This window comes from Monodelphis domestica, chromosome 4 (genome assembly GCF_027887165.1).
Source record: "Monodelphis domestica isolate mMonDom1 chromosome 4, mMonDom1.pri, whole genome shotgun sequence".
Lineage (NCBI taxonomy): Eukaryota > Metazoa > Chordata > Mammalia > Didelphimorphia > Didelphidae > Monodelphis > Monodelphis domestica.
In genome coordinates, this window is record NC_077230.1 from 429,734,739 (window position 1) to 429,805,456 (window position 70,718).

The window sequence follows — 70,718 nt, forward strand, 5'->3', positions numbered from 1 at the left end:
AGGGTCAAATGCCCTTTGCATGGTGCCGGCCTCGTGGTCGGTGCTCTATTTGTTCAGCTATTCAGAGTCTTCCTGGCCCCCTTTGGGCTCTCCTGGCAGACATTCTGGACTGCTTTGCCATTTCTCCAGCTCATTTTACAGATGGAGAACTGAGGGAAACTGAGGTAAGGGACTTGCCCAGGGGGTCACCAGTGTCTGAGCAGGAAAGCAGGAAATTGGGGGGAAGGTTGATAGGCAGCCTCTGGGAAGTAGGAAAGTGTGTCTAGTTGGTGAGAATTAGGGCCTCCCCCTGATTGATGAAGGGACCAAAGACACTATTGCTGAGTCTGCTTCCCGAAATGAAAAAGCATCGAGGGCGGAGGGGACGGATGCCCAAAGACTGGGGAATGACCGAAGAAATCGAGGAGTCTCATGGAGATGGAATGTTCCTGGGCCCTTAGAAACAAAGAGCAGAGGCAGCTGGGTGGCTCAGTGGATGGAGAGGCAGGCCTAGAGATGGGAGGTCCTGGTTCAAATCTGACCTCAGACCCTAATAGCTGGGTGACCCTGGACGAGTCACCTGATCCCCACTGCCTCTCCCTTAACGCTCTTCTGCCCTGTAACCAATACACAGGACTGATCTGAGATGGAAGGTGAGGGGTTAAAAAAGAAACGCTGAGCACATGGATGAAAAAAACCCTTGGAAAGAGTCAGATAATGAAGGGTGAAATGAGTTGGGGCAGGAGAACGTGACACACAGCCGTGGAACGAATGCCGGAAGAGCAGCTGTTGGCTGGGGGAAGTGAAGCACTACAGGCTTCATTCACCCGAAGGAACGTGACGGACTCCCAGAGTCCGTCTTGGGGAAGCTGAGGCAGGGCTGGGCCCCTTGTGGATGGCATCTATTACGTGGATGTGAAGTTCAGTGAGCTAAACATGTTGGAGCTTTGAGACTGCATTTGTGCACCCTCTGCTCCTTCTTTGGACATGGACATGCTGGTCTGTAACATTTGGATGAGTGTGTGAGGGCAGCGAATTCAGGGAGATGCCTCTTCTTGACTCCCAGGCCAGGGCTGCCTCCACTGTGCCACCTAGTGCCCAGCCAGTGTCAGCTGCCATCCTCCTCCTCACTGGGGTGACCCTCTATGAGCCCCAATACCCATGGCGAGGTCTCTGTTTCCAGGCTCTGCTGGCACCTGCCACCTCCAAGTGCAGGGCGTCACTGGGAGATGATGCTCTCCCTTCCAGTGAGTAAATACAGCCGTAGCTGCCAGCATCCTCAGCCTTCACAGAGGAGAGAGTGAAGTTGGCCACATACCACTGTGGTCTTTGTTGCTCTTCAGGTCCTGACACTCCAGGCCTCAGCAGAGAGACCGTGAATTGTTGATTATGGTGGGTGACGCCTGGCACAGGAGGGTCACCGTCTCTCCTCCCGTGACCACAGTGCTTGGTGCTCCCCGTAAGGAGGGTTGGGCGAAATGCCCTGGGAAGGAAAAGGAGCAGAATCAGAAGACAGATGGTCCTGCTGTCACTCTCAGCAAGGGATGAGATGCCAGCCAAAAGGCTCTTTGGAATTCTAATCAGGAAGCGCGTTATGGAAAAAGATCTTCCCGTGTGTAGAGATGAGCTTCCCGGCAGTGCCTGTGTGGACATTACGGGCCCGCCGCCATTGGTGAGGGTAACATTAATTCCATGTGGATCATGTGAGCCGCCGGTGGGCTCCGCCGGACCCTTCTCTTCCCTCTCCCGCCTGGCCCCAGACTGCAAGGGAGGCCAGAGGAGCGGGCGGGCGCGCACCCGGCGGGGGGAGGGCAGGAGGAGGGGTCCTGGAGCTGAGGAGCAGGGCCCCCAGTTTGTGCCTGCACACGGAGGTGCTGCGGGACATGGAGCCCGGGACGAGGTCACCTGCTTCTACGGGCAGCGCAGAGCTGTGCGACTGCTGCACCAGTGAGAGGTGAGCCTGGCGGGGAGTGGGGGGACCTCGGGGCGCCCCCTGCCCGGCCCGGCATCCCCGCCGCCTTCTCTCCTTCAGGAAGGGAGAAGGCGCCTTCCGTCTGCGGCCCCGGGAGCCCTCGGCGCCGACTCCCAGGACCTGTGAAAAGTACCAGCTGAAGGAGACCTAGAGGAGGCCTCAGCGCTACTGGGAGACCCGGGGGGCCCGGCAGGGGCTCGGGCCGCCGAGGGCCCAGCACTGCTCCCACTTCCACACCTTGCAGCGCCTGGACCTGCTGTGCACCCGCCCCGGGTCTCCTCCAGTGCAGCCGCGCTCTGACCGCCCTCTCTGTTCCTTACAGCTCTCTGCCAGCCCCTGCGCCTGCAGCCCCTCTCCGCCCTGTGGGTGCAGTAGCTGCCGCCGCCCGCCCCCCCCCCCCCCCCGCCGTCCCTGCACCGGTGGGGCGGCTGCGGGCCCCGGTGCCGCCTCCAAGGCGAGGTCACGGTGGCCTTGTCCCCGCCCGCGCCCGCCTGCGTCCCGGCCCGCCCTGCCCCGCTGCAGGACTGGCACTGGGCTCGGCGCTACGGGCTGCCCTGCGTGGTTCGAGTGGACCTGAGCGGCGCCACCCCGGTCCCCAGCGCCCCCCCAGCCTTGGGCCCGCGGGTCCCGAGCCCCCCAAGCGGACCCTGGCCTTTGGCCCCTTCTCGCCATCCAAGCGTCTGCGCCTTGTGGTCAGCCACGGCTCCATCGCCCTTGACGTCAATGGGGGGCACTGAGGGTAAGTGGGGGGCGCTCGGCGTGCCCCCGGCCCTCCTCCTCCTGCAGGCTGGCCCTCCACAGCTACCTAGGAGGGAGGCAGCCCATGCCCGGGACCTGGGCACGCAAGCTGGCCTTCCGCTCAGGGCCGTCTCTCTCTCTCAACTCCCCCCTCCCTCCCCCAGTCTGTCAGGCTTGTGCAGGACACCCTGTCCCGGGTTCGAGGGTGCCCACGGCCCAGCTCTTGGGGCCAGACTTTCAGGGCTTCTCTTCCTTTCTCTCCCAGCTAGTTCCCTGAAGGCTTGAGCCAGGCGTCCCAGGAAAGTGGGGAGGGGAGGCTAGATTTCAGGGTGCTGCTCCTCCCCCTGTGCTCGGGATCCCCAATCCTTTCACAGGGAGCCCGATCCTCCTTCCCCTTGCCCGGGGCCCTCTTGGGGGGGGGGGTATGGGGGCGGCGGCCGCCCGCCCGTCTGATGCGGCAGGGATAACCTTAGCAAGGGGCGGCCGCCACCCGGTGGCTGGAGACCCAACCCAGCAGGGAGGGACAGCAAGGATCCCTCCCTCAGCCTCAGGATGGTTCTAGACTTTTACCTCCTGCCTCAGTGGCACCCCGCCCCCCCCAGGGGGAAAGCCATAAAGGGGGAGGGGAGGGGGCTCCCGCAGCCGCCCCCCCCGGCTCTCAGGGAGGCCGCCCCGCCTCATCTTTCTCATGGTGCTATAGCTCCGGTGCCTCCCGGGGAGTGAGGGGAGCGGGGGCCAGCACAGCCAGCCGGGGCCCTCGGCCTCCCCACCCCGGTCCCAGGGATTGCGGACACTGGGTGACGGGCAGTTTGCAACTGGTTTTTTAATAAAAGTCTTCTTGTTAAGCCTGCCGGCTGCGAGGATTTTTCGGGGGGCCCCTCAGATCTTCCCGGGGAACGTCCCCTCCCGGATCTGGTCCGTCCAGCGCTGCACCTGCGGGGAGGCAGGCAGGGACTGAGGCAGGCGGCCCTCCAGAACCTGGGCCCGCCCCTCCGCAGCCCCGCCCCTTCCCCCCCATCCTCACCCAGCTGAGCGGCCACAGGGAGTGGTAGACCTTGCGGCAGTAGTCGCAGGGGCTCGAGTCCTTGCCCCGCCTCTTCAGGATCTTGGTACAGCGGTGAAAGTCTGGGAGGAGGCGCCGGGGTCACGCCGGGGTCACGCCGCGGAGCCCCGCCCCCGCCTCCCCTGCTGCGGGTTCCGGCCCCGGATGCCCCCCCACCAACCCCGGAAGTTCTGGTAGCAGTTGCGGGTCAGGTTCTGGTAGGGAAAGCGAGGGTCGAAGGGCGGGGTCGAATGATTGCTAATCGCGCTCTCTCGATCCTGGGAGGAGGCAGAGACCGCCGGTAGCCTGGCAACCCCGCCCCTAACGGCAGCCCCGCCCACCCCTAACGGCAACCCCGCCCACCCCTAACCGCCGTCCCTCCCCTGTACCGCTCCACCCCGAACTGCAGGCCGGGACCCTTTCTGGGACCTCCCCCCGGCAGCTCCACCTCTCGGGGGGCCGCGCTTCCCTCCTCGCCCCCCATAGGCAGCCTCACCTGGTACCCGCACCCGCGCTGTCCCACCAACCCTGCTGGTGCCCGCCGGCAGTCTTCCAGTCCCTGCTTTGAGATCTCTAGGTAGGAGGGACTCCATTCCACTCCCAGCCAGAAAGGGAGAGCCCCCGGGATTCGGGGAGGCCTGGGCCCTTGAGCCCCCGCAGCGGGTGCCGCCCCTCTTCTGCGGCCGCCCGCCTCTGTAGCTAAGTGCCCGGGCGGCTCTCAGGGCGGCCAGCTCCCCTGGCCTTTCCTCCGCCGCATACCGCCCCCCCCCACACCTTTGCACCCCCCTTCGCCTGGTTTCCATGGCAACGCCCTCTCGCCTCGCCCCCCCCACCCCCCTTGATATTCTCAGGGTCTTTGGCTTCATCTTCAGCGGTTAGACCAGATGGACGTGGTCAGGCCCGAGCCTCTCAAACTCTCCGCCGTGCCCCTCCCTCTCTCCCTCCCTTCCCCGTTCCTGTGGCTCCCCCCGGGGCCCATCTTCTCTGCCCACTCGCTCCAGCCGTCCCAGGGACTTCTCTGGCTTCCAGGTCTCTGGGTTCAAGAGAGAACCTGCCCCCTCCCGGGCCTCGGCTGTGGGCGTCCTCCAAGGGCCCCCTGTGGCAGCCCTCCTGGCTCTCCTCGCCCTTCCCCCATTCCTGGCAGCCTGAGCTGCGCCTGCGAACCCACAGGCCGCTTTCTCCTCTTGGGCCCGAGTCCCGGGCCTCCTCCAACCTCTTGGGACAGGCCATTCCCAGCACCCTCAGCCCCAGCGGGCTGTTCGGGTCCCCAAACTGCCTGAGCCTTTGGTTCCTCTTCTCTGCCTTTGAAGGGGTCATCCACGCTCACTTGTGAAACACCTACTGGGCGCCAGGGCTGGGCGAACAAGCAGATACTTGTCTTCAAGTGGCGGACCTTCTGGGGAGAGGACCAGCCTCTCTCCGTCTCTCCGTCTCTCCGTCTCTCCGTCTCTCCGTCTCTCCACCCCTGCCCCTGCGTCCCTGCGTCCCTCCGTCCTTCCGCCCCTCCGTCCCTCCTTCCCTCTGTCTCTCCTCTCCATCTCTCCATCTCTCGGTCCCTCCTACTCTCCCTCTCTCTGTTGCTCTGTCTGTCTGAAATGTACACTATTCTGTGTTCGCCTAATTTTCTTAAAAGTTTCCTTCTTTCTGTTCAAGTCATTCACCCATTCTGAATTTATCTTGGTGTAGGCTGTGAGGTGTTGATCCAAACCCAATCTTTCCCACACTGTCCTCCAATTTTCCCAGCAGTTTTTATGAAATAGTGGATTTTTGTCCCCAAAGCTGGGTTCTCTGGCTTGGTAGTATACTGTCCTGCTGAGGTCACTTACCCAGCCAGTACCAAATTGTTTTGATGACCGCTGCTTTATAGTATAGTTTGAGATCTGGGACTGCAAGGCCCCCTTCCTTATTTCCCTGGATATCCTTGATCTTTTGTTCTTCCAAATGAGCTTTGTTTTGATGTTTTCTAAATCAGTAAAAAAAAATTTTGGAAGTTCCACGGGTATGGCACTAAACAGATAGATGAGTTTGGGTAGGCTGTTCATTTTTATTATATTGGCTCGTCCTACCCATGAGCAGTTAATGTTCTTCCAATTGTTCAAGTCTAGTTTTAGTTGTGTGGAGAGTGTTTTGTAGTTGTGTTCATATAGTTCCTGTGTTTGTCTCGGGAGATAGATTCCTAGGTATTTTATTTTGTCTGAGGTGATTTTGAATGGGATTTCTCTTTCTAGTTTTTGATGCTGAGCTGTGTTGGAGATATATAGAAATGCTGATGACTTATGTGGGTTTATTTTGTATCCTGCAATTTTGCTAAAGTTGTTGATTATTTCGATTAGCTTTTTGGTTGAATCTCTAGGATTCTTTAGTTAGACCATCATGTCATTTGCAAAGAGTGATAACTTGGTCTCCTCCTTGCCTATTTTGATGCCTTCAATTTCTTTTTCTTCTCTAATTGCTACTGCTAGTGTTTCTAGTACAATGTCAAATAGTAGAGGTGATAATGGGCATCCTTGTTTCACTCCTGATCTTATTGGGAATGCATCTAGTTTATCCCCATTGCAGATGATATTAGGTGATGGTTTTAGATATATACTGTTTATTATTTTTAGGAATGACCCTTCTATTCCTATGCTTTATAGTGTTTTTAATAGGAATGGGTGTTGTATTTTATCAAAGGCTTTTTCTGCGTCTGTTGAGATAATCATGTGGTTCTTGTTGGTTTGCTTCTTGATGTGGTCAATTATGTGGATGCTTTTCCTAATATTGAAGCAGCCCTGCATCCCTGGTATATATCCTACTCGATCATGGTGGATGATCCTTCTGATCACTTGCTGGAGTCTTTTTGCTAGTATCCTATTTAAGATTTTTGCATCTATATTCATTAGGGAGATTGGTCTATACTTTTCTTTCTGTGGTTTTGACCTGCCTGGTTTTGGAATCAATACCATGCTTGTGTCATAAAAGGAGTTTGGTAGAACTCCCTCTTTGCTTATTATGTCAAATAGTTTATATAGTATTGGAGTTAGCTGTTCTCTGAATGTTTGATAGAATTCACTGGTGAATCCATCAGGTTCTGGGGATTTTTTCTTAGGAAGTTCTTTGATGGCCTTTTGGATTTCTTTTTCTGATACGGGATTATTTAAGAAATCTATTTCTTCTCCTGTTAGTCTAGACAATTTATATTTTTGCAAATATTCATCCATATCACCTAGGTTGGTATATTTATTGCCATATAATTGTGCAAAGTAGTTTTTAATGGTTGCTTCAATGTCCTCTTCATCAGAGGTGACGCTCCCCCTTTTCATCTTTGATGCTGTTAATTTGCTTTTCTTCTGTCCTTTTTTTAATTAGATTGACCAGTACTTTGTCTATTTTTTCAAAGTACTGGCTTCTAGTCTTGTTTATTAGTGCAATACTTCTATCACCCTTGATTTTATTGATTTCTCCCTTAATTTTTAGGATCTCTAGTTTGGTTTTCTTCAGGGGGTTTTTAATTTTTCTTTTTCAAGTTTTTTGATTTGCATTTCCAATTCATTGATCACTGCCCCCCTCCCTAATTTGTTAATATATGCAGTCATGGATATGAACTTTCCTCTAAGTACTGCTTTGGCTGCATCCCTTAGGGTTTGAAAGGATGTCTCACCATTGTCATTTTCCTGAATGAAATGATTAATTGTTTCTATGATTTCTTTGCTAAGTAACTGATTTTGGAGTATCATATTATTTAATTTCTAATTACTTTTTGATTTGGCGCTCTCCATGTACCCGTACTGATCAATATTTTTATTGCTTTATGATTTGAAAAGGTTGCATTTATTATTTCTGCTTTTCTGCATTTGAGTGCCATGTTTCTGTGACCTAGTGTATGGTCTATTTTTCTGAAGGTGCCATGTGGTGCTTAGAAAAAGGTGTATTCCTTTTTGTCCCTATTTATTTTTCTTCATATGTCTATGAACTCTAATTTTTCTAAGATTTCATTCACCTCTTTTACCTCTTTCTTATTTATTTTTTGGTTTGATTTATCTAAATTTGATAGTGGTTGGTTCAAGTCTGCCACTAATATGGTTTTACTGTCTATTACCTCCTTCAATTCTCCTAATTTCTCCATTAGAAATTTGGATGCTATTCCATTTGGTGCATACATGTTGATTAGCGATATTTCCTCATTGTCTATATTCCCTTTTAACTGAATATATTTACCTTCCCTCTCCCTTTTGATCAGGTCTATTTGTGCTTTGCCTTTGTCAGATATCATGATTGCAACCCCTGCCTTCTTTCTATCAGTTGAGGCCCAAAAGGTCTTACTCCATCCTTTAATTCTAACCTTGTAAGTGTCAACCCTCCTCATACGTGTTTCTTGAAGACAACGTATGGTAACGTTTGGGGTTCTAATCCAATCTGCTATTTGTCTACGTTTTATGGGTGAGTACATCCCATTCACGCTCAAAGTTATGATTGTCACTTGTGGATTCCCTGGCATTTTGATATCTTCCCCTAGTTCTGACATTTCTTCCCTAGCTATATCCTTTTGAAACAGTGATTTACTTTAGGTCAGTCCCCCTAGTCCCCTCCCTTGGTATGCTTCCCTTTCTAGCTCCTCCCTTTTTATGCTTCCTTCCCCTCCCCCCTCTTTTTCTCTCCCTTTTTATACTCCCTCCCCCTCCTCCTCCTTAATTTCCTTTTCTTTCTTACTCTGTTGGATAAGATAGTATTCAGGATCACACTGGATATAGATGTTCTTCCCTCTCAGAGTTGATTTCACTGAGAGTAAGGTTTAAGTAATACCACTTCACACTCTCTTCCTCTCCTTCTCATATGAGAGATCTTCCCCTCCCCTTCCCATGTGTATCTTTGTATGGGAAAGGTTATTCTATTTAGGTCCCCCTCCTATTTCTTGAAGCAAATCTTAGTATTGTCGACACTTCCCCCCTTCCCTTTTCCTTTCTTTGTCCCCCCTTTCACCAAATCGTCTTGATGCCCCAATCTTTCCCTATGCATGATTCTTCTAACTACTCTTATGGTGCATACAATTTTTGAGAGTTACACAATACATTTTCCCCACATATTAATATATATAATTTGATGTAAATGTAATCCTTATAGAACAGAGTTTGACTTAAAGAAAAAGATAAGATTTATCTCCTTTTCCCATTCTTTCATATTTCCCTTTTTATGTTTCTCTTGCTTTCTGTGATTGGATATCAAATTTTCCACTAAGTTCTGGACTTTTCATAGCAAATGCTTGGAAGTCTTCTATTTTGTTGACTGCCCATACTTTCCCCTGGAAGTATATAGTCAGTTTTTCTGGGTAGTTGATTCTTGGTTGGAGACCCCGCTCTCTTGCCTTCCTAAATATTGTGTTCCATGCTCTGCGGTCTCTTAGTGTGTTAGCCGCCAAGTCATGTGTGATCCTTATGGGAGCCCCCCTATATCTGAAGCTCCTCTTCTTGGCTTCTTGTTGGATAGTCTCCTTTTCTTAGAAGCTCTCGAATTTGGCGATTACATTCCTGGGGGGTTGTCTTTTGGGGATTTAGTATAGAGGGTGTTGTATGAACCCTTTCTATTTCTATTTTGCCCCCTTGTTCCAGAACTTGTGGGCAATTTTCTTCTGTAACCTCCTGTAGTATAGCATCAAGGTTTTTGTTTATCTCTGATTTTATGGGCAGACCAATAATTCTCACATTGTCTTTTCTTCCTCTGTTTTCTAGGTCTGTGACCTTTTCAGTGAGATATTTTGTGTTTTCTTCTAATTCATACATTTTTTGGCTTTGCTTTATTAATTCTTGCTGTTTTGCATGCTCACTGTCTTCCAGTTCCTTAATTCTGGTCATTAGGGACTGGTTTTGCTTTTCAGCTTTGTCTGCCCTTCTATTAGATGCTTCCAGCTCGTTCTCCAATTGTGAAGTCTTGTCTCTCAGACTGCTGATCTCTTTCTCCCATTTTTCTTTCCAGAAGTTTTCCATCTTTTGGGTAAGCTCCAATTTGAGTTCTTCCAGAGCTTGTGGATAATTTCCATTTTGGGAGGCATGTTTTGATTTTGTTTGGGTTTCATCCTCTTTCTCTTCTTTTGCTTGGGTACTCCTGCCATAAAAGTTTTCAATAGTCACCTTTTCCCCTTTCTTCCTGGAGGCTTGATTTTGGGCCATGTGAGCCATCCCTTTGGTGGTTTTATTCCCCTTTCCTTTTTGGTCTGGGGTCTGGGTGATATGGGCGGGTTTTCTGTGAATTTAGGTTGCCTCAGACTAGTTCTTCCCAGCCTCCAAGGTTTCTTAGAGTGCAGGCACCTTTGCTCCGCGCAGCCTCCCCTTTCCTCAGCGCAGCCTCTCAGCGGGGCTGTCCCTTCGCTCAGCACAGCCTCTCAGCGCGGCCGCCCCTTTGCTCAGCACAGCCTCCCCTTTGCTCAGTGCAGGATTTTCCCGTGAAACGCCCTGAGAGTTCTTTTCCCTGCAGTATTTAGAACCCAAGGACCCTGGTGTGCACCCCCAGACAGAGATGCTCCTCACTCACTCGCTGTCCCAGTGAGAGCTCTGATACCTTACTCTGGTTTGGTGGGGGCGGGGGGGAGAGGGGCGGCTCAGTTCATGTTTTTGTGCCAGCCTTTCCTCCTCCTTATAGTGTGGAAATGTTCAAGCCCCACGTACCTTCATTTCTGTGGGATACTGGAGAGTCCCGCTGTTCTTCCAAAGGTGATTTTTATGCTCTTTTGAGGTAGTCTATTTCATTCGGTGCTGGGGAGAGGAAGTGATTCGCGGCTAGATTGCAGCCATGTTAACCCGGAAGTCCGCTCACAGCCACATTTTAATTATCACAGTTTATGGCTCCCACTCTCTTATCTACAACTATTTAACTCTCAAAACTATTTTAAATCTAACGCCTGGGCAGGGGATTAGTTGGAGCCCTTGGTACAGGTGCAGACCACCTTTTTGCAGTGTTGCCATGCTTTGGTGAGCCAGATCGGTGGCTTCTGGATGGCTTTCCGCAGAGCCTTGACCCGGGCGGAGGGCTGTGAGGCCTGGGTGGGCTCCGGCCCTTCCCTCGGTTTGTCCTTGGGCTGCTCTGTGGCGACCCGGGTGGCTTCCGGAGGCTGGCAGCGGACCCACCCGTGCTGCCAGGCATCCCAGATCTCTATCTTTTTTAACATAACTTCGGCAGGGGTTCTGGGCTCCCCTAAGGTGTCCCGAACCTTAACCCGCAGTGGCGGCTCCTGTATTCTTTGGCATTCGCAGAGCCTTCGGGGCTGTGGCTGCTCTTGGGGGAGCTGCTGCTTTTTTGAGTGATGGTGCCGTTTTGAGTGGTGGTGCCCCTTGGAATGGCGCCTCTCTTGGGGGCCCTCTTGGGGCTGTGGCTGCTCTGTGGCGACCTGGGACCAGGCCAACGCGGCTTCCCGAGGCTGGCAGCGGACCCACCCGTGCTGCCAGGCATCCCAGATCTCTATTTTTTTTAAAAGAACTTCGGCAGGGGTTCTGGGCTCCCCTGAGGAGTCCCGAACCTTAACCCGCAGTGGCGGCTCCTGTGTTTTCTGGCATTTGCAGAGCCTTCGGGGCTGTGGCTGCTCTTGGGGGAGCTGCTGCTTTTTTGAGTGATGGTGCCGTTTTGAGTGGTGGTGCCCCTTGGAATGGCGCCTCTCTTGGGGGCCCTCTTGGGGCTGTGGCTGCTCTGTGGCGACCTGGGACCAGGCCAACGCGGCTTCCCGAGGCTGGCATTGGACCCACCCGTGCTGCCTGGCATCCCAGATCTCTATTTTTTTTAAAAGAACTTCGGCAGGGGTTCTGGGCTCCCCTGAGGAGTCCCGAACCTTAACCCGGAGTGGCGGCTGCTGTGCTTTTGGCATTCGCAGAGCCTTCGGGGCTGTGGCTGCTCTTGGGGGAGCTGCTGCTTTTTTGAGTGATGGTGCCGTTTTGAGTGGTGGTGCCCCTTGGAATGGCGCCTCTCTTGGGGGCCCTCTTGGGGCTGTGGCTGCTCTGTGGCGACCTGGGACCAGGCCAACGCGGCTTCCCGAGGCTGGCATTGGACCCACCCGTGCTGCCTGGCATCCCAGATCTCTATTTTTTTTAAAAGAACTTCGGCAGGGGTTCTGGGCTCCCCTGAGGAGTCCCGAACCTTAACCCGCAGTGGCGGCTCCTGTGTTTTCTGGCATTTGCAGAGCCTTCGGGGCTGTGGCTGCTCTTGGGGGAGCTGCTGCTTTTTTGAGTGATGGTGCCGTTTTGAGTGGTGGTGCCCCTTGGAATGGCGCCTCTCTTGGGGGCCCTCTTGGGGCTGTGGCTGCTCTGTGGCGACCTGGGACCAGGCCAACGCGGCTTCCCGAGGCTGGCATTGGACCCACCCGTGCTGCCTGGCATCCCAGATCTCTATTTTTTTTAAAAGAACTTCGGCAGGGGTTCTGGGCTCCCCTGAGGAGTCCCGAACCTTAACCCGGAGTGGCGGCTGCTGCGCTTTTGGCATTCGCAGAGCCTTCGGGGCTGTGGCTGCTCTTGGGGGAGCTGCTGCTTTTTTGAGTGATGGTGCCGTTTTGAGTGGTGGTGCCCCTTGGAATGGCGCCTCTCTTGGGGGCCCTCTTGGGGCTGTGGCTGCTCTGTGGCGACCTGGGACCAGGCCAACGCGGCTTCCCGAGGCTGGCATTGGACCCACCCGTGCTGCCAGGCATCCCAGATCTCTATTTTTTTTAAAAGAACTTCGGCAGGGGTTCTGGGCTCCCCTGAGGAGTCACGCGATTGCTCTTTAGACCCGTGCTGCTCTTGGGGCTGTGGCTGCTGCGGCTTTTTGCATTGGCACCACTTTTGAGGCCTTCTTGGGGATACCTCTGGTCTTGGGGGTACACTTGGGGGCCCTCTTGGGGCTCTAATGGGTCCCTGAGCACTCTTGGTTGAGATTCGAAATCAAAGTTCTGCAGCGGCCCTGAATAATCCTCGAGGAGGCCCAGCCAGGAGGACAAGGTCTGGACTGGAGCCCAGCACGACGGGGACCTGCAGGGCCCTGAACTGGAAGGCTCCGATAGCCTGGCAAGGGCAGGGGGGGAGGAGTCACGCCGGCCCTCTGGGCCGGGCCCAGCTGGCCTGACAGTCAGTCCCAGCCTCCCTAGTACCTTGGACGGGTTTGGAGACCTGGAAATACTGGAGAAGATGGTCCAGATGGTGACGCTGGGCTGCCCTGGGGGGATTCGGGACCGGGTTAGGCCTCAGGAAGAGCCCCGAGCCAGAGAGCAGGGGAGCAGGGGGGAGGGGGGCGTCCTTTACCTTCCACTTCCACTAGGCTCCCCGGGGTGCTCCTCCCGAAAAGTCTGGGCTCTGATCTAGGGAAGCAACCCAGGGGACTCTGGCCTGCTGGGTGTCCCGGACCAGCCCTCCCCCGTCCTCCCCCAGCCGGGCCCACCGGCCTGCCTGGGGTCACCTGCACAAAGTCACTCTCAAACATGGCCGTGAAGGGCCCGAGGGGCGGGTAGTTGCCCTCCGCCACGGCTCTCTGCAGCGGGCCAGGCTTGGGGAAGCACAGCAGGAACGACAGTTCCGCTTCCACTTCCTCCTCCGGCAGGTGGAGCTCTCCGGGCTGGACAACTGCGAGCAGGGAGGAAGCAGGCCGGAGCTGGGGGCTGGCCGGCCCCCGCGGGCTCCCCTGCAGCCCTGCAGCCCCCCAGGCCGGGGCCTCACCTGGTGAGGTTTTCTGGGGTTTCATTGGGCTCAGGGAGTCTCGGTGGGCCTGAGGATCAGGGCTCTGGGGTGGGGGTGGAGGGGGCTGCTGGAGGAGGGCCAGGATACTCTCTGCGGGGAGGGCAGACTGGCTATGGCTCTCTGGGACAGCTGAGCTAAGAAGGGGCAGCCTCCCAGGCGTAACACAGCCAGGAGGCCCCTGTTGTGACCTCATGTATGGGTAGGGAGGGTCAGGGGGGGCCAGCTGGCAGCATTCCCCGGGTCCCATGCAAGGCAGGACAAGGAAGAAGGGGGCAGCACCCCGGAGGAAGGCCCTCTCCAGCCCCTGGCCACGACTGGGCCGGGGGAGGGGGGCACTGGAAAATTTGGGCCTATCTCAGGAGACGCCCCGGGGCCTTTGCCACAGAGCTCAGAGCCAAAGCTGGAGGCCCGCTGCTCAGCTAGCTCTGGAGAGGGAAGGACAGGCAGCCCACATTCTCGGCAGGGGCTTTGGGGAAAGCTCTGAGGTATTTGAGCAGAGATATAGCTTGAGATGGTTGCAGCCTCCCCAGGTCCTGTTCGCCTTTTCAGGGGAACCTCCAGGAGGCACCCAGTCACCCTATGAAGGGACTCTGGAGGACCGGGCCGCAGGCTGTTGCTCTCCCTGAGGTGCCTTTGGCCCAGCATGATCTCCATGCTCTGGGCCTGACTCTCCCTGACTAGTCCTGGACAGTGAGAGGGTTAGAGTGGATCTGGAGCCCCGGAACCCTCGGCTTACCCTAGAGGGGTGTGAACCTTAAACATTCTCAGACTCGGGGGCAGCTGGGTAGCTCAGTGGATTGAGAGCCAGCCCTAGAGATGGGAGGTCCTAGGTTCAAATCTGGCCTCAGACACTTCCCAGCTGTGTGACCCTGGGCAAGTCACTTGACCCCCATTGCCTAGCCCTTACCACTCTTCTGCCTTGGAGCCAATACACAGCATTGGTTCTGAGACGGAAGGTAAGGGTTTAAAAAAATTCTCAGACTCTATTTCATAAGGTTAGGTTTGTAAACCTTAAAAAAAATTCCCAGATCCTACTTCATAAGGTTGGATTAAGACCATTTCCCATTGGGACCATTTCCCATTGGGACCACTCTCCATTTGGGCAGTGAAGGTACTTGATCAGGAATGTGAGAACTCTACTTCCCCAAAGTTAAGCATACCTTAGGGGAAGATAAAGTTGTAAACTCTTTGCTGAACAATGAAAAGTACTTAAACCCATACTTATCGTAAGACAAAAAGGTCTTAAGCTATGCCTATTTTTGGATCTAATGGACATGGCAGAATTCTATGGGAAGGTCTAATTGTATTTCTTAAAAGGCAAAGCTAGAAAGTTAAAAATCTTTGACTTTTGTCATTTGCTACAGAATATGCAGACAACAGTTATTTTATCTGTAATAATATTTTAAAATGAATTCTAGTATAACTGTTGGTTAAATACTAAGGCATAAATACTAAGTCCATGGAGGAAAAATAAAAGTATCCAGCTGAAAGAAAGTCTGCCCAGAAAGGACAAGGCAGATGTCTCTGGCACCGTCCACAACGTGGCACAGAGGCCAGACAACAGAAAAAGCAGCACATGGGCTGCAGAGACAATAACAATGCTTCCTACGCAGGTCTAATGCAATATCCACACAAATGTACTTCTATGTAAGACAATCTATCTAGAGGAAACTATCATTTATTTGCTTACACATATTCTGTTGTGCTAGTGTATGGGTGTTTGTTTGTTGTAAGATCTAGGTGGATCACGTACCTGAACACTTCAAATGGTATTTGTACAATGTGTAACTTGCAATTATTTTATTGGAATTGTTCCATGTTACCCAAATATGCTCTAATATCAAACGATAGAATTCGAAAGGTTCTGACAGTACATGGAATACTGTCCAACTGAAGCACAAATTGTGCCTATCGTCCAAAATGTAGGTATGATAGTTACCTTATAGGGTTCACTTTATATTTGCAAAAAGAGTAAGTCTTCATTAGAATCAATCTTATTCAATAGTCTATGTTATTGGAAAAAGCATTGAAGCTTTTAAAAAAGAAAAAAGGGGTGGGCATGGTATTACTAACCATCCATCTCTCCTACACCCCAGATGGAATATGAGCTGATATTATTAAATCACAATTCCCATGTAATGATAAACGTTGCATTGTATGACATACAGGGATTGGTCTGAATATGACCAGGACATTAAGACTGTCAGGGACCCAACAGGATGATAACTGTGGGTCGAGGTTTTGTTTGTATGTTTACAGAGAGTGAAAACACCTGGTCACCCACCAAGCACGTCATGCCATGTGGCAGGGGAGCAGGAAGAGAAGCAGAGGAGGAACATCAACAATGCCAGCTGATTGCATAACAGGCACGCTGGAAGAAACCATTACTGGTGACTATAACCACACCAAAGACTGACATGACACTGCTTTTAGTGACATTGACTATTATTCCACTGATGGACACTTGTCATGCTGACCTCTATTGGTCCTTTATACCTAAACCAACATCAAGCATGTTAACTTATATGGACTAAACCCCACTTGTACATATCTATGACATCAAGTGGATCCCACACTACAAAGACAAAATCAAAATAGCTATGATTGTTTAGACACTAACGTATACCTTTTATTTTGGCTGTCTGTGTTATATATATGTCATGAGGGAATTTATTGTGTGTGCATTGTAAAACTCCTACTTGTATTGTAAGAAATGCTACTAGTAACAAGGGTACCGACATCGGTATGACTCTCCAAAGAGAAGGAGATAGAAATGTTTCAGGCCCAGCACAGACCTATTAACCCTGACCACAAAAATGATGTTTAGTGCAGGAGATGCTGCACAGGGCTGTTTATTGGACCGATGGTCCTGATGTCACTCTTAGAAAAGGGCTGAGATGTCAGGCAAAATGCACTTTGAAATTCTAATTAGGAACCCACGTTTTTGAAAATTGATCATCTACATCCATGTATAGATTATGTTCTTGGTAATGCCTATGTAGACATTATGTGCCAACGACCATTGCTGTAGTTACATGTTAATATCATTATTGATGATTAGTCCTGGAACTCCATCTTCTTGGGGAATATCTTTATGGGGATTCTTTCTTGCTCTCTAACTCCAGTCCCAGAATTCAGGCAGGCCGCTGGATTTGGGGTCTATTAGCTTCCACTTCAAGTACTGGAAGACGTTCTGGTATATGAAAGTAAAGCCTCAGCAGTAAACTGAGGGCTCCAGGTTGGACAATCTCTGTGGACGCGCAGATGGTTGACCCTCCTGGGTGGAATAGGTTATTGTACACATACATGGAGCAAGGGCAAAGTATTCCCTCAGTTTCCCCTTTTGGAGTATGTATTGAAAATAGGAAAAAATGAGCAGGCCACTAATAAGCTTGTAGAAAAAGCACATGGAATATTATTCATTGACAACTAGGAACAATAAGTCACATCAAACTCCATATGAACAAGAAGCTGTAGAAATTGCTTCTACATAGAAAGCAAATCAAGCTTCTGTTAATCCAAACATTGGTTTGGTGGAATGAATTTTGCAAACATTGGTTATGGTATATTCTGGGTTATTCTATTGAATGGTTCATTTACCCAGAAGCAGAGATTTAAATAAGGCTCATATAAGAAACATGCAGCCAGAAGGTGCAAGGTCCCTTCAGTAGCTTCATGCGTGTTATCTCAACAACAAATCAAAATGTAATGTTTATGGCCATTTTGATACTTGAATTGATGTTTGCACTGCTGTTTGGAAAATGTAAAAGATGCGAATATATTTGGTATGCGATTCAAAAACAACAAAAAGGGGATAAGAGAGAAAGTATTTTAAGAACATTTTATACCATTTTATAACACTTTTCATTCTATTGAGCAATCTTGATTTGATGCTCTCACTTTATTTTCTCTGAATACTTTGATTCTCCTCCGTTGTTTTTCTTTTCTTACATTTTGAAATATATTTCAAGTACTTTTAACACTCTGATGCTGAGCAATGAAGGTGCAAAACTTTTTCTCTTGATATGTACCCAACAGTGTGCGATTATGAGAACATGACAGCATTTGGTAAGTTGCAGGTGACTATCCTGGGAGACCATCACTGATTGCATGAAAAGGGAATGCAGAGGACACCTCAATGGGCCAGACAGCCAAAGCCACACACAGACGTATATTCCATAAGAGATGGATGGATGTGGGCTGCTGAGGTTGGAGGTACTGGGACACGGTGTTTGACACCCTCCTTCGCAGGTGGCTCGAGTATCAAGGTCCAACCCTATTGCCATGTGGCAGGCATCTGGGCGGGTATATCCCTAAAATGCATAATCAGGACAAGGGAGAGAAAGGAATTTCCCCTTCACTCCAGATACAGTCATCTTTTCTTTGGCTATGAATGCTCTGGCACCTTCTTCTAATCCTAACTGTGTGTGGGCACTATCTGCTAATGCACCTGTCCTATGATCTATGGGACTGCTACCTCAATAATTCAGGATAATTTGAGGGAAGATCATTTTCTGATTATTTTTATCATTACTTTAAACTTTGATGAGACTTTTATCTTCGATTTTCATTACTAAGCATTGAGATCATTTTTATCTCTACAATATTATTAATAAGGTGAGAGTGAAATTGTTCTTATTGTTGACAATCACAATTACTTTTCACAGCCAGAGGTTTGGCTACATATTTTGGATGTTTACTTTGAATCACTTGAAGTATCAATTGATGATGCTACATGATTTTTCTATTTTTAATTTTACTCCCAAATTTCGTTACATTTTATATCACTCACCTTTCACTTCATTTGATTTTTAAAACAAAAAAGGGGGATATGTAGCATTCCAAGCATATTCACATCTATGAAATATAAATGATTGTATGGTTACTGTGTCTCCAGACACAAGGTGATACTCTGATATTTGTGAGTGGAATCTTGACCCGGCCACATGCCTGTTGCCTAAGACAAACTCATGAACATTTTGGCTCGGAGTCGACAGCGCAGGTGGAAATCTACACGCCCATCAAGGTGTCACCTTCACCTCGCCATCCAATCTGAATTGTCTCTGCTTTGTATCGTGATTGCTACGTGCTTGAGAGTGCTACCCACTTACAGCCTGCAATAAAAACAGAAGGCGGCCCCATGAATTTTCTCTTGGATCTTCACTCTGCTCTAGGAATCTCTCCCCCCCCCCCCCCTCTCTAGTAAAGCTTCTCCTCTCCTGAGGCTCCAGCCCCTCTCGGCTTCCATTCTCTGCCTTAATCTCTTCCTCTACCTCGTGTAGCTCTCATATTTTCCTTCCAAGGAGAATGTCATAGGGGTTTGCCTGTCCTATTTAAACACTGATTTGTCTGTGTCTGTCATTCTTCACCCTGGTTCTCAGATTCCCTGCCTCTCCTCGGGTCCCTAGCACTAAGGAGAACCCCTTCCCTTGTGGGCCCTGCAGTTCTGGGACCCCACACTGTGTATTTGTGTGTCTCTCTCTCTGTCTCTGTCTCTCCCTCGCTCTCTCTCTCTGTCTCTCTTTCTCTGTCTGTCTCTCCCTCCCTTTCTGTCTCTGTCTCCCTTTCTCCCTATCTCTCCCTCCCTCTCTGTCTCTGTCTCCCTTTCTCCCTCTCTCTCCCTCTGTCTCTGTGTCTCTGTCTCTCTCAGTCTCTGTCTCTCCTCTCTCTCTCCCTCTCTGTTCTCTCTCTGTCTCTGTCTCCCTCTCTCTCTCCCTCTCTGTTCTGTGTGTGTCTCTATGTCTCTGTCTCTTTGTCTCACTCTCTCAAAGACATTTGGCCTTACTGATTTTTTCCACTTTCCACTATAGCTGGGATTTTAGAACCCTGTTGGAGATCTTTAAGGCAAAGGTTTTTATATTCCAAATTATCTGCTCCCTTTTTTATGATAAGATACATCCCTCTTAATGCAACCCAATACCCTCAGTGCCCAGACCCTCCAGATCACTGGGCACACACATTTACGTATATACATAGATATAGGGTTCAGTTCTACATGTTTAAATTTGGATCAAGAATTTCTTTCTCAATTACACAACAGTTTTAACATTTGTTTAATAAAATTTCAAATTCCAAATTCTCTCCTCCCCGTCATCCCATTTGATATTCCTTGTACACGTCCAGTTGGTCCTGTCGTGGAAGAAGACTCATTTCTAAAATCCCCCAAAGAAAATCAAGTGGAAGATGGCCTGCTACTGTTCACAGTCTCACTCCATCAGTTCTTTCAGCGCAGGTTGGTAGCATTTATCGTCCTGCATGCTTTGGAGGGGCCTCGAATCATTGCATTTTTCCTGTCATTCACAGCGATTCATCCTATGGTTGCTTTTACTGGGTACTGCGATGCTTTCCTGCTTTTGCTGACTTCACTTCGCATCAGTTCATGGCATTCTTTGGAGGTTTTTTCTGAAATCATCCTATTGGTCTTTTCTTATGGCACAACCATAAACCACCAGGTATTTAGCCATTCTCCAATGAATAGGCATCCTGCTAATTTCCAATCCTTTTCCGTCACAAAAAGAGCAGCTGTAAATATTTTTGTACACCTTGATCCTTCCCCTTATTTTGAAAATCTCTTTGGAACACAGAACCAGTGGTGGTTTGGTCAGAACAAAGAGTGTCCATGCTTTTATAAAAGGGGCACAATTGCTAGATCAGTTCACAACTCCACCAACCATTCATTCGTGTTCTAGTTTTCCTAGGTCACCCAATATTTTTCATTTTCCTTTTCTGTCATATCGGTCAATGTGATAGGTGTGAGATGGTACCTCAGAGTTGTTTGCATTTGCATTTTTCTAATCAATAACGCTTTAGATCTTCTGCCTTGGAACTCCTACTTAGTATCAATTCTAAAATAAGAGGTAAAGGATTTTCAAAAAAAGAAGAAAAAAAGTGATTGAAGGCCTTTTTTCATGACCATAGCTTTGATTTCTTCATCTCAAAACTGCTTCCTATCCATTGACCATTTATCAGTTGGGGAATGACTCCTAATCATATACATTTGATTTAGTTCTCTATATTCGAGAATTGAGACCTTTATCAGAGACATTGTCCATCCCCCCCCACCACCCCGTTTCCTGCTTTCCATCTAATTATATGAATTTAATATAAATTTTTTCCCTGTGAAAGTCCTTTTTGGTCTTATCCCCACCCTTTGATTAGGCCCATGAATGCTCACTATGGGAGGATGCCAGAGGCCTCATGGATCATGTCTAATCTGTCCAACCAGGGAGATGGAGGAAGCAACAACTTGCCTTGGTCTTTGGATTTAGCTGACAGGGCAGCTGCGTGCCCTTTGCAAGTGAATGGAGTGATGATGTGAGCCACAAACTCAGATTAGCTAGGGGACCAGCCGTGAGATTATGTGCCTTTACCCTCTATAACCCAGTTGCAGATCTAATACTTATACATGAGTATACAATCTCCAGAGAATTCTAATCCTAACCTAATCTTGGTTGCATTGGTTTTGTTTATGCAAAACCTTTTTCATTTAATACCTTCAACATTACCCATTTCACGTCTCAAAAGGTGTGCTCTCCTCTCTGGCTCTCTCTGGCTGTCTCTGTCTCTGCTCTCACTCTCGCTCTTCTTTGGTCCCCCTCATACATAGATCTGACTAATCTATGTCCTGCTGACTCAAAACGAACATTCAGTCCCCTAAAAGCCCCAGATCTTTTTCATCTGACCATGGTCACACCCATTTTATCATTGCAAAAGGGATCCTTGGCACCCAAGGTATGACTTGATATGGATCCTTGTTGAATTTTATCTGTGTTTTCTGGACAGCAGCTATCATCCAGTCTTTTCCCTATCCCTCTCTTATTGTCATTTGCAGGTTTGATGGGTGGATATTTTGTTTTTTATTTAAAAATCACAAAGTTTAAACGGCCCAGAGGTATGCCTGGTGATCAGGGACACTTTTCATCAAGTGACATTGAACTGTTAATGATGAATCTTGGAGTCCTCGGCTTCTATCTCCGGGCATTATTGTCAGATCCGCACGCATCCCCCCATCATCGCCACAAGAATAATACAATGTCTTATTAGAAACCTTGCTGAGAGCCAGGCAATCTATACCTATGTCATTTCCCTCATCTACCACTTCAATAACCCTGTCCAGAAAGGAAATGAGTTTAGTCTGGCGTGACGTGGGCTTCATAAAGGCAGGCTGGCTCCTTGCAGCCACTGTTTCCCTTTCATGTTCTGTTCTGGAATGCTCCCAGAATTCAGTTCCCTGGCAGACTGTTCTTTTATCTTTTAAAAATTGGCACATCTTCCCCCAGCCGGTCCAGGATCCCTCCCAGTTTCCCTAGGCTTTCCTATATATATATATATACATATATATATATATATATATATATTAAGGTTCTAATTCTACTTTATTTTTTTAATTTTAAACATTATTTTATTTGGTCATTTCCAAACATTATTAACTGGAAACAAAGATCATTTTATTTTCCTCCCCTCCACCCCTCCCACCACCTTTCCCTCTCCCATAACCGACGCACAATTCCACTGGTTATCACATGTGTTCTTGACTCAAACCCATTTCCCTGTTGTTGGTATTTGCATTACAGTGTTCATTTAGAGTCTCTCCTCAGTCATATTCCCTCAATCCCTGTAGTCAAGCACTTGCTTTTCATCGGTGTTTTTACTCCCACAGTTTATCCTCTGCTTGTGGATAGTATTTTTTAGATCCCTACAGAATGTTCAGGGACATTGCATTGACACTAATGGAGAAGTCCGTCACCTTCGATTGTACCACAGTGTATCAGTCTCTGTGTATAATGTTTTCCTGGTTCTGCTCCTTTCGCTCTGCATCACTTCCTGGAGGTTCTTCCAGTCTCCATGGAATTCCTCCACTTTATTATTCCATTTAGCACAATAGTATTCCATCACCAACATATACCACAGTTTGTTCAGCCATTCCCCAATTGATGGGCATCCCCTCGTTTTCCAATTTTTGGCCACCACAAAGAGCGCAGCTATGAATATTCTTGTACAAGTCTTTTTCCTTATTATCTCTTTGGGGTACAAACCCAGCAGTGCAATGGCTGGATCAAAGGGCAGACAGTCTTTTATCGCCCTTTGGGCATAGTTCCAAATTGCCCTCCAGAATGGCTGGATCAATTCACAACTCCAACAGCAATGAATTAGTGTCCCCACTTTGCCACATCCCCTCCAGCATTCATTACTTTCCATAGCTGTCATGTTAGCCAATCTGCTAGGTGTGATGTGATACCTCAGAGTTTTTTTGATTTGCATCACTCTGATTATAAGAGATGAGGAACACTTTTTCATGTGCTTATTAATAGTTTTGATTTCTTTGGCTGAGAACTACCTCTTCATGTCCTTTGCCCATTTGTCAATTGGAGAATAGCTTGATTTTTTGTAGAATTGATTTAGTTCTTTGTAAATTTTAGTAATTAAACCTTTGTCAGAGGTTTTTCTGAAGATTGTTTCCCAATTTGTTGCTACCCTTCTGATTTTGGTTACATTGGTTTTGTTTGTACAAAAACTTTTTAATTTGATGTATTCCAGATTATTTATTTTGCATTTTGTAACTCTTTCTAATTCTTGCTTGGTTTTGAAGTATTTCCCTTCCCAAAGGTCTGACATGTATACTATTCTGTGTTCGCCTAATTTTCTTATAGTTTCCTTCTTTATGTTCAAGTCATTCACCCATATTGAATTTATCTTGGTGTAGGCTGTGAGGTATGGATCTAAACCTAATCTTTCCCACACTGTCCCCCAATTTTCCCAGAAGTTTTTATGAAATAGTGGATTTTTGTCCCAAAAACTGGGATCTTTGGATTTGTCATATACTGTCCTGCTGAGGTTGCTTGCCCCCAGTCTATTCCACTGATCCTCCTTTCTTTCTCTTACCAGTACCAAATTGTTTTGATGACCGCTGCTTTATAATATAGTCTGAGATCTGGGACTGCAAGGCCACCTTCCATTGTATTTTATTTTCATTATTTCCCTGGATATCCATGATCTTTTGTTCTTCCAAATGAACTTTGTTATAGATAGATGGGTTTGGGTAGGATGGTCATTTTTATTATATTGGCTCATCCTACCCATGAGCAGTTAATGTTCTTCCAATTGTTCAAGTCTAGTTTTAGTTGTGTGGAAAGTGTTTTGTAGTTGTGTTCATATAGATCATGTGTCTCGGGAGATAGATTCCTAAGTATTTTATTTTGTCTTAGGTAATTTTGAATGGGATTTCTCTTTCTAGTTCTTGCTGCTGAGCTGCGTTGGAATTATATAGAAATGCTGATGACTTATGAGGGTTTATTTTGTATCCTGCAACTTTGCTGAAGTTGTTGATTATTTCGATTAGTTTTTTGGTTGAATCTCTAGGATTCTTTAAGTAGACCATCATGTCATCTGCAAAGAGCGATAATTTGGTCTCCTCCTTGCCTATTTTAATGCCTTCAATTTCTTTTTCTTCTCTAATTGCTACTGCTAGTGTCTCTAGTACAATGTCAAATAATAGAGGTGATAATGGGCATCCTTGTTTCACTCCTGATCTTAATGGGAATGGATTTAGTTTATCCCCATTGTAGACGATATTAGGTGATGGTTTTAGATATATACTGTTTATTAATTTAGGAACGACCCTTGTATTCCTATGCTTTCTAGTGTTTTTAGTAGGAATGGGTGTTGTATTTTATCAAAGGCTTTTTCTGCATCTATTGAGATAATCATGTGGTTCTTGTTAGTTTGCTTGTTGATGTGGTCAATTATGTGGATGGTTTTCCTAATATTGAAGCAGCTCTGCATCCCTGGTATAAATCCTACTTGATCATGGTGGATGACCCTTCTGATCACATGCTGGAGTCTTTTTGCTAGTATCCTATTTAAGATTTTTGCATCTATATTCATTAGGGAGATTGGTCTATAGTTTTCTTTCTCTGTTTTTGACCTGTCTGGTTTTGGAATCAGTACCATGTTTGTGTCATAAAAGGAGTTTGGTAGAATTCCCTCTGTGTTTATTATGCCAAATAATTTGTATAGTATTGGAGTTAGCTGTTCTCTGAATGTTTGATAGAATTCACTGGTGAATCCATCAGGTTCTGGGGATTTTTTCTTAGGAAGTTCTTTGATGGCCTGTTGGATTTCTTTTTCTGATATGGGATTATTTAAGAAATCTATTTCTTCTTCTGTTAGTCTAGGCAATTTGTATTTTTGTAAATATTCATCCATATCACCTAGGTTGGTATATTTATTGCCATATAGTTGGGCAAAGTAATTTTTAATGATTGCCTTAATTTCCTCTTCATTGGAGGTGAGATCCACCTTTTAGTCCTTGATGCTGTTAATTTGCCTTTCTTCTTTCCTTTTTTAAAATTAAATTAACCAGTACTTTGTCTATTTTGTCTGTTTTTTCAAAGTACCAGCTTCTAGTCTTATTTATTAAGTCAATAGTTCTGTCACTTTTGATTTTATTAATTTCTCCCTTAATTTTTAGGATCTCGTTTGGTTTTCTTCTGGGGGTTTTTGTTTGTTCTCAAGTTTTTTAATTTGCATTTCCAATTCCTTGATCTCTGTCCTCCCTAATTTATTAATATATGCACTCAGGGATATGAATTTTCCTCTAAGTACTGCCTTGGCTGCATCCCATGAGGTTTAAAAGGATGTCTCGCCGTTGTCATTTTCTTCAACGAAATTATTGTTTCTATGGTTTCTTCTCTAACTATCCGATTTTGGAGTATCATATTATTTAATTTCCAATTAATTTTTGATTTGGCTCTCCATGTACTCTTACCGATCAATATTTTTATTGCCTTGTGATCTGAAAAGGCTGCATTTATTATTTCTGCTTTTCTGCATTTGAGTGCCATGTTTCTGTGACCTAGTGTATGGTCTATTTTTCTGAAGGTGCCATGTGGTGCTAAAAAGAAGGTATATTCCTTTTTGTCCCTATTTATTTTTCTCCATATGTCTATTAACTCTAATTTTTCTAAAATTTGATTCACCTCTTGTACCTCTTTCTTGTTTATTTTTTGGTTTGTTTTATCTAAATTTGATAGTGGTTGGTTCAAGTCTCCCACTAATATGGTTTTACTGTCTATATCCTCCTTCAATTCTCCTAGTTTCTCTATTAAAAATTTAGATGCTATACCATTTGGTGCATACATGTTGATTAGTGATATTTCTTCATTGTCTATACTCCCTTTTAACAGAATATATTTACCTTCCCTATCCCTTTTAATCAGGTCTATTTGTGCTTTGCCTTTGTCAGATATCATGATTGCAACCCCTGCCTTCTTTCTATCAGTTGAGGCCCAAAAGGTCTTACTCTAACCTCTAATTCTAACCTTTTGAGTGTCAACCCCCCTCATATGTGTTTCTTGAAGACAACAAATGGTAGGGTTTGGGGTTCTAACCCAATCTGCTATTTGTCTACGTTTTATGGGTCAGTTCATCCCATTCACGTTCAAAGTTATAATTGCCATTTGTGGATTCGCTGGCATTTTGATACCTTCCCCTAGTTCTGACCTTTCTTCTTTATCTATCTCTTTTTGGACCAGTGATTTGCTTTAGGTCAGTCCCCCTAGTCCCCTCCCTTGAGATACTTCCCTTTCTAGCCCCTCCCTTTTTGTGCTCCCTTCTCCTCCCCCCCTTTTTATGCTCCCTCCCCCTCCTCTTCCCTCCCTTTTTATGCTCCCCCCGTTAATTTTGCTTTCTTTCTTGCCCTAATTGATAAGATAGAATTCAGGATCTCACTGCTTCTAGATGTTCTTCCCTCTCAGATTTAATTTCACTGAGAGTAAGGTTTAAGTAATTCCACTTCACGCTCTCTTCCTCTCCTCATATGAGAGTTCTTCCCCTCCCCTTCCCATTTGTATCTTTATATGGGAAAGATTATTCTATTAAGTCCCCCTATTTCTTGAAGTACGTCTTAGTATTATTGAAGGTCCCGCCCTCCCTTTTCATTTCTTTGCCCCCACTTTCCCAAAATCTTCTTAATGCCCCAATCTTTCCCTATGCATGTTTCTTCTAACTACTGTTATGATGCTACAATTTTTGAGAGTTACACAAAACATTTTTCCCACATATAATTTGATGTAAATGTAGTCCTTATAGAAGAGAGTTTGACTTAAAGAAAAAGATAAGATTTATCTCCGTTTCCCTTTCTTTCATATTTACCTTTTCATGTTTCTCTTGCTTTCTGTGCTTGGATATCAAACTTTCCACAGAGCTCTGGTCTTTTCTTAGCAAATGCTTGGAAATCTTCTATTTTGTTGAATGCCCATACTTTCCCCTGGAAGTATATAGTCAGTTTTTCTGGGTAGTTGATTCTTGGTTGGAGACCCAGCTGTCTTGCCTTTCTAAATATCGTGTTCCATACTTTGCGGTCTCTTAGTGTGTTAGCCGCTAAGTCATGGGTGATCCTTATGGGAGCCCCCTTATATCTGAAGCTCCTCTTCTTGGCTTCTTGTAGGATTTTCTCCTTTTCTTGGAAGCTCTTGAATTTCGCAATTACATTCCTAGGGGTTGTCTTTTGGGGATTTAGTATAGAAGGTGTTCTATGAACCCTTTCTATTTCTATTTTGCCCCCTTGCTCCAGAACGTGGGGGCAATTTTCTTTTATAATCTCCTGTAGTATAATATTGAGTTCATGGTTTATCTCTGGTTTTTCTGGGAGACCAATAATTCTGAGGATGTCTCTTCTCCCTCTGTTTTCCAGATCATTGACCTTCTCAGTGAGATATTTTGTGTTTTCTTCTAATTCATTAGTTTTTTGGGTTTGCTTTATTGATTTTTGCTGTTTTATGATCTCACTTTCTTCGAGTTGCTTAATTCTTGTCGTTAGGGACTGGTTTTGCTTTTCAGCTTTGTCTGCCCTACTATTGGATGCTTCGAGCTCTTTTTCCAATTGAGCAGTCTTATCTGTCAGACTGCTGATCTCTTTTTCCCATTTTTCTTTCCAGGTTTCCATCTTTTGGGTAAGCTCCAGTTTGAGATCTTCCAGAGCTTGTTGATAGTTTCCATTTTGGGAGGCATGTTCTGAGTTTTTTGGGATTTCCTCCTCATTCTCTTCTTTTCCTTGGGTACTTTCACCATAAAAATTTTCAATAGTCACCTTTTTCCCTTTCTTTCTGGAGGCTTGATTTTGGGCCATGTGAGCCATCCCTTTGGTGGTTTTATTCCCCTTTCCTTTTTGTTCTGAGGTCTGGGTGGTATGGACGGGTTTTCTTTGAATTTAGGTTGCCTCATACTAGTTCTTCCCAGTCTCCGAGGTTTCTTAGAGCGCTGGGCCCCTGATCACAGCCACACTGCCCAGGTGTTCAGCTCTGCCCAGATGATCAGTGCGTGGTCCTCCCCTGGTGTTTAGCTCCACCCAGATGTTCCGCGCAACCGTCCCAAGTACAGCTCTGCTGACTCCCGTGCTCAGCACCAGGTTCTCCCATGAATCCACCGAGACTTTTTTCCTAGCAGTCTCCAGATCCCAAGGACCCTGGAGTGCCCACCCAGACAGAGATGTTCCCCACTCACTCGCTGACCCAGTGAGCTCTCAGGTAGCTCACTCTGGTTTGGTGGGGGAGTTGGGGGGGGGGAAGGGCAGCTCAGTTCACATTTCTGTGCAAGCTTTTCCTCCTTATTATAGTGTGGAAATGTTCAAACCCCATATACCTTTGCCTCTGTGGAGTACTGGGTTGTCCTTCTGTTCCTCCAAAGGTGATTTTTATGCTCCTTTGATGTAGTCTATTTCGTTTGGTGCTGGGGAGAGGAAGTGTGTGGCGTCTAGATTGCAGCCATGATTACCCAGAAGTCAGGCTTTCCTATATTGCTGCTAATGCCTCAGCAAACACATCTGCCAATGATTTCAATACAGAGAATGTTGTTTATTTGGATTAGGTGACTGAAATTCATCCAAAGGCAAGTAGCTCCTCTCTTACTGCTTATCGTGGGTTCCCATTTCCCGTTTGCTACTTTTTGTCCTATTTCCAGTGCTTGGCAGCAGAATCAGAAAGCAATGTAAGAAGTGGGGAGGTCTGCCTTCTGTTGTCAGTGATCAGTGTTTCACCCCCCCAGCCCAGCCAAGGTCCTGGCCTTTCTTTGATCCTCCATGTTTGGGGCTAAATATTAGCTCTCCTGGTCCTGTTTTTAGGGGATTGTAAAACATTCTTCAGTGAGTAATGAAAGGGTTTTGTTGGGGAGTCCCCATGCATAGCCTGCTTTCTGCTAAGGAATAATGCTATAAACTGGGGAGGTGGGGGGGTGTACATGGCAGGGGGAGAGCAAAGCTTCTCTGGTACTCTCAGGGACAAACAGGCCAAACTCCTGCCTGCTCCTTGCCTGGATTCCCTGTGAATGCCAGCCTTAGTTTCCAAGATAATCCAAGGGTAGTTTCCATCCTCCTTGGGCCACTCGCCTCATCTAGCCAAGGCAGCGTCATTTCTTCATATTTCTACTGTTAACTTGGAAATAACACAGGACTACCAAAGAAGGCAGAAGAACCCCTGTTTAATCAGGACAGGGAGAATTCCACTATTTGGCCCTTTACTCAAGAGTCTGGTGCCACCACTTTTACAAAGGTGTAAAACATGGACTCTGGGGACGTGATCCCTAGGAAGGCAACCCTGCTAGACTCCAAGGAACAAAAGAATTTGGGAAGCCTCTATACTCTCTGGGGGGATGTAGGGGCAGGGGAACAGGATGGACTGGACTATGGCTATAAGGAAATGGGAGGGTTCCAACTATATAATTCAATTAGGGGAAGAAATCCTAGCCAGAGGCTGGGGTGTGAGGGAATGGGCTGCTTGCAATGGAGACTAAACAGGGTGGTCCCTGCCCAGTCTTCTTGGGAAGGGTCTCTGAAGACCAGCTAAGATAAAAAGAGGATTTAGCATCTGCTTAGCCCCACCTAACTGGGATTATCATTTACTTTAGGACCCATGATTCAATCTGAGCCTGCCAGCCTGAGACTCCCTTCGGGGGTGGGGGGGATTCACAGGGTACAGGGAACAAGTCCTAGCTTTGGGGTCTCCCACTTATAAGCCAGTTCTACAACTTGAGGTTCATTGGATCTTCCTGGGCTACTAGGCTGGGATCTCTACATTTCATGTTGATTCTACCTTCCAGGGTGTGCTCTGGATTAGTTTATTTTACATATTGACTGGTCTGGCCTTCTTGTTGTGGTATTCTAGTAGTACCATAGAGAAGCACTGATTCAGGGATATTCAGCTCTCCTCATAGTCTGACTCTCCCAGCCTCCATGGCTACTGGAAAAACCATAGCTTTGACTTTCCAGATCTTTGTCAACTTTTTGGTGTGCTTCCACAATGGCCTGAGCTTTCTTTACAAGGAACAAGCTTCTTTTCATTTCATGGCCTCAGTGGGCATCTACAGTGATTTTGACCCTCCTTTGGGCCTGGTTTCAAACTGTTCTCCAAATTGGTTAGTTCCGTTGGCTCCTTCATCAGCTGTTCCTTAGTTTACCTATTTTTCCTTTACTCCCTCCATCCAGTGTTTGTCATTTCTGTTAAGTGTGAGGTGATACCTCAGAGGTGTTTTAATGTGCATTTCTCAAATCATCAGTGATTGAGGAACAGTAGTTTTCCCCATGATTCTAGATCACTTGGAGTTCTTCCAAACCTCCCTGAACTTCTTCTTTGACCATTTATCAATTGGGGAATGACTTGTCTTCTTGTACGTTTTGTGTCAAGAAAGTTCATTCCCTCCCCCTTCTGAGTCACTTGACCTGTCCATCAAACATTCCTGAGATAATACAGTTGTGCCAGTTGCAGTCCCTCTACATGCTATGGTAGGTCAAGAAAAGTCGAGGCTTTGGGGCTTGAGAGGGAGAGAAGTGAGAAGAGAAGGAGGATGGAAGAAGTTGGGAACAGGTGAAGGGAAGGTGAAAAATGCTTGCAGGGTATGGCCCACGTGGTCAGGTTACTTAGAGGAATGGCTGTCTACCCTTTCCAATAAACCTGATAAGATATATAATATCTGGGTAGAAAGATGAGGCACTAGCCCGTGAATGGCTCAAGAAGAGAGAAAGGAGAGTAGTTTGAATTCCGCGGGGGGAGAGAGGAGGCCGGGAGATGGAAGAATTGATTCAGAAAGCATGCCAGATTGATTTTGATGGAGCCCGGAGCACAACCCCAACCACTGAAAATCTCAAAGGAAAGAACCATCCAGTAGTCCACAGTTAACACCACTGAGGTCAGAGAAATGATAAAGCTTAGCTGAGAAATTAGCCTAGGTTCCTTGGGCTAGTTGCCAAGCAGGAACCCTATGGCTGAGAGAATAGGGTGTAGATAATAGGATGAATTAGAAAGAGCTAGGTATTAGCATTGGAAAAGGAAAGTGCCTGGCCAAAGGCCAGGTCCCAGGTGAGAGAGAAGTGGAGGAGAGTGAGAGACAGTGTTGGGCAAGGCCTGAGATCCAAGAGAGAGAGGGAGGTGCCTGTGGGCTGCTGCTTTTAATGTCTTTGATATGCAAAGATGCGGAATGCATAATCAGGAATACAGAGTGTATTGATTGGTAGATTGGAACAAGGTAAAGGTGGAGTTTATCCCAGGGTGGATAAGACGAAGGGATCTAAGTTTCACGCCTTAACCTTAGCAATGCTGGGATGGGAGTTCATTGCCATGCACAAGAATGGCCATGTGTCCACACGCAATCCTTACTCTTCATTAGAATCAATCTTATTCAATAGTCTGTGTTATTGGGAAAGGTATTGAAGCTTTTAAAAAGAAAAAAGGGGTGGACATGGTATTACTAACCATCCATTTCTCCTACACCCCAGAAGGTATATTAGCTGATGTTATTAAATTACAATTCCCATGTAATGATAAACGTTGCATTGTGTGACATACAGGGATTGGGCTGAATATCACCAGGACATTAAGACTGTCAGGGACCCAACAGGATGATAACTGTGAGTCGAGGTTTTGTTTGTATGTTTACAGAGAGTGAAAACACCTGGTCACCCACCAAGCACATAATGCCATGTGGCAGGGGAGCAGGAAAAGAAGCAGATGAGGAACATCAATGATGCTAGCTGATTGCATAACAGGCACGTTGGAAGAAACCATCACTGGTGACTATAACCACACCAAAGACTGACATGACACTGTTTTTAGGGACATTGACTATTACTCCACTGATGGACACTTGTCATGCTGACATCTATTAGTCCTTTATACATGTACTCTAAAAATAGACTCAAACTCTGGACTTCAATCCCCAGAAGTCCTTGCTCCACTTCCCCAGAATGTTTTGAATACTCATGTGGGCCGAGATTGAGAAGGTATTTAACCTGATTGCAAAGGCTTTTGTGGTCTCTTTTTGGACTTCCTTTTTGGAGCAGACGTGGCTCTTTTCATAATGTAGTTGAGGTCTTGTCTAGGCCTCTCTGGCCTAGGCATGGGTTCGTTCGTTCCTTCTTTCGTTCTTCCTTCTTTCCTTCCTTCCTTCCATCCTTCATCATTTTATTTGGTTATTTCCAAACATTATTCATTGTAAACAAAAATAATTTTCTTTTCCTACCCCCCACCACCTCTCCCATAGCCGGAGCATGATTCCACTGGGTTTCACATGTGTTCTTGACTCAAACCCATTTCCCTGTTGATGGTATTTGCTCTAGAGTGTTCATTTAGAGTCTCTCCTCAGTCATATCCCCTTCCCCCTGTAGTCAAGCAGTTGCTTTTCGTTTTTTTTACTTGCACAGTTTATCCTCTGCTTGTGGATAGTGTTTTTTAGATCCCTGCAGATTGTTCAGGGAAATTGCATTGACACTAATGGAGAAGTCCATTACCTTCGATTGTACCACAGTGTATCACTCTCTGTGTATAATGTTTTCCAGGTTCTGCTCCTTTCACTCTGCATCACTTCCTGGAGGTCGTTCCAGTCTCCATGGAATTCCTCCACTTTATTATTCCTTTGAGCACAATAGTATTCCATCACCAACATTTACCACAATGTGTTCAGCCATTCCCCAATTGAAGGGCATCCCCTCATTTTCCAATTTTTGACCACCACAAATAGTGCAGCTATGAGTATTCTTGTACAAGTCTTTTTCCTTATTATCTCTTTCGGGTACAAACCCAGCAGTGCAATGGCTGGATCAAAGGGCAGACAGCCTTTTATCGTCCTTTGGGCATAGTTCCAAATTGCCCTCCAGAATGGTTGGATCAATTCACAACTCCACCAGCAATGAGTTAGTGTCCCTACTTTGCCACATCCCCTCCAGCATTCATTACTTTCCATAGCTGTCATGTTAGCCAATCTGCTAGGTGTGAGGTGATACCTCAGAGTTCTTTTGATTTGCATCTCTCTGAGTATAAGAGATGTAGAACACTTTTTCATGTGCTTATTAATAGTTTTGATTTCTTTGGCTGAGAAGGCACATTTTTCTTATTCTGTATTTTCTTTAATCCTTAACCTTTAATAAACCTCTAAAAATACAATACACCTTGCAGAGAGAAACTAATTTCTACCTGCCTCAGTCTCCCTAAATTTTAATCTTTACAAAACCAACATCAAGCATGTTAACTCGTACGGAATAAACCCCACTCGTACATATTTATGACATCAGGTGGATCCCACACTACAAAGACTTTATCATGGGATCAAAATCAAAATTGCTATGATTGTTTAGACACTAATGTATACCTTTCATTTTGAATGTCTATGTTATATACATGTCATGAGGGAATTTATTGTGTGTACATTGTAAAACAGCTACTTGTATTGTAAGAAATGCTACTATTAACAAGGGTACCGACATCGGTATGACTCTCCAAAGAGAAGGAGATGGAAATGACTCTCCAAGGAGAAGGAGATAGAAATGCTGGGAACTAAAGCTGTACTTACTCAGTGAGAGAGCCAACAACAGAGCCCAGTCAACCCTTGGAACTGGAGGTGGAAGGTAAGAGGAGACACTTTGAAGCACACACAGTGGTCAAGGAGCAGAATTAGAAGGAGCAGAAGTTCAAACCTCTGAATACCCTTCCTTACCAATCACAAACTGAAAGCTCCTAGGGGACTGAAAATCAAACTCAACAACAAGACAGAGCCAAGGAATCCTCCTGCTGAACTTAATTCAAAAGGTACACCACCCGAAAAGCCAGAATCTGAGAACACTCAGGTTTAAGGGGAATACAGAAGGAAGGTCCCAGGACCCATCCCTCCTCACAACTAGAGCACTGACACTCCAGAGGCAGCGGGAAATTGTGGGTGTGCAAAGGTGCTGGTCTGGAGGGAGTCCAACACAGACAGCGGGGAAGGAGCTAGAGAGGGAGCATAGACTTGGCAGCCTGGCCAGAGCTGGGGAGATCCTACATATTTGCTCTAGGCTTCCAGGAGGTTTTGGACTCAGAGCACACCCAACCCAACTAAGTTGAACTTAATCCCATCAAAGGTCTCCAGAACTCAGGGATGCCCAGGCTCCACACCCATCCTCATTGACTGTTGGACTTTAATCCAATCAAAAGCCTCTAGAGGACAGGGAAGCTCAAACCCCCAACAGCCCTCCCTACTACAATACAACAAGACTACAAGGAGAGATCTGCTGTTAAAGCTCCAAGAGGGGAGACTGACAGAAGCCCCTAAAACAAAAATAAAAAATGAGAGGAGAAAGCACAGATAAATATAGGGAGTAAAGAAGGGGTGAATATGAACAAACAAGAGAAAAAGAAGAAAGAAACTACAATAGAGAGCTTCTATTCAGCAAATGGAACAGAGGGGCAGAGATCAGCAAACAATAAACCAGAAATCCCAGCGAATTGGATACAGGCTGTGGAAGAACTCAAAACACAATTAAGAGAGGATGAAGACAATTGGGAAAAGAACTTAAGATGACCTTCAAAGAAAATCAGACCAGAAGGAAAAGGATGACCAAAAAGCCAGGGATGAAATCCAGTCTTTAAAAACGAGAATACAACCACTGGAATTAAGTGACCTCACAAGGCAGCAGGACACTATAAAACAAAACAAAAAGAATGAAAAAATTGAGCAAAATATGAAGCATCTCATTCACGAAACAGATGAATTAGAAAATCGTTCAAGAAGAGACACTTTAAGAATCATTGGTCTACCATGACAAAAGAAAAAGCCTGGACATAATACTACAGGAAATTATTCAGGAAAACTGCCCCAATATCCTAGAACAAGAGGGAAAACTGGAGATTGAAAGAATCTACAGATCACCTCCTGTATTTAATCCCCAACTGATAACACCAGGAATGTTATAGCCAAATTCAAAAATGATCAGACCAAAGAAAACATATTACAAACTGCCAAGAAGAAGTCAGATACCATGGAACCACAGTGAGAATAACGCAGGATCTGGCTGCATCCACACTGAAGGAAAGAAAGGCATGGAATATGATATTTCAGAAAGCAAGGGAACTTGGTCCACAACCAAGAATCAACTACCCAGCAAAACTGACTATATTCTTACAGGAGAAGTGTTGTCATTCAACACAATAGAAGAACTCCAAGCATTCATAAAGAAAAAACCAGACCTGAACAGAAAATTTGATGTCCCAGCACACAATTCAAGAGAATCATCAAAAGGTAATTTTAAAAGAGGGGGAAAAGAAAAACAAAACAAAACAAGAACAAAAAAAAAAACTTTTTTGAGGGACTCAATAAGTTAAAATCATATGTATCCCTATAAGAAAAGAGGTCATTGGTAACTCTTAAAATCTGTTGCTATCACCTGGGCAGCTAGAAGAATTACACTTATAGGGAACAGTGACAAAATGTATAGGATGAAAGGACAAGACATAAATAGGTATATAGATATATGCATACAAAATACATAGACGTGTGTGTGTGTGTGTGTATACAACTAGAGCTAAAAAAGAGGTTAATACTAAAAGAAATGGGGAAAGAAACAAATGGGGGTAAATTTATATGTCACAAAGAAGATCACGGCGGAAGGGGGGAGAAACATAAATACACTGGAAGGGTAAAGAGGTTGGAGATAGGAAATACTCAACTCTTATGTGCTTTGAAACTGACCCAAAGAGGGAAGAACAATCCAATCCATTGGGGCAGAGAATAGATTTGAGCCCTATAGAGTAGAAGGGTAAAAAACAGACTGGTGGGGAGGGAAGCAGTACAAGGGAGGGAGAGGGTGGGGGAGCACTTTTAGAAAGACTACAGGGAAAATAAGAGGGGGGAATAAGATGGGAAAGGGGCACAAAGGGAAGTAAAATAAGGGTGGGAAATAGGGGGACTGATTATAAACAAACATTGGTATAGAAGGAAATAGTGAAAGAAGTAAAGTTAGGACCAGGAGTAGAACTCAAAATGCTGAGAAATATACACCTAGCAATCATAACTCTGAATGTGAATGGAATGAACTCACTCATAAAACACAAGCGAATAGCAGAGTAGATTAGAATCCAAAACCCTATCATATGCTGTTTACAAGAAACACACATGAGGAAGATAGATACACACAGGGTGAAAGTAAGAGGATGGAGTCAAATCTATTGGGCATCAACTGATAAAAAGAAGGCAGGAGGTGCAATCATGATATCTGACAAAGCCTAAGTAAAAATAAATCTAGTTAAAAGAGATAGGGAAGGCAATTACATCGTGATAAAAGGCAGTATAAACAATGAGGGAATATCTGTACTCAACATCTATGCACCAAATGGCATAGCATCCAAATTTCTAAAAGAAAAACTAGGGGAGCTCAAGGATGAAATAGATAGAAAAAGTATACTAGTGGGAGACCTGAATCTTCCTCTATCTGAACTAGATAAATCAAATAAAAAAATAAATAAGAAAGAGGTAAGAGAAGTGAATGGAAGCTTAGAAAAATTAGAGTTAGTAGACATGTGGAGAAAAATAAATAGGGACAAAAAGGAAAATATTTTCTTTTCAGCAGGACATGGTACATTCACAAAAATTGACCATGTATTAGGTCATAAAAACATTGCAAATGAGTGCAAAAGGGCAGAAATAATAAATGCAAACATTTCAGATCAAAATGCAATTAAAATAATATTTACTACGGGTATATGGAGAGGTAAACCAAAAATTAATTGGAAATTAAGCAATATGATTCTCTAAATTATTCTGATTATTCTGATAATGTTCTTAACTCTCTTTTAATGTTTCTTATGAAAGCTTCAATCTCTCCCTGACTTTCCTCTATAAGCTCAAGCCGAGGATTTAGTTCTGCATTTTGTTGAGTAGTAGAAGGAACATTCGGTTGGTTTGACTGAGAAGTGGGTTTTTTTTAAGGAAACACACTATTACGGCTTTAACAATCAAAATCCCAAGGGGGAGTACTGTGTCGATTATATTTTGCCATAAGTCCCATGGTATGAGAAATTTCAGAGAGACAAAGAATGCAAATTTTACAAGCTTGGTCATGGAGGTGAATAGCCAGTTGTTAAGTATGTTGTGAACTGGCTGTAACCACATATTTCTAAAGTAAACACGTGGGAAGCAGGACAAGGCCAAAAGCTACCCCAGGTTTTTCTAGTCCTAATTTAGGCAGTTGCTAGCCAGAACCTTAGGGCCCTGTTGCTAAGATCTACAACAGCTTAACTGAAAGAGAATCAAAAAGATTTTGTACTCACCCGTTCTTGCAGCTGTATTTTTGAAGCCAAGTTAAAAAAGAAAACAAAACTGACTGATAGGGCAAGTAATAAAGCAAAGAGAGAAAGGAAAAAGATTTCACAGAAACTTTTTGAGGGTTTTCTCACCAACCTCGTGGTCAGCCATAAACTGTAATGATTAAAATAGTGGAAGACATAAATTGTTGTAGAGAGAAGAGTGGATGAGTAAATTGTGACCGCAGAAAATACGGTTTCAAGACAGTGTCTTGTTTTAAAATCAAATATATAAGGTGGTCGCCAGGGAAATATTCCCAATTATGAAATATACCCAAGTCAACTGGGTTTTATAGAGATTTTAATTCAAACAATGAGGAATTAAGGAAAGAGAGAAAGAGAGAAAAAGGAAATAATGAGAAAAGGATGGGCCAGCTGTAAAAAAATTGACTCGAATACAGGACTACAATCCCCACGAGCCTTTGCTCCACTTGCCCAGAATGCCTTGTAATCTCACCTGGCCAGAGATCCAGGAGGTATTTAAGCTGATTCAAAGGCTTTTCAGGGCTCGCTCTTGGGACTTGGACTTCCTTTTGGGGCAGATGTGGCTTTTTTTCATAATGTAGCTGAGGTTGTGTCTAGGCCACTCTATGGCCTGGACACGTGTCTCTTAATCTGTATTTTCTTAATCTTCAATAAACCTCTAAACAATATAATACTCCTTGCAGAGAGAAATTTCTACCTGCCTCAGTCTCCCCGTCTCCCCTAAATTTTAATCTTTACACGGCCCAGGGCAGCCCTGGCCAACCCAGGCCTTAAGCCCTAAGAGAAAGATCAGTCAGTCCTTAATCACTCACCACAAGATTTGTTCAAGCAAGGAATCTAGTGACACCAGGCCAGCTTCATCTCAGCTGACTTCACCAGCTCAATCCTGAATCTGAATGTCTCTGAATGTCTCTGAGCTCCTTTTTCAAGGGAATTTTGTCCTCTGTCACCTCCCCTAAGTTCTTCCACCTACCAATCACAGTAGACGTTTTTCAAAGGACAGACCATTCTTAGTTCACACCTAAGAAGGCTTAAATTTTTTACTAAGTTCACACCCGAAAACTTCTGAGTAAGTTTCTCACCTCTTTGCTCCTTGTAAGTTCACAAGTTGCCTGACCCTTATAGGTACTTAGCACCCTTTTGTATTAGATCCAAAAATAGGCATAGCTAGAGAACTTTTTGTCTTACTCTAAGTATGGGTTTAAGTGCTTTTAATTGTTCAGCAAAGAGTTTACAACTTTATCTCCCCCTAAGGCCTGCTTAAGGATGGTGAAGTAGAGTTCTCACATTCCTGATCAAGTACCTTCACTGCCCAAATGGGGAATGGTCTTAACCCAACCTCATGAAGTAGGGTCTGGGAATGTTTAAGGTTCACACCCCTCTAGGGTAAGCCGAGGGTTCCGGGGCTCCAGATCCACTCTAACCCTCTCACAGTTCAGGACCACTCAGGGAGAGTCAGGCCCAGAGCATGGAGATCATGCTGGGCCAAAGGCACCTCAGGGAGAGCAACAGCCTGTGGCCCGGCTCTCCAGAGTCCCTTTATAGGGGGCCCTGGTGGCTCCTGGAGGTTCCTCTGAAAAGGCGAAGGGGGCCTGGGGAGGCTGCAACAGCCTCAAGCTACAGCCCTGCTCAAAGACTTCAGAGCTTTCCCCAGAGCCCCTGCCTAGAATGGGGGCTGCCTGTCCTTCCCTCTCCAGAGCTAGCTGAGCAGCGGGCCTCCAGCTTTGGCTCTGAGCTCTGTGGCAAAGGCCCCGGGGCGCCTCCTGAGACAGGCCCAAACTTTCGGGTGGCCCCCCCACACCCCCTTTGTGGCCAGGGGCTGGAGAGGGCCTTCCTCCGGGGTGCTGCCCCCTTCTTCCTTGTCCTGCCTTGCATGGGACCCGGGGAATGCTGCCAGCTGGCCCCCCCTGACCCTCCTGACCCATGCATGAGGTCACAACGGGGGCCTCCTGGCTGTGTTACGCCTGGGAGGCTGCCCCTTCTTAGCTCAGCTGTCCCAGAGAGCCATAGCCAGTCTGCCCTCCCCACAGAGAGTATCCTGGCCCTCCTCCAGCAGCCCCCTCCACCCCCACCCCAGAGCCCTGATCTTCAGGCGCACCGACACTCCCTGAGCCCAATGAAACCCCGGAAACCCTCACCAGGTGGGGCCCCAGCCTGGGGGGCTGCAGGGCTGCAGGGGAGCCCCCGGGGGCCGGCCAGCCCCCAGCTCCGGCCTGCTTCCTCCCTGCTCGCAGTTGTCCAGCCCGGAGAGCTCCACCTGCCGGAAGAGGAAGTGGAAGCGGAACTGTCGTTCCCGCTGTGCTTCCCCAAGCCTGGCCCTCTACAGAGAGCCATGGCGGAGGGCAACTACCCGCCCCTACCCGCCCCTCGGGCCCCTCACGGCCATGTTCGAGAGCGACTTTGTGCAGGTGACCCCAGGCAGGCCGGTGGTCCCGGCTGGGGGAGGCCTGGGGAGGGCTGGGAGGTGGCGGGGGGCCAGTGAGGGGGGTGGCTGGGGGTCGGGGGGGGGCCGTGGGGGACGGCTGGGGGGGAGGGGCGGCGAGGGGGAGCGGCAGGGGGGGGAGCAGCAGGCGGAGGTCAGGGTGCTCCCGGCTGCCCCGCCCCGGCCTCCCCAGGTCACCAACAAGGGGGAACCTGCCTTCCTGCACAAGAAGGAGAACCTGGTGACCATGGCGGTGGCCTCCTCCTTCCCGGGGCTCCTGCTCCCGGACCTCGTCCTGCTGGCCCGGCCCGTCCAAAGCAAGAAGCAGCCTCCGCGGCTGGAGCTCACCAGGTGACCGGGCGGCCCGTGACCCCCACTCTTCCTCTCCCCCAGGACGAGAGCGCCCCGATGTCCGCAGCGGGTGAGAAAACCCTCCTCCTGCCTCCTGCCCCGGCGCCTCCGCCTGGCTCTGGGTTTCTGAGGCCCTTCTGGTCCCTCCACAGAGGCCCCCCCCAAACGGAAGGAGGTGGCCTTCCCTCCCCAGTACCCATCCCAAGGACCAAGGGGAGCCCGGCCTGGACCGGGGACAAAGCACTGCACTACCCGGGGCCGCTCTCCCAAGTGATTGACCAGCAGAGCGCCCCGGCCCTCCCGGAAGTGAAGTCGGAAGTGATGTCGAGAGCGGAAGCCGCCCACATGCCCTTTGGTCCCAGCAGAAGCTCCCAGTCAGGAGAGAAGAGGAGCGGAAGTGGGCGTGGCCCCAAGCTGGCTGAGGGAGAGGGGGGGAGGGGAAGGGGCGGGGGCGGGCACAAGGGCCTGGAGGAGAGGGAGGGCTGGTCCTGGACACCCAGCAGGCCAGAGTGCGGTGGGTTGCTTCCCTAGATCAGAGCCCAGACTTTTCGGGAGGAGCACCCCGGGGAGCCTAGTGGAAGTGGAAGGTAAAGGACGCCCCCCTCCCCCCTGCTCCCCTGCTCTCTGGCTTGGGGCTCTTCCTGAGGCCTAACCCGGTCCCGAATCCCCCCAGGGCAGCCGAGCGTCACCATCCGGACCCTGTTCTCCACAATTTCCGGGTCTCACCTGTCTAAGGTACTAGGGAGGCTGGGACTGACTGTCAGGCCAGCTGGGCCCGGCCCAGAGGCCCGGCGTGACTCCTCCCCCCTGCCCTTGCCAGGCTGCCGCACCAGCGGAGACGTCCTCTTCAGGGCCCTCCAGGCCACCCTCCCAAGAGCACCCCCAGGAGCGGGGCACTGCCAACAAGCTGCCGCTTCCCCAAGAGCAGCCGCAGCCCCAAGAACTCCCCCAAGACCAGCCGCAGCCCCAGGAGCTCCCCCAAGAGCAGCCGCAGCCCCAAGAGCTCCCCCAAGACCAGCCGCAGCCCCAAGAGCTCCCCCAAGACCAGCCGCAGCCCCAAGAGCTCCCCCAAGACCAGCCGCAGCCCCAAGAGCTCTCCCAAGACCAGCTGCAGCCCCAGGAGCTCCCCCAAGACCAGCTGCAGCCCTAAGAGCTCCCCCAAGACCAGCCGCAGCCCCAACAGCTCCCCCAAGACCAGCTGCAGCCCCAAGAGGGCCCCCAAGAGAGGCGCCATTCCAAGGGCCACCGCCATTCAAAAAAGTGGCAGCTTCCCCAAGAGCAGCCAAAGCCCCAAAAGCTCCCCCAAAAGCAGCCACACTCCCGAAGGCGGTGCGAATGCAAAAAGGCACAGCAGCCACAGCCCCAAGAGCAGCACCCAGCTAAGGAGTGTGACTCCTCAGGGGAGCCCAGAACCCTGGCAGCATATGTATTAAAAAAGTTAGAGGCCTGGGATGCCAGGCATCACAGGTGGGTCCTCTGCCAGCCTGGGGAAGCAGCTTCGGCCTGGTCCTGGGTCGCCACAGAGCAGCCCAAGGACAAACCGAGGGACCGGCCGGAGCCCACCCAGGCCTCACAGCCCTCCGCCAGTTTCAAGGCTCTGCGGAAGGCTATCCAGAAGCCACCGAGCTGGCTCACCAGAGCATGGCAACAGTGTAAGAAGGTGGTCTGCACCTGTACCAGGGGCTCCAACTAATCCCCTGCCCAAACCACCTAGCCCACTGCATTAGATTTTTTTTTAATTTTTTTAAAATATATTTTATTTGATCATTTCCAAGCATTATTCGTTAAAGACATAGATCATTTTCTTTTCCTCCCCCCCACCCCCCATAGCCGACGCGTAAGTCCACTGGTTATTACATGTTTTCTTGATTTGAACCCATTTCCATGTTGATAATATTTGCATTGGAGTGTTCCTTTAGATTCTCTCCTCTGTCATGTCCCCTCAACCGCTGTATTCAGGCAGTTGCTTTTCCTCAGTGTTTCCACTCCCATAGTTTATCCTTTGCTTATGAATAGTGTTTTTTTCTCCTGGATCCTGCATATTGTTCAGGGACATTACACCGCCACTAATGGAGAAGTTCATTACGTTCGATTATACCACAGTGTATTAGTCTCTGTGTACAATGTTCTCCTGGTTCTGCTCCTCTCGCTCTACATCGCTTCCTGGAGGTTGTTCCAGTCTCCATGGAACTTCTCCACTTTATTATTCCTTTTAGCACAATAGAATTCCATCACCAACATATAGCACAATTTGCTCAGCCATTCCCCAATTGAAGGGCATCCCCTCGTTTTCCAGTTTTGGGCCACCACAAAGAGCGCAGCTATGAATATTTTTGTACAAGTCTTTGTGTCCATTATCTCTTTGGGGTACAGACCCAGCAGTGCTATGGCTGGATCAAAGGGCAGACAGTCTATTAGCTCCCTTTGGGCATAGTTCCAAATTGCCCTCCAGAATGGTTGGATCAGTTCACAACTCCACCAGCAATGAATTAGTGTCCCTACTTTGCCACATCCCCTCCAGCATTCATTACTTTCCTTTGCTGTTATGTTAGCCAATCTGCTAGGTGTGATGTGATACCTCAGAGTTATTTTGATTTGCATCTCTCTGATTATAAGAGATTTAGAACACTTCTTCCTGTGCTTGTTAATAATTTTGATTTCTTTATCTGAGAACTGCCTATCCATGTCCCTTGCCCATTTATCAATTGGAGAATGGCTTGATTTTTTGTACAATTGATTTAGCTCTTTATAAATATGAGTAATTAAACCTTTGTCAGAGGTTTCTATGAAGATTTTTTCCCAATTTGTTGTTTCACTTCTGATTTTAGTTACATTGGTTTTGTTTGTAGAAAAGCTTTTTAGTTTGATGTAGTCAAAATTATTTATTTTACATTTTGTGATTCTTTCTATGTCTTGCTTGGTTTTAAAGCCTTTCTCCTCCCAAAGGTCTGACATGTATACTATTCTGTGTTAACCCAATTTACTTATGGTTTCCTTCTTTATGTTAAAGTCACTCACCCATTTTGAATTTATCTTGGTGTAGGGTGTGAGGTGTTGATCTATTCCTAGTCTCTCCCACACTGTCTTCCAATTTTCCCAGCAGTTTTTTATCGAATAGTGGATTTTTATCCCAAAAGCTGGGATCTTTGGGTTTATCGCATACTGTCTTGCTGAGGTCACTTTCCCCCAGTCTATTCCACTGATCTTCCTTTCTGTTTCTTAGCCAGTACCAAATTGTTTTGATGACTGCTGCTTTGTAATATAGTTTAAGGTCAGGGACTGCAAGGCCCCCATCATATGTGTTTTTTTTTTCATTATTTCCCTGGATATCCTTGATCTTTTGTCTTCCAAATGAACTTTGTTATGGTTTTTTCTAAATCAGTGAAGAAGTATTTTGGTAGTTCAATGGGTATAGCACTAAATAGATAAATAAGTTTGGGTAGGATGGTCATTTTTATTATATTGGCTCGTCCTATCCATGAGCAGTTAATGTTTTTCCATTTGCTCAAGTCTAGTTTTAGTTGTGTGGAGAGTGTTTTGTAGTTGTGTTCATATAGTTCCTGTGTTTGTCTCAGGAGATAGATTCCTAGGTATTTTATTTTGTCTAAGGTGATTTTGAATGGGATTTCTCTTTCTAGTTTTTGATGCTGAGCTGTGTTGGAGATATATAGAAATGCTGATGACTTATGTGGGTTTATTTTGTATCCTGCAACTTTGCTAAAGTTGTTGATTATTTCAATTAGCTTTTTGGTTGAATCTCTAGGATTCTTTAAGTAGACCATCATGTCATCTGCAAAGAGTGATAACTTGGTCTCCTCCTTGCCTATTTTGATGCCTTCAATTTCTTTTTCTTCTCTAATTGCTACTGCTAGTGTTTCTAGTACAATGTCAAATAGTAGAGGTGATAATGGGCATCCTTGTTTCACTCCTGATCTTATTGGGAATGCATCTTGTTTATCCCCATTGCAGATGATATTAGCTGATGGTTTTAGATATATACTGTTTATTATTTTTAGGAATGACCCTTCTATTCCTATGATTTCTAGTGTTTTTTTTTTAAATATATTTTATTTGATCATTTCCAAGCATTATTCGTTAAAGACATAGATCATTTTCTTTTCCTCCCCCCCACCCCCCATAGCCGACGCGTAAGTCCACTGGACATTAGATGTTTTCTTGATTTGAACCCATTGCTTTGTTGATAGTATTTGCATTAGAGTGTTCATTTAAAGTCTATCCTCTGTCATGTCCCCTCAACCTCTGTATTCAGGCAGTTGCTTTTTCTCGGTGTTTCCACTCCCATAGTTTATCCTTTGCTTATGAATGGTGTTTTTTTTTTTTTCTCCTGGATCCCTGAAAGTTGTTCAGGGACATTACACCGCCCCTAATGGAGAAGTCCATTACGTTCGATTATACCACAGTGTATTAGTCTCTGTGTACAATGTTCTCCTGGTTCTGCTCCTCTCGCTCTGCATCACTTCCTGGAGGTTGTTCCAGTCTCCATGGAACTTCTCCACTTTATTATTCCTTTGAGCACAATAGTATTCCATCACCAACATATACCACAGTTTGTTCAGCCATTCCCCAATTGATGGGCATCCCCTCGTTTTCCAGTTTTGGGCCACCACAAAGAGCGCAGCTATGAATATTCTTGTACAAGTCTTTGTGTCCATTATCTCTTTGGGGTACAGACCCAGCAGTGCTATGGCTGGGTCAAAGGGTAGATATTCTTTTGTCGCCCTTTGGGCATAGTTCCAAATTGCCCTCCAGAATGGTTGGATCAGTTCACAGCTCCACCAGCAATGAATTAATGTCCCTACTTTGCCACATCCCCTCCAGCATTCATTACTTTCCTTTGCTGTTATGTTAGCCAATCTGCTAGGTGTGAGGTGATACCTCAGAGTTGTTTTGATTTGCATCTCTCTGATTATAAGAGATGTAGAACACTTCTTCATGTGCTTGTTAATAGTTTTGATTTCTTTATCTGAGAACTGCCTATCCATTTCCCTTGCCCATTTATCAATTGGAGAATGGCTTGATTTTTTGTACAATTGATTTAGCTCATTATAAATATGAGTAATTAAACCTTTGTCAGAGGTTTCTATGAAGATTTTTTCCCAATTTGTTGTTTCCCTTCTGATTTTAGTTATATTGGTTTTGTTTGTACAAAAGCTTTTTAGTTTGATGTAGTCAAAATTATTTATTTTACATTTTGTGATTCTTTCTATATCTTGCTTGGTTTTAAAGCCTTTCCCCTCCCAAAGGTCTGACATGTATACTATTCTGTGTTTACCCCATTTACTTATGGTTTCCTTCTTTATGTTTAAGTCACTCACCCATTTTGAATTTATCTTGGTGTAGGGTGTGAGGTGTTGATCTATTCCTAGTCTCTCCCACACTGTCTTCCAATTTTCCCAGCAGTTTTTATCGAATAGTGGATTTTTGTCCCAAAAGCTGGGATCTTTGGGTTTATCGTATACTGTCTTGCTGAGGTCGTTTTCCCCCAGTCTATTCCACTGATCTTCCTTTCTGTTTCTTAGCCAGTACCAAATTGTTTTGATGACTGCTGCTTTGTAATATAGTTTGAGGTCTGGGACTGCAAGGCCTCCATCATATGTGTTTTTTTTCATTATTTCCCTGGATATCCTTGATCTTTTGTTCTTCCAAATGAACTTTGTTATGGTTTTTTCTAAATCAGTGAAGAAGTATTTTGGTAGTTCAATGGGTATGGCACTAAATAGATAAATAAGTTTGGGTAGGATGGTCATTTTTATTATATTGGCTCGTCCTATCCATGAGCAGTTAATGTTTTTCCAATTGTTCAAGTCTAGTTTTAGTTGTGTGGCGAGTGTTTTGTAGTTATGTTCATATAGTTCCTGTGTTTGTCTTGGGAGATAGATTCCTAGGTATTTTATTTTGTCTAAGGTGATTTTGAATGGGATTTCTCTTTCTAGTTTTTGATGCTGAGCTGTGTTGGAGATATATAGAAATGCTGATGACTTATGTGGGTTTATTTTGTATCCTGCAACTTTGCTAAAGTTGTTGATTATTTCAATTAGCTTTTTGGTTGAATCTCTAGGATTCTTTAAGTAGACCATCATGTCATCTGCAAAGAGTGATAACTTGGTCTCCTCCTTGCCTATTCTGATACCTTCAATTTCTTTATCTTCTCTAATTGCTACTGCTAGTGTTTCTAGTACAATGTCAAATAGTAGAGGTGATAATGGGCATCCTTGTTTCACTCCTGATCTTATTGGGAATGCATCTAGTTTATCCCCATTGCAGATGATATTAGCTGTTGGTTTTAGATATATACTGTTTATTATTTTTAGGAATGACCCTTCTATTCCTATGCTTTCTAGTGTTTTTAATAGGAATGGGTGTTGTATTTTATCAAATGCTTTTTCTGCGTCTATTCAGATAATCATGTGGTTCTTGCTGATTTGCTTGTTGATGTGGTCAATTATGTGGATGGTTTTCCTAATGTTGAACCAGCCCTGCATCCCTGGTATAAATCCTACTTGATCATGGTGAATGATCCTTCTGATCACTTGCTGGAGTCTTTTTGCTAGTATCCTATTTAAGATTTTTGCATCTATATTCATTAGGGAGATTGGTCTATAGTTTTATTCCTCTCTTTTTGACCTGCCTGGTTTTGGAATCAGTACCATGTTTGTGTCGTAAAAGGAGTTTGGTAGAACTCCCTCTTTCCTTACTATGTCAAATAGTTTGTATAGTATTGGGATTAACTGTTCTCTGAATGTTTGATAGAATTCACTGGTGAATCCATCAGGCCCTGGGGATTTTTTCTTAGGAAGTTCTTTGATGGCTTGTTGGATTTTATTTTCTGATATGGGATTATTTAAGAATTCTATTTCCTCTTCTGTTAGTCTAGGCAGTTTGTATTTTTGTATATATTCATCCATATCACCAAAGTGGTGTATTTATTGCCATATAATTGGGCAAAGTAATTTCTAATGATTGCCTTAATTTCCTCTTCATCGGAGGTGCTGTCCCCCTTTTCACCTTTGATGCTGTTAATTTCCTTTTCTTCCTTCCTTTTTTTAATTAGATTGACCAGTACTTTGTCTATTTTGTTTGTTTTTTCAAAGTACCAGCTTCTTGTCTTATTTATTAAATCAATAGTTCTATCACTTTCAATTTTATTAATTTCTCCCTTAGTTTTTAGGATTTCTAGTTTGGTTTCCTGCGGGGGGTTTTAATTTGATCGCTTTCGAGTTTTTTCATTTGCATTTCCAATTGATTGATCTCTGCTCTCCCTTGTTTGATAATATAAGCATTCAGGGATATGAATTTACCTCTGATTACCACTTTGGCTGCATCCCAAAAGGTTTGAAAGGATGTCTCGCCATTGTCATTTTCCTCGATGAAATTATTAATTGTTTCTATGATTTCTTCTTTAACTAAACAGTTTTGGAGTATCATATTGTTTAATTTCCAATTGGTTTTAGATTTGGTTTTCCATGTACCATTACTAATCATTATTTTTTTGCCTTGTGATCTGAGAAGGCTGCATTCATTATTTCTGCTTTCCTGCATTTGTGTGCCATGTTTCTGTGACCTAATGTATGGTCAATTTTTGTGAATGTGCCATGTGGTGCTGAGAAGAAGGTGTATTCCTTTTTATCCCTATTTATTTTTCTCCATATGTCTATTAATTCTAATTTTTCTAAGATTTCATTCACTTCTTTTACCTCTTTCTTATTTATTTTTTTATTTGATTTATCTAAATTTGATAATGGTTAGTTTAAGTCTCCCACTAATATGGTTTTACTGTCTATTTCTTCCTTCAATTCTCCTAGTTTCTCCATTAGAAATTTGGGTGCTATATTATTTGGTGCATACATGTTGATTAATGATATTTCCTCATTGTCTAAAGTCCCTTTTAACAAAATATAATTACCTTCTCTATCCCTTTTGATCAGGTCTATTTTTGCTTTGCCTTTATCAGATATCATGATTACCACTCCTGAATTTTTTCTGTCAGTTGAGGCCCAGAAGGTCTTACTCCATCCTTTAATTCTGACCTTGTGGGTGTCAACCCGCCTCATGTGTGTTTCTTGAAGACAACATATGGTAGGGTTTTGGATTCTAATCCATTCTGCTATTCGTCTACGTTTTATGGATGAGTTCATCCCATTCATGTTCAAAGTTATGATTGTCATTTGTGGACTCCCTGGCATTTTGATAGCCTTCCCTAATTCTAACCTTTTCTTCTTCAGCTCTACCTTTTAGTCCAGTGATTTACTTTGAATCAGTCCCCCTTGTCCCCTCCCTTGTTGTTTCCCTTTTTAGTCCCTCCCTTTTTGTTCCCTCCCCCTCCCCCCTCTCTTTCCCTCCCTTTTTGTTTACCCCCTCCCCCTCCCCCCTTGGTTTTCCCTTCTCCCTACCCTTGTTGGGTAAGATAGAATTCAAGATCCCAATGGATCTGGATGTTTTTCCCTTTCAGAGTTGATTTCCCTGAGATTAAGGTTTAAGTAAAAAATCCCTCTCTTCCTCTCCTTCTTATAGGAGTTTTCTTCCCCTCCCCTTCCCATGTGAATCTTTGTGTGAGAAAGCTTATTCTATTTGGTCTTTCTTTACCCCCTATTTATACATTACATTTTCCCCACATATTAGTATACATAGATTGATAGAAATGTAGTCCTTATAGAAGAGAGTTTGAGTAAAAGAAGAAGATAACATTTTTCCCCCTTTCATTAATATTTACCTTTTCAGGTATTCCTTGCTCTTTGATTTTCGGTATCAAACTTTGCACAGAGCTTTGGTCTTTTCTTTGCAAAAAGTTGGAAATCTTCTATTTTGTTGAATGCCCATACTTTCCCTTGGAAGTATATAGTCAGTTTTGCTGGGTAGCTGATTCTTGGTTGGAGACCCAGCTCTCTTGCCTTTCTGAAGATCATGTTCCATGCCTTACGATCATTCAGAGTAGAACTTGCAAGGTCTTGTGTGACCCTGATTGGCATTCCTTTATATCTAAATTGTCTTTTTCTGGCTTCCTGTAGGATTTTTTCTTTTGTTTGATAGCTTTGGAATTTGGCAATTACATTCCTGGGAGTTGTCTTTTGGGGGTGTAGTGTAGAAGGTGTTCTGTGAGCTGTGTCAGTGGCTGTATTATCCCCTTGTTCTAGAATCTCTGGGCAATTTTCTTTGATTATATCTTGTATCACAATGTCGAGTTTGGTGTTTATTTCTGGCTTTTCTGGGAGTCCAATTATTCTTAAATTATCTCTTCTCCCTCTATTTTCCAGATCTGTCACCTTGTCGGTGAGATATTTTATGTTCTCTTCTAATTTCTTGGTATTTTGGCTTTGTTTTATTAATTCTTGCTCTTTTACACGATCGTTGTCTTCCAGCTGCCTGATCCTGGCCTTTAAAGCCTGGTTTTCCTTTTCAGTTTGGTCACACCGGTTTTGTAGATGTGTGAATTTCTTTCGCATTATCTCCCACTTTTCCTCCCAGAAGGCTTCCATCTTTTTGGTCATTTCTGATTCAAATTCTTCATGGGTTTGTGGAGAATTTCCATTTCCTTTGGAAGGTTTCAGAGCATTTTCTTGCATATCGTCCTCTATCTCCTATGTATTTTGTATTTTGGCTCCATAGAATGTGTCCAAAGTCGCCCCTTTCTTCTTATTTTTCTTGGGATTTTGGGGCTTCTGTGCTTCTGTGGAGTTTGCCATCTCTGAATGGGGAGGATTAGCTTTTCTTATCTCTGTCTGGTGTTCAGAGGCTTTAGTCCTGGGCAGATTGTCGGTTCTATGAGGTTTCCCTGGGTTAAATTGAGTATGCCTCACTGGAACTGGAATGAAAGGGTCAGACCAGGGGTCCACACTCTCCCCTGGCTCTCTGGGTTGGGTTGCTTTCCGGAAGTTGCCTTCAGAATAGCTGGCCGTGAGGCTGTTTTGTCTGTGCTGAGGGTTGCTGTTGTTTCAGAGGACCCTGATCTTTGTGGGGGAAGGAGTCGCGGCTTCCCGGAGCTCCGAGGGCAGTGACTTTCACTGAGACTTGGATAGCAGGGTCCAGCTGGTGAGGCTGTCTTGCCCGCCCTGAGGGTTGCTGTTGTTTCAGAGGACCCTGCTCTCTGAGCGGGGCGGGGCTGCGGCTTCCCGGAGCCTTGGACTCTGTGCTCCTACCCCTTAGGTCCGAGTGATCTCGGGTTCTGGCTTTTGAGGGGGGCCGTACCTTTTGGTCCAGGTCCAGGAGGAGGATTCCCAGGGTCTATGCTGTTGATCGTTTTGAATTTCGGGGCCTTAGGAGCTTATAGTTTGAGATCGGTCGGGAAGGGTTTTCCGGAGATCTGAACTTTAGCTTTCTCTAAGCCGCCATCTTGACCGGAAGTCCCCACTTCCGGTTAGATTTAAAATAGTTTTGTGTTAAATAGTTGTAGATAAGAGAGTGGGAGCCATAAACTGTGATAATTAAAATGTTTGGGAGCAAGGGAAATATATATATCAATTATGACCTCTGGAATATGTTTTCTACTGTGTCTTGGTTTTATATAAATATAAGATGGTCGCCAGGGAATATATTCCCAATTTATGAATATGCCCAAGCCAACTGGGTTTTATAGAGAAATCTAATATATAATACACTGATTAATCAATAGAAAAAGAGAGAAAGTAAGAAAGGAATGAATGAATAAATCAGTCAGTTGGTTTTATCACTCACCCAAGATCTCTCTAGGTAAGGCTTCTCATGCCAACCTCAGGCTCCACCTTCAAGAGAGCCTCCTTTCAAGAAATGTTTCCAGAGAATTCTCCTCCTTCAGAGCCAGCCTTCTCTCCTGGTCCTCCCACAGAGCAACCTCCTCAGTCCTCCTTCAGAGCCACCTCGCTCAGAGCAAAACCTCTCCTTAGAGCAAAACCTCTCAGAGCAAAAAACTCTCCTCCGGCCCCCTCCTGTCCTCAGACTCTGCTATCTTTAAGGACACCATCTAAGTCCCCTCCCCTCAGTTCTCACATCTACCATCACTGTCGATGTCTCCCCTGTGCCAATGGTGGCTCTAGCTTAACCCAGGACCACCCAGAGGTCTGTTTCCTTTGCACATGTCTGTTGTAGGTCATTCTCAAATAATTAAATCTTGATCTTTGCTGCAGCCCTTCCTAAATCCTGTTGCTCTGAGTAGGGTGGAGATTGTAAGTTCCAAGACCTGGTTCTGTCATTCCAAGTATCTCTATTGTATCAATTCTAAAATCAATCATGACTCAAAGAACTTCCTGTTCTATGCTTAAGCATAGGTCAAAGCCCTTTCTATTATTTAGCAAAAGGTTTCTGTCCTAAAGTAGCCTTAAGTAGGGAGGAGAAGGACCCTCCCATGGCAAGGGTTTTCACATTCCAATACAGTTCTTACTATCAGTAGGAAATTTTTTCCAAGTATGAAATTTCCCAATGGTGAAATTTCCAACATTCATAAGTCTAAGAAATTTTAAAGTTTACAACTGCTCGCTCATGCACACAGTGTACCCCAGGCACAAACACCCCAAAAAGTCTTCCTCCCCCACCCCTGCCAAGGCCTACCCCGAGCAGCCTCCTGGGAGCAGCCTCCTGGGAGCCCAAAGAGCAAGAGCTCCACCTCACCCTTCTCCTTACCGCCCAGCAGAGCCTCCTCCTCCCCTTCCACCAAGGCCGCACTCCACTCTGTCCTCGTGAAGCCTGGCCAGCCTGGAGAGCTCTCTGCCCAATGGCTTTAGGCCTACCCGAAGGACTACCTCCAGGAGTGCTGGTAAGAGTCGAGCCCAGGCTTCCATCCCACCCCCACGGCATTTCAGCTTCCCCCTCTTCGGTTCTCACTTGTCTCTGACACCAAATACCTCTTCCCAAATCCCCAGCCCATCAAGGCTCCTCTCTGCCTCTCTCCCTCCCCAGTGCACCCTAGCTCAGACCCAGGACTCATAGTCATCGAGTCCATAGTAGGAACCGGAGTTAAGGCAACGAGTGATCATGGTCCCAGGACGCCAAGTCTCCATCCTTTTGTCCCCTTGGAGACTCTGTTTTCTTATTTATTCTAAGACAGAAGAGTAACAAGGGCTGGGCAATGGGGGTGAAGGGACTTGCTCACGGTCACCCATCTAGGAAGTGTCTGAGACCATATTGGAATCCATGTCCTCCCAGGTCACTGTGCTACCTAACCATCCTGACAGACACCCAGGTTTTAAACCCCATTAGGACCCAGGTATCCAGGTCCCCAGGCATTTACTCCCTTCCAGTGTCCAGAGTCTTGGACTTCCTGAAGGACCTGGGCATCCAGACCCGCTCCCTCTCCCTCTCCTCTCCATATAGGTTCCTTGGTGTTGGGGAAATGCCTCCTCTCCCTGTCAGCTCACTGGAAGAAAAGAATCAGACACTCATTTGGAACTGCTGAGGGGCTCGTGGCCCCTGGATTCACCTATTAAAAGGCTGTGAATGAGAACAAAGGAGAGGCCCATACGTGTGTCTCCTCCCACTCCCACCAGTGTGTGTGTGTGTGTGTGAGACAGAGAGAGAAAGTCACATTTCCCAGAAGCAACAGAGGCAGCTCCACTGACCTGGGTCATTTGGAGCAGCAATAAGAACAGCAGTCCAGAGTCCACAGGTTGGAACTTGTGTAGGCATGACTTAGACAGAAAAGGGGACACGACACAGCCTGCCTCTTAGACCTAGAAAGGTCTCATGTCTCAAATGACAAGAGAATTTGTTTGCAAACTGTAAGGACTGAATACTCTTTTGTAGCAGTCCAGGCCATATATATAATTAAGATGTAAGGATTGCGTGTGGACACATGGCCATTCTTGCACATGGCAATGAACTCCCATCCCAGCATTGCTAAGGTTAAGGTGCAAAACTTAGATCCCTTTGTCTTATCCACCCTGGGATAAACTCCACCTTTACCTTGTTCCAATCTACCAATCAATACACTCTGTATTCCTGATTATGCATTCTGCATCTTTGCATATCAAAGACATTAAAAGCAGCAGCCCACAGGCACCTCCCTCTCTCTCTTGGATCTCAGGCCTTGCCCAAAACTGTCTCTCACTCTCCTCCTCTTCTCTCTCACCTGGGACCTGGCCTTTGACCAGGCACTTTCCTTTTCCAATGCTGATCAAATTGTGGTAAATGATGGTGATGGAATCCCGTTGTGGGTTTAAAAATTTTTTTTTACTTTCTGCCTTAGAATAGATACTCCATCTAGCATGTTTCTTTGCTTCTGTCCTTGCACTTATAAGATGGAGCTAGTGCATTTGGTCAGCTAACTGCTTCACAGAGTGTTAAATTTATTAAGATTAGCAAAGTTTCGAGCTAGATAGCACAGTAGATAGAGTCAAGCCTAGACTAGGCTGGAGGTCCTAGGTTCAAATCTCGCCTCAGATACTTCCTAGCTATGTGACCCTGGGCAAGTCACTTCACCCTGTAAGAAAACCCTCTGATGACAGATAATATACCAGAGGTGAATGTGGGGAGAGGCAAAGATGGGCACCTCAAAATTTGGGGTACTTGAGGTTACAGAGAACCTCCCCCCAAAAACCCATACTCTCTTCCGGGGCCTCTCACTCTTACAAAGATATCTGACTGCATTATTTAACTAAAGATGAATTTAATAACAAGTTTAGATTGGGAAGGTATCAGGGTAGAGGGAATAGGGATTTCCCTATACTTTGTCACAGATTGAGTTTGAGTCTCTCTCAGCTTTTGAACTGAGGTCAGGCCTTGCAGGCTGGTGGAGGGTTTCTTTTATTCCTGTCTATGCTCATCTATGCTAGGTTTCTTAAGTTCAAAGTCTTTAGCAATAGACAGCAAGAGGAAGAAAATATTCTGACTTTCAGAGCTGGTTGGGCCTGTCTCTTCAGGCTAGCACCCCTAAAGACCGGCCTTAAGTTCAAGCTGCTCCCCTTAAATCCCTTTCCTTGATGACACGATCCATAGGAATCCAGGTAGAGCACACAGTTGGGAAAAATCTACGAATAGAGGTACTTCTACCCCGAGACATGGAGAAAGCATTCTTTCTAGTCCAATGGCCAGGAAAGAGTCCCCTCAAGAGGAACTGTCACTCTCCAAGTCTCCCCCAACCCCCACCAACTGCCTTCGCTGTCAATATCTTCACTCTAACATTCCAACTTCTGTCTGCTCCACCTCAGTGACAGAAATGCCAAAGCTTAATTCAGTTTTCCTTTCCACAATCCCCTTTTTTTTTGTTGTGACCGTCCCAAGGTCACTTATATTTATTATGCTTACCAAGCTACTAAATCTACTTTCTACCTACTCCCCCCCCCAAACAATAAACTTCCCTTTATATCTATTCTATGCTAATCTTATCTAATCTAAGGAATTTTATGCAGGAAAGTTTTGGGTAAGGGGGTAGTTTTGGGGTTTTACAATAAATTCAGTACAATAAATGTTTGAAAAATACCATTACAAAGAAATTTGAATTGCAATGCTAATATTCCTTACTCTTGCTATGTTAAACTAGTACAAACATTTTTCCTGTTTTTTTACCTATAATTATTTGCAAACTATTTTATCTCTATATCTTTCCATTAAACACAATTTCAGCATCAGCTTTACAACAAACAATTAAAAGTGCACTATCTGCAAATGTAGCTTCAATCTATTTCTAAGTATAACTGTGTATGCTATGCTTAATTTATCTTACTCCTAATCTATTCCCTACTTATTATAACTATTCTCTAAGTCCTTAGTCTATAACCTAATCTTATGTACAATGTATATACATGCTATGTTACATATTTATAGGCCCTCCCACTACATTTCTAACCTACTTATAGTATATATATATTATTTACAGAGATTATTTACACATAGTACAATAATATACATTGTTCTCGTATCCTGATGTCAGTCAAATAGAAATATCTATTGATCTTTCGATTTGCCCAAGGCCTTATAGAACTAACTAACTAACTAGATATATATATTTTTTTCATAAATGCAATTTCAGACACTCATTTATTTACACAAGGTCTCCTAATATATGTCAGTTTGTGATTTTGTGATTTATGTCTAATAGTGTTGTGTGGAATGGATATTTATTAAGTTTCTTCCACTTCTCATGTTGACTGATGGATCTCTTCTTTCTTCCAAGTATGTAGTGTTGCATGCTATTTCTCTAATATGTGAAATTAATTTTGTTTTATGCTTTCAACACACTCAGTCTTACATATAAGTTCAGTTTTACGTCTGTCCTTTTCTTGTATAAACAAATGTGCAAAGTTCAAAGTCTTAGCTGCCCGTTTCAGGTTTTTTTCTCTTTGTTTCTTCTTTCTGGCAGCTTTTCTTGTTGCTTTTGTCTGATTATCTTCTTCTTCTATGACTGTTACAGTGATGTTGGATTTTTCTGGTTTTATGTGGGAAGAGTGGAACCATGAGTCTTTCCCTGCAATTTTTATAGCTGTCAGGGTAGTAAGCAATACGTTGTGTGGTCCAAACAATTTTATGTCTGTAGCCAGTTTTCTATTGAAATTTTTTGTGTATACTTTGTCTCCTGGTTTAATGTTGTGCAAACTGTAATCCAGGGGTACTGTTTGTTGTATGAAGCCCATTTTGTGCAACTCTGCTATTCTTGTTTGTACAGCTTGTATGTATTTTGTTAACAATCTCCTCCTATCATTGCAATGTATGCTGGTTTACAAGTCTTTCTTTGCCAAATTGCATATCTGTATAGCATATCAAATGGAGAGATGGGCAGATCTCCATTGGGTCTTGTTCTAAGATGGAACAGAACTAATGGTAGAATGTCTGTCCATTTTAAGTGTTTCTGCACAAAATTTCCCTATTAATGTTTTGATGTCTTTATTTAATCTCTCCACTTGCCCTGAACTTTGGGGACGATACAGTGTGTGGCATGTTGCTTGTATTCCTAGATTTTTATCAATTTCATTTAATATTGATTGAGTAAAGTGACTTCCATGGTCTGAGTCCAATTTTGTGGGAATCACAAATCCAGGTATGATTTCTTTTAATAGGATTTTGACCACAAAAGCTGAGTTATTCTTTTTGGCAAGAAAAACTTCTGGCCATCTAGTCAGTCTGTCTATGATCACAAGGCAATACTTAAATCCTTTGTTTTTCGGCATGTTGATAAAATCTATCTGTATGCATTCAAATGGAGTATATGCTAAGGGACGACCTCCTTACCCTTTGGTCTTATAAACTCCCTGATTGAACTACATACAAATTTTACACTTTTGACAAACTCTTATGGTATATGAGGATATTCCTGGTGCAGTCCAACATCGTCTCGCTGAATCGATCACGGCTTGGGTTCCAGAGTGTCCTTCTGCATGTATTGCTTTGCACATGTGGTAGAATAAGGTTCTAGGCAGGATGGGTTTGCCTAGTAGTGAAAACCATATGCCCCTTATTTGTTTTGTCCCCAAGTTCTCTTTTAGAGGGCACAAGAATTCCAAATAATGATTTTTATTTATTTTTTATTTTATTTAATTAGATGATTTAGAATAATTTTCCATAGTTACAAGACTCATGTTACTTCCATTCCCTCTCCCCATCCCCTCCCATATCTGACATGTAATCCCACTGGGTTTAACATGTGCCATCGATCAAGATCCATTTCCTTATTATTAATATTTGCACTAGGGTGATCTTTTGGAGTCTACTTTCCCAGTCATAGCCCCACCAACCCATGTGATCAAGCGTTGTTTTTCTTCTGTGTTTCTTTTTGCACAGTGCTTCCTCTGGATGTGGATAGCATCTTTCTCATATGTCCCTCTGAATAGTTGTGGATGATTGCATTGCTGCTAGTAGAGAAGTCCATTGCATTCGATTGTGCCACAGTGTATCCGTCTCTGTGTACAATGTTCTCCTGGTTTTGCTCCTTTCACTCCGCATCAATTCCTGGAGGTCGTTCCAGTTCACATGGAATCCCTCCAGTTCATTATTCCTTTGAGCACAATAGTATTCCATCACCAGCATATACCACAATTTGTTCAGCCATTCTCCAAGGAGAGAACTGGAACTCAAAAAAAATTTTTTTAAACAAATGTTAAAATGTTTTCATGTATAACTGAGGAAAAGGAAATAAAACTGGAATAAAAGGCATCGATACATCTTTAAAAAAAAATGACAGGTTAAACATGGTCACAAATATTCACCAATTCAGAAAATAAGGAAACCATGTGTCATGCCTGACCCCAGTGTAAGATTTTTCATTTTCTGCCCCAGCTGAAGGATTAACGAATAATCACAGTATGAGGGAGTATATATTAGCTGGTCATCTCCTTTCTAGAGGAGAACATGAAGAGACTTGAGGAATGCCTCTCCCCACTCCAGATCACTGGAGACAATGAAGCATTCCCAAGGGAAAGATAAGCAAGGCTCAGATGGCAAAGAAATTCTCTGAGGTGGAAGAGGGGAGAAATGACTCATATCAGAAGGCTACACAACAGTTCCATAGAGGATGAAAGGAAGGAATGGGACACTTGCTTGGTCAGAATTCAACGGAGAGCTGAGGTTCTTCCTGGAGAGGAGGACCCTGGGTGCTCTGAGGAGGAAGCGAGGGCTTGTCCTCCAAAGAATGATAGCAGAGGGCCCCAGCAGCTGCCAGGGAAGGCATCCTTCCGGAATGGTCAATAAAAGAAGAGTTATAATTGGTGACTCCCAGCTCAGAGATACCAAGGCTGCTGATAAGGAGCCGGATACAGTCAAGAGATAACAGAGACCCTCCCAAGGTTTCTCAGAATGGGCGACAATGACCTTCTTCTGGGCATTTCCATGAACACTGATGTTATTAGTTCCACAAGGAACCTAAGAAGGTCTGCCAAAGATGGCAAGAAATGAAGGACCAGACTTGGTGGCAAAAGCTGCATCTTCTTCCCTTGCCCATTCAAAGTATGTGAGTCCCTCACACTCTGTATGAAAGGGGATCCTTTTCAGTCAGTCTCACTCCCTGGAGCAGGGGTCCCCAAACTATGGCCTGCAGGCCACATGCGGCCCCCTGAGGCCATGTATCCGGCCCCCACTGCACTTCCAGAAGGGGCACTTCTTTCATTGGTTTGTAGTGAGAGGAGCACTGGATGTGGCGGCACCACAAAGCATGGCTTTGTACAGTACTACTTCCAGTGACATAATCCTTTGTGTGGCACCTTAGAACTAGGCACCATGCAAAGCATTATGTAGCTGCACAGTGGAAGACGTCAGCATGGTGAACAGCGACCTGGGGGAGGGAATTCCGCACTGTGTATACTGCTGCCCGGTTAGGGTTAGTATAAGGACCGGCCTGCAGTCCCTATATATTTTTACCTGTGGGTAATCACCTGAGAAGGAGAAGGGAGACTAAGGAATTGGGTGAATAATAAAGACTCAGAGACAACAAGTTCAAACAGATGGGGAGTGGCGCGATCTCCGTGAATATTTCCCTTGGATAATTAATTAAAGGGAAACGTGAGGAATAAGAAAACACGTGGGGAGTCACAACTCCTTAATGCCTCCTATGGACAAGAGAGTCCAAGCATTAATAGGAAGCATTGGGGCGACAGCATCTCGAGGATCAGCAGGAAAAGATGGGACAGAGAAGTCAGAAGGTCCAGAAAAGTAAGAGAGAGATTCGCGCTTGTTCCCCAGTATTGATTGGAGGTTTTAGGAATGTGGATTAGGAGGAGATCAATGCATACGTAACATGGCAATGGTCTTAACATTGGTTGAATTGACAATGACTGAATCAAAGAGGTGGAGATTAATCCAACCTGAGCTTTGCAAATGAATGTACTTCCAGCCAAGGCATGGCTGTCAAGGCCCAGCCCAGGAATTTGCCCATCCTTTGCTAGTCCTTTGGACTGTCCCTTTCCATGCCAGGTGTCTGGTAAATGAATATACAGGATACAATATCAATACATCAATCATACTTCCAAGATGCTAAGATGCCTGGTGTGCTACATATCCCCCCTTTCTGTTTAAAAAGTAAAACAAGACTATATTATGTTAACAGAAAAATAAAAATTATAAACTCAATCGAAAACAAAAATGGTAGTGAGTGGAGTAAAATTAATCAAAATGAATTCCAAATAGAATAGCCAAATTAAAATTAAAAATTATGAAAGACCAATAATAAAAATGAAAATTATCTTAACTTAGTAATAATCCTATAAAAATGAGAAGATAAAAAATGAATTTTTACCTCATCTGGCAAAGTCAAATGTAAAAAGTTTATCAAACATCAATAAAAAAAATAATAAAATGATCTTCACTCTTTAGTGATCCTGAATTAATGTGATATCAGTTCCATAGTCCACAGGACATGTGCATTAATATGTCATTTTCCCCATGTACAGTCAGGGACTATAAGAAGTTGTCAGACCTTTAATAGTTAAAGAAAAGGACTATATCACGCACGAGATGAGAGCGAATTCTTTTCTTTCCCTTGTCCTGTATGCTACAGGTTAGGCTCAGAGTTTTAGGGTTAGGCTTAGAGTTTTAGGGTTAGCGTTAGGGTTGGGGTTAGAGTTAGGGTTAGGCTTAGAGTTTTAGGGTTAGGGTTAGGCTTAGAGTTTGGGTTGTTTTTATAGTCTGGCCCTCCAATGCTCTGAGAGACAGTGAACTGGCCACCTGTGTAAAAAGTTTGGGGACCCCTGCCCTGGAGGTTTTGATGGCAAACATCTCCTCTCATTTCTCTGAGCTTGAGTCAATGGCCTATGAAATGAAACAGTTCCTTCATCCCCACTTACCAGGGCATGAAGAAGGGCTTGGATCTAACCAATGTTAAATCGAGTTGGCACTCCCTGAGGTAGGCTGGGCACCTAAAGTGCCCAGGTAGCCATCCGTGCTTGGGCTGTGATGCAGACATGAAGGAGGCCTTTTGCAAGAATACAAGACCCCAAAACTTAACTTAAAAAAAGAGAAATGTTGCATGTGGCCAGGAGGGCAGCCTAGGCGGAAGCCTGCTTCCTAGGGGGAAGAGCCTGGGTATAAGAGCTGTGTGTTCCCCCCCCTTCCAGGCCATCAGTTCTGGGGATTTTATACTCTACAATGGTGAGGGTGTGACTGGAGCAGGGGGTGGCAGAAGGTTTCCCACAGGGCAGGGTGGTGGACAGATGGACGAGGGGTGTCTCTTGGTCCATCTCAAACCAACAGGACAATCCAAGGAGGTGGATCCTCCAGGTCAGACTTTGGGGTTGGGGGTCCCAAGGGTGTGAGGGAGCAGAAGAACTCCCCTGCTGACAGTCTGCCTGAGTGCTGGGGGTGCAATGCCCCACCATCTCTCCCCCCCAAATATCTAAGGGAATGGGGGTGATGACCTCCTCAGTCTTCTGTAGTTTCTTCAAGGCTGTCCCTGCCTGTCCTCAGCAGAGGGGGAGGCCTGGCTGCGGGGGCTGGGATAGCATCTCACAGGGGAGTAGCCAGAACTGGGGTGGATGGAATCTCCTGGAAGCCTCAGGTTTGGGGTAAGCCCCGAAGGCACTGAGTCCTTGGGATAGAGGCCTGGGGTTCTCTCTGCTTTGGGGGCTGCTTCCCTGTGCTGGATCAGAGAGTTATCTGTCTGGATGGCTGGCCATCCGTGATTTAAAACACAGGAAAAGGCCCAGAATGTAAGGAAAGGGATAGTTATGGGGCAGGTAGTTGAGCTAACAAAAGAGGGGCTCAGATAACAGGGAGGGGGAGCTGGGTGGCTCAGTGGACTCAGAGCCAGGCCTGGGCAGGAGGTCCTGGGTTCAAATATGGCCTCAGACACTTGCTACATGTGTGATCCTGGGCAAGTCACTTGACCCCCCTTGCCTAGCCCTTACCACTCCTCTGCCTTGGAGCCAATACACAGTATTGATTCCAGGATGGAAGGTAAGAGTTTAAAAAAAAGATAACAGGGAGGGGGGTCTTCAGCATCCTCAGGGAATGTGGGGAGCTGAAGGACATCGAGCCTCTGCTTCCTGTAACCGGCTGACCCGTCACAAAGAGGACAGTCAGTCCCGAAGGCAGAAGCAGAGAAAGCAGGACTGGGGCAACAGCCATGAACAGAGAAGATCAGTCCAGCAGATGCGTCATTCAGCATCAGCATCTGGAGGTCTCAGCCGCAGCCGCCATCTCCAGAGCACCACTTCGCGCCGGCTTCCTCCGTTGATCCTTGGGCAACGTCCAGCTCAGTGTGGCATCCAGGCTTGCTGGAGCGACCTCAGTTTACAGGTGACTATCTTCCCCCGGATCCTGGGGCAGATCCAGAGGGCTCTGGCCTGTGGTCCCTCATGGCCCTCCTTCAGGGCTGGACCCTATCCTGTCCCCTGGCCATCTGAAGGAGCGGAGAGAGGTCAGTTTGGAATCTCTGAAGGGCAACTTTCCAGAGCCATCCCAGAATCCTCTGTGATTTTCCAAAGCCACCTTCAGCCATTCTAGAAGTTATGCCTCAGTTAACGATCCAATGATGAGAGCAAAATCTCTATCTGATCTCTCCCTCCCCCCTCTCGATTTCTCTGTCTCTCTCTCTCTGGCTCTCCCTCCCTCTCTGTCTCTCTGTCTCTCCCTTTTTCCTTCTCTCTCTCTCTCAAACTCTCCCTCTCTCTGTCTCTCTCTCCCTCCCTCTCTCTCTGTCTCTCTCTCCCTTTCTCCCTCTCTCTCACCCTCTCCCTCCCTCTCTCTCCCTCCTCTATTTTGCTATCTATCCCTCTCCTTCTCTCTCTCTCCTCTCTCTTTCTCTCCTCCCTCTCTCCCTCTTCCTCCCTCTCTCTCTTTCTCTCTCCTTCCTCCCCTCTCCCTCCTTCTCTCTCTCTTCTCTCTCTCCCCTCTCCCCTCTCTCTCTCTCTGTGTCTCTGTCTCTCTCCCTCTCTGTCAGTCTCTCTCTCTCTCTCTGCCTCTCCCTTTGCATACTCAAGCACTATGGACTTTAGATCCAAGTCCCTCTTTCTTCTCTGACTTGCTTTTACTTTTCCATTTGGTATCACTTGCATTGCTAATTGGTAACTGTAAACCTTAAAATTTCTTAGACGTAAGAATGTTGGAAATTTCCCCATTGTGAAATTTCATACTGGAAAAAATTTCCTACTGATAGTAAGAACTCTATAGGAATGTGAAAACCCTTGGCATGGGAGGATCCATCTCCTCCCTACTTAAGACTACTTTAGGACAGAAACCTTTTGCTAAACAATGAAAGGGCTTTGACCTGTGCTTAAGCATAGAACAGGAAGTTCTTTGAGTCATGATTGATTTTAGAATTGATACAATAGAGATACTTGGAATGAACAGAACCAGGTCTTGGAACTTACAATCTCCACCCTACTTAGAATAACAGGATTTAGGAAGGGCTGCAGCAAAGATCAAGATTTAATTATTTGAGAATATGACCATCAACAGACATGTGCAAAGCCACAGACCTCTGGGCAGTCCTGGGTTAAACTAGAGCCACCATTGGCACAGGGGAGACATCGACAGTGATTGGTAGATGTGAGAACTGAGGGGAGGGAACTTAGATGGTTTCCTTACATATAGCGGGGTCTGAGGACAGAGGGAAGAGAGATTTTTGCTCTGAGAGGTTTTGCTCTGAAGGAGTCTGGAAGTGGAGGCCCCTGAGACTGTTTCTCCATTTTGGTCACGTGAGTGATAGGGACTGATCTCTTTTCTTTGCCTCAGCTATCTAAGGGCTTGTCCCTTTTGGCCCAGCCTAAGGAGAGGTGGTATTTAAGTCCTATTCCCTTCTCTCCCCTTTCTCTCTCTCTCTCTCTCTCTCTCTCTCTCCTCTCTCTCTCTCTCTCTCTCTCTCTCTCTCTCTCTCTCTCTCTCCTCTCCCTCTCTCTCTCTCTCTCTCTCTCTCTCTCTCTCTCTCTCCTCTCTCTCTCTCTCTCTCTCTCTCTCTCTCTCTCTCTCTCTCTCTTCTCTCTCTCTCTCTCTCTCTCTCTCTCTCTCCTCTCTCTCTCTCTCTCTCTCTCTCTCTCTCTCTCACCTTTCTTCCTCCAGTTTGTAAATAAAAACTCCAAAAGGTTAACTGCTGACTTGAGTTTTCATTTAGGAATTACATAGCTGAATTCCTTGGCGACCTTAAATTAATATATATCAGTCTTTTTAAAGTGATTTCCATGTCACATAACCCAAAGGAATCGGGATTGCAAGGACTCCATCATGGAATCACTGGATCTTAGGCTAGTACTCATCAGTACATTTCAGTTTATGGAACAAATTGGTAAACTGAGGTAACCACTGGGGATTGAACAAGAATCTAAGGTACATTCAGGTTGAAAATGAGCTTTTGTTTACATCCAAACAATACTTAAAACACATGTTTTAGCAGCAGCTTCCAGTAAACATATTGCAAAAGAATTTCATGGAGCATTGAGTATTCCAGGGTCTATATGCAATGCTGAGATGGAAAGCCCTGTAAGTGCAGTAAACCTTAAAGCTAGCCTTTGGACAGGTGAAGGAGGAAACCACTTATGATCAATTTTTTATAAAAAACCATTTTAGGTAAGTTTAAACACTTAAAGCCATTTTTTCTTGAACCTGTTAGGATGGGAAGGTAGATAAGGATGGAAATAGCCTTCTTCTTCTTTGCCTTTCTTTCTTCCTTCCTCCTTCTTCCTTCTTCCTTCTTCCTTCTTCCTCTTCTTCTCCTCCTCCTTCTCCTCCTTCTCCTTCTCCTTCTTCTTCTCCTTCTCCTTCTTCTCCTTCTCCTTCTTCGCTTTTCCATACAGACTGAGACTTCCCTGACCCACAAGCCTGACTACAATTGGGGTGTCCTTTTGCAAACCCACACATGTATGTGATCACCATCGTGGAACAAAGCGCCAGTGGAGGACTCTAATAGGGAGCTGAAAGTGCAGGAGAGTTGTCAGTTTCAAAGGGTCCCACATTTCGGGATTATCTTTCAGTTCAGAATCCAGCCGAGGAGGAAGCTGGATCTGAATGGTGAACTCATAGCTGCCCCCGTCTCCTTCTTGTCCATCTTGGCCAGGATCTCTGGGCAGGCCCTGCCTTAAAATGCAAGGCAAGAGTGAGTTTGGAGAACCAGGAGAGGAGTGAGGGGCCGGGCTGAAAGGTGAGGGAGGGGCTGCTGCCCTCCTTCCTGCTGGATTCACCAGTGAATTCTATCAAACATTCAGAGAACAGCTAACTCCAATACTATACAAATTATTTGGCATAATAAACACAGAGGGAATTCTACCAAACTCCTTTTATGACACAAACATGGTACTGATTCCAAAACCAGACAGGTCAAAAACAGAGAAAGAAAACTATAGACCAATCTCCCTAATGAATATAGATGCAAAAATCTTAAATAGGATACTAGCAAAAAGACTCCAGCATGTGATCAGAAGGGTCATCCACAATGATCGAGTAGGATTTATACCAGGGATGCAGAGCTGCTTCAATATTAGGAAAACCATCCACATAATTGACCACATCAACAAGCAAACTAACAAGAACCACATGATTATCTCAATAGATGCAGAAAAAGCCTTTGATAAAATACAACACCCATTCCTACTAAAAACACTAGAAAGCATAGGAATAGAAGGGTCGTTCCTAAAATTAATAAACAGTATATATCTAAAACCATCAGCTAATATCGTCTACAATGGGGATAAACTAAATCCATTCCCATTAAGATCAGGAGTGAAACAAGGATGCCCATTATCACCTCTATTATTTGACATTGTACTAGAGACACTAGCAGTAGCAATTAGAGAAGAAAAAGAAATTGAAGGCATTAAAATAGGCAAGGAGGAGACCAAATTATCGCTCTTTGCAGATGACATGATGGTCTACTTAAAGAATCCTAGAGATTCAACCAAAAAGCTAATCGAAATAATCAACAACTTCAGCAAAGTTGCAGGATACAAAATAAACCCTCATAAGTCATCAGCATTTCTATATAATTCCAACGCAGCTCAGCAGCAAGAACTAGAAAGAGAAATCCCATTCAAAATTACCTTAGACAAAATAAAATACTTAGGAATCTATTTCGCGAGACAAACACATGATCTATATGAACACAACTACAAAACACTTTCCACACAACTAAAACTAGACTTGAACAATTGGAAGAACATTAACTGCTCATGGGTAGGACGAGCCAATATAATAAAAATGACCATCCTACCCAAACCCATCTATCTATTTAGTGCCATACCCGTGGAACTTCCAAAAAAATTTTTTAATGATTTAGAAAAAACTATAACAAAGTTCATTTGGAAGAACAAAAGATCATGGATATCCAGGGAAATAATGAAAATAAAATACAATGGAAGGTGCCTTGCAGTCCCAGATCTCAGACTATATTATAAAGCAGTGGTCATCAAAACAATTTGGTACTGGTAAGAGAAAGAAAGGAGGATCAGTGGAATAGACTGGGGGCAAGCAACCTCAGCAGGACAGTATATGACAAATCCAAAGATCCCAGTTTTTGGGACAAAAATCCACTATTTCATAAAAACTTCTGGGAAAATTGGGGGACAGTGTGGGAAAGATTAGGTTTAGATCCATACCTCACAGCCTACACCAAGATAAATTCAATATGGGTGAATGACTTGAACATAAAGAAGGAAACTATAAGAAAATTAGGCGAACACAGAATAGTATACATGTCAGACCTTTGGGAAGGGAAATACTTCAAAACCAAGCAAGAATTAGAAAGAGTTACAAAATGCAAAATAAATAATCTGGAATACATCAAATTAAAAAGTTTTTGTACAAACAAAACCAATGTAACCAAAATCAGAAGGGTAGCAACAAATTGGGAAACAATCTTCAGAAAAACCTCTGACAAAGGTTTAATTACTAAAATTTACAAAGAACTAAATCAATTCTACAAAAAATCAAGCTATTCTCCAATTGACAAATGGGCAAAGGACATGAAGAGGTAGTTCTCAGCCAAAGAAATCAAAACTATTAATAAGCACATGAAAAAGTGTTCCTACATCTCTTATAATCAGAGTGATGCAAATCAAAAAAACTCTGAGGTATCACATCACACCTAGCAGATTGGCTAACATGACAGCTATGGAAAGTAATGAATGCTGGAGGGGATGTGGCAAAGTGGGGACACTAATTCATTGCTGTTGGAGTTGTGAATTGATCCAGCCATTCTGGAGGGCAATTTGGAACTATGCCCAAAGGGCGATAAAAGACTGTCTGCCCTTTGATCCAGCCATTGCACTGCTGGGTTTGTACCCCAAAGAGATAATAAGGAAAAAGACTTGTACAAGAATATTCATAGCTGCGCTCTTTGTGGTGGCCAAAAATTGGAAAACGAGGGGATGCCCATCAATTGGGGAATGGCTGAACAAACTGTGGTATATGTTGGTGATGGAATACTATTGTGCTAAATGGAATAATAAAGTGGAGGAATTCCATGGAGACTGGAAGAACCTCCAGGAAGTGATGCAGAGCGAAAGGAGCAGAACCAGGAAAACATTATACACAGAGACTGATACACTGTGGTACAATCGAAGGTGACGGACTTCTCCATTAGTGTCAATGCAATGTCCCTGAACATTCTGTAGGGATCTAAAAAATACTATCCACAAGCAGAGGATAAACTGTGGGAGTAAAAACACCGATGAAAAGCAAGTGCTTGACTACAGGGATTGAGGGAATATGACTGAGGAGAGACTCTAAATGAACACTGTAATGCAAATACCAACAACAGGGAAATGGGTTTGAGTCAAGAACACATGTGATAACCAGTGGAATCGTGCGTCGGTTATGGGAGAGGGAAAGGTGGTGGGAGGGGTGGAGGGGAGGAAAATAAAATGATCTTTGTTTCCAGTTAATAATGTTTGGAAATGACCAAATAAAATAATGTTTAAAATTAAAAAAATAAAGTAGAATTAGAACCTTAATATATATATATATATGTATATATATATATATAGGAAAGCCTAGGGAAACTGGGAGGGATCCTGGACCGGCTGGGGGAAGATGTGCCAATTTTAAAAAGATAAAAGAACAGTCTGCCAGGGAACTGAATTCTGGGAGCATTCCAGAACAGAACATGAAAGGGAAACAGTGGCTGCAAGGAGCCAGCCTGCCTTTATGAAGCCCACGTCACGCCAGACTAAACTCATTTCCTTTCTGGACAGGGTTATTGAAGTGGTAGATGAGGGAAATGACATAGGTATAGATTGCCTGGCTCTCAGCAAGGTTTCTAATAAGACATTGTATTATTCTTGTGGCGATGATGGAGGGATGCGTGCGGATCTGACAATAATGCCCGGAGATAGAAGCCGAGGACTCCAAGATTCATCATTAACAGTTCAATGTCACTTGATGAAAAGTGTCCCTGATCACCAGGCATACCTCTGGGCCGTTTAAACTTTGTGATTTTTAAATAAAAAACAAAATATCCACCCATCAAACCTGCAAATGACAATAAGAGAGGGATAGGGAAAAGACTGGATGATAGCTGCTGTCCAGAAAACACAGATGAAATTCAACAAGGATCCATATCAAGTCATACCTTGGGTGCCAAGGATCCATTTTGCAATGATAAAATGGGTGTGACCATGGTCAGATGAAAAAGATCTGGGGCTTTTAGGGGACTGAATGTTCGTTTTGAGTCAGCAGGACATAGATTAGTCAGATCTATGTATGAGGGGGACCAAAGAAGAGCGAGAGTGAGAGCAGAGACAGAGATAGCCAGAGAGAGCCAGAGAGGAGAGCACACCTTTTGAGACGTGAAATGGGTAATGTTGAAGGTATTAAATGAAAAAGGTTTTGCATAAACAAAACCAATGCAACCAAGATTAGGTTAGGATTAGAATTCTCTGGAGATTGTATACTCATGTATAAGTATTAGATCTGCAAGTGGGTTATAGAGGGTAAAGGCACATAATCTCACGGCTGGTCCCCTAGCTAATCTGAGTTTGTGGCTCACATCATCACTCCATTCACTTGCAAAGGGCACGCAGCTGCCCTGTCAGCTAAATCCAAAGACCAAGGCAAGTTGTTGCTTCCTCCATCTCCCTGGTTGGACAGATTAGACATGATCCATGAGGCCTCTGGCATCCTCCCATAGTGAGCATTCATGGGCCTAATCAAAGGGTGGGGATAAGACCAAAAAGGACTTTCACAGGGAAAAAATTTATATTAAATTCATATAATTAGATGGAAAGCAGGAAACTGGGGGTGGTGGGGGGGGGTGGACAATGTCTCTGATAAAGGTCTCAATTCTCGAATATAGAGAACTAAATCAAATGTATATGATTAGGAGTCATTCCCCAACTGATAAATGGTCAATGGATAGGAAGCAGTTTTGAGATGAAGAAATCAAAGCTATGGTCATGAAAAAAGGCCTTCAATCACTTTTTTTCTTCTTTTTTTGAAAAACCTTTACCTCTTATTTTAGAATTGATACTAACTAGGAGTTCCAAGGCAGAAGATCTAAAGCGTTATTGATTAGAAAAATGCAAATGCAAACAACTCTGAGGTACCATCTCACACCTATCACATTGACCGATATGACAGAAAAGGAAAATGAAAAATATTGGGTGACCTAGGAAAACTAGAACACGAATGAATGGTTGGTGGAGTTGTGAACTGATCTAGCAATTGTGCCCCTTTTATAAAAGCATGGACACTCTTTGTTCTGACCAAACCACCACTGGTTCTGTGTTCCAAAGAGATTTTCAAAATAAGGGGAAGGATCAAGGTGTACAAAAATATTTACAGCTGCTCTTTTTGTGACGGAAAAGGATTGGAAATTAGCAGGATGCCTATTCATTGGAGAATGGCTAAATACCTGGTGGTTTATGGTTGTGCCATAAGAAAAGACCAATAGGATGATTTCAGAAAAAACCTCCAAAGAATGCCATGAACTGATGCGAAGTGAAGTCAGCAAAAGCAGGAAAGCATCGCAGTACCCAGTAAAAGCAACCATAGGATGAATCGCTGTGAATGACAGGAAAAATGCAATGATTCGAGGCCCCTCCAAAGCATGCAGGACGATAAATGCTACCAACCTGCGCTGAAAGAACTGATGGAGTGAGACTGTGAACAGTAGCAGGCCATCTTCCACTTGATTTTCTTTGGGGGATTTTAGAAATGAGTCTTCTTCCACGACAGGACCAACTGGACGTGTACAAGGAATATCAAATGGGATGACGGGGAGGAGAGAATTTGGAATTTGAAATTTTATTAAACAAATGTTAAAACTGTTGTGTAATTGGGAAAGAAATTCATGAGCCAAATTTAAACGTGTAGAACTGAACACTATATCTATATATATATATACGTAAATGTGTGTGCCCAGTGATCCGGAGGGTCTGAGCGCTGAGGGTATTGGGTTGCATTAAGAGGGATGTATCTTAGCATAAAAAAGGGAGCAGATAATTTGGAATATAAAAACCTTTGCCTTAAAGATCTCCAACAGGGTTCTAAAATCCCAGCTATAGTGGAAAGTGGAAAAAATCAGTAAGGCCAAATGTCTTTGAGAGAGTGAGACAAAGAGACAGAGACATAGAGACACACACAGAGAGAACAGAGAGGGAGAGAGAGAGGGAGACAGAGAGAGAACAGAGAGGGAGAGACAGAGAGAGAGGAGAGACAGAGACTGAGAGAGACAGAGACACAGAGACAGAGGGAGAGAGAGGGAGAAAGGGAGACAGAGACAGAAAGGGAGGGAGAGACAGACAGAGAAAGAGAGACAGAGAGAGAGAGGGAGGGAGGGAGAGACAGAGACAGAGAGAGAGACACACAAATACACAGTGTGGGGTCCCAGAACTGCAGGGCCCACAAGGGAAGGGGTTCTCCTTAGTGCTAGGGACCCGAGGAGAGGCAGGGAATCTGAGAACCAGGGTGAAGAATGACAGACACAGACAAATCAGTGTTTAAATAGGACAGGCAAACCCCTATGACATTCTCCTTGGAAGGAAAATATGAGAGCTACACGAGGTAGAGGAAGAGATTAAGGCAGAGAATGGAAGCCGAGAGGGGCTGGAGCCTCAGGAGAGGAGAAGCTTTACTAGAGAGGGGGGGGGGGGGAGAGATTCCTAGAGCAGAGTGAAGATCCAAGAGAAAATTCATGGGGCCGCCTTCTGTTTTTATTGCAGGCTGTAAGTGGGTAGCACTCTCAAGCACGTAGCAATCACGATACAAAGCAGAGACAATTCAGATTGGATGGCGAGGTGAAGGTGACACCTTGATGGGCGTGTAGATTTCCACCTGCGCTGTCGACTCCGAGCCAAAATGTTCATGAGTTTGTCTTAGGCAACAGGCATGTGGCCGGGTCAAGATTCCACTCACAAATATCAGAGTATCACCTTGTGTCTGGAGACACAGTAACCATACAATCATTTATATTTCATAGATGTGAATATGCTTGGAATGCTACATATCCCCCTTTTTTGTTTTAAAAATCAAATGAAGTGAAAGGTGAGTGATATAAAATGTAACGAAATTTGGGAGTAAAATTAAAAATAGAAAAATCATGTAGCATCATCAATTGATACTTCAAGTGATTCAAAGTAAACATCCAAAATATGTAGCCAAACCTCTGGCTGTGAAAAGTAATTGTGATTGTCAACAATAAGAACAATTTCACTCTCACCTTATTAATAATATTGTAGAGATAAAAATGATCTCAATGCTTAGTAATGAAAATCGAAGATAAAAGTCTCATCAAAGTTTAAAGTAATGATAAAAATAATCAGAAAATGATCTTCCCTCAAATTATCCTGAATTATTGAGGTAGCAGTCCCATAGATCATAGGACAGGTGCATTAGCAGATAGTGCCCACACACAGTTAGGATTAGAAGAAGGTGCCAGAGCATTCATAGCCAAAGAAAAGATGACTGTATCTGGAGTGAAGGGGAAATTCCTTTCTCTCCCTTGTCCTGATTATGCATTTTAGGGATATACCCGCCCAGATGCCTGCCACATGGCAATAGGGTTGGACCTTGATACTCGAGCCACCTGCGAAGGAGGGTGTCAAACACCGTGTCCCAGTACCTCCAACCTCAGCAGCCCACATCCATCCATCTCTTATGGAATATACGTCTGTGTGTGGCTTTGGCTGTCTGGCCCATTGAG

At 45.0% G+C, this 70,718-nt stretch overlaps 3 protein-coding genes across 6 annotated transcripts; 1 reads left to right on the forward strand and 2 right to left on the reverse strand.

The window, feature by feature from the left end:
• Positions 1-3,487: 3,487 nt before the first annotated feature.
• LOC100022184 (cytochrome c oxidase subunit 6B2-like) lies at positions 3,488-4,449 on the reverse strand (the record flags this gene model as incomplete). Its single annotated transcript, XM_056825418.1, has 4 exons — positions 3,488-3,622; positions 3,714-3,814; positions 3,913-4,009; positions 4,228-4,449. Coding segments are annotated over 4 exons (474 nt in total), but the record flags the coding sequence as incomplete, so codon positions are not given.
• A 5,427-nt stretch (positions 4,450-9,876) lies between these two features.
• LOC130458777 (uncharacterized) lies at positions 9,877-37,584 on the reverse strand. Its single transcript, XM_056825416.1, has 2 exons — positions 37,448-37,584; positions 9,877-20,238 (listed from the first exon to the last, which is right to left on the reverse strand). The coding sequence occupies exon 2, from the start codon at positions 11,734-11,736 to the stop codon at positions 10,615-10,617; it is 1,122 nt and encodes a 373-aa protein (XP_056681394.1). The 5' UTR covers positions 11,737-20,238; positions 37,448-37,584; the 3' UTR covers positions 9,877-10,614.
• LOC103097993 (basic salivary proline-rich protein 2-like) lies at positions 35,515-41,523 on the forward strand. Of its 4 annotated transcripts, none has more exons than XM_056825414.1 (5): positions 35,516-39,116; positions 39,210-39,383; positions 39,791-39,818; positions 39,901-40,145; positions 40,422-41,523. In XM_056825414.1, the coding sequence occupies exons 1-5, from the start codon at positions 38,444-38,446 to the stop codon at positions 41,129-41,131; spliced, it is 1,830 nt and encodes a 609-aa protein (XP_056681392.1). In that variant the 5' UTR covers positions 35,516-38,443; the 3' UTR covers positions 41,132-41,523. The 4 variants fall into 4 exon arrangements, 3 of the variants coding, with proteins under 3 accessions (XP_056681391.1, XP_056681392.1, XP_056681393.1); XR_008918163.1 differs by having other exon boundaries at positions 38,444-39,383; positions 39,901-40,335; positions 40,422-40,483; positions 40,569-40,586; XM_056825415.1 differs by having other exon boundaries at positions 38,444-39,383; positions 40,422-40,483; positions 40,569-41,049.
• Positions 41,524-70,718: the final 29,195 nt, after the last annotated feature.

What these genes read in the sequence shown, in the direction of transcription:
- LOC130458777 (XM_056825416.1), bottom strand. Translation starts at nt 11,736, where the DNA reads ATGCCAGCCTCGGGAAGCCGCGTTGGCCTGGTCCCAGGTCGCCACAGA.
- LOC103097993 (XM_056825413.1), top strand. Translation starts at nt 38,444, where the DNA reads ATGGAGATCATGCTGGGCCAAAGGCACCTCAGGGAGAGCAACAGCCTG. An exon ending in TCGAGAGCGACTTTGTGCAG is followed by an intron (nt 39,384 to 39,790) that starts GTGACCCCAGGC and finishes CCTCTCCCCCAG; the next exon opens with GACGAGAGCGCCCCGATGTC. An exon ending in AGGAGAGAAGAGGAGCGGAA is followed by an intron (nt 40,146 to 40,421) that starts GTGGGCGTGGCC and finishes GAATCCCCCCAG; the next exon opens with GGCAGCCGAGCGTCACCATC.